Source organism: Aulostomus chinensis, chromosome 18 (assembly GCF_037954235.1).
Source record: "Aulostomus chinensis isolate RoL2024-O1b breed Wild chromosome 18, RoL_Achi_v1.0, whole genome shotgun sequence".
Lineage (NCBI taxonomy): Eukaryota > Metazoa > Chordata > Actinopteri > Syngnathiformes > Aulostomidae > Aulostomus > Aulostomus chinensis.
The window spans coordinates 25,751,284-25,823,372 of NC_141337.1; positions in this window are offsets into that span (position 1 = coordinate 25,751,284).

Sequence of the window (72,089 nt, forward strand, 5' to 3'; positions counted from 1 at the left end):
GAAAACTCACTGAAATCAAGCTGTAACTTCAAGTTTATGCATCTTTCTATGCTTTCAGGTTGAAACTTGACTGAAAACTCACTTCGAAGAAAAGTTATGGCATTTTTGTATCACAGGTCACAAATAGTGTTTTCTCAGCGAGAGAAGGCCAAATTGAACACTTCATGCAGAACTCCTGTATTTTGATGAAAACTCACTGAAATCAAGCTGTAACTTCAAGTTTATGCATCTTTCTATGCTTTCAGGTTGAAACTTGACTGAAAACTCACTTTGAAGAAAAGTTATGGCATTTTTGTATCACAGGTCAAAAATAGTGTTTTCTCAGCGAGAGAAGGCCAAAATGAACACTTCATGCAGAACTCCTGTATTTTGATGAAAACTCACTGAAATCAAGCTGTAACTTCAAGTTTATGCATCTTTCTATGCTTTCAGGTTGAAACTTGACTGAAAACTCACTTTGAACAAAAGTTATGGCATTTTTGTATCACAGGTCACAAATAGTGTTTCTCAGCGAGAGAAGGCCAAAATGAACACTTCATGCAGAACTCCTGTATTTTGATGAAAACTCACTGAAATCAAGCTGTAACTTCAAGTTTATGCATCTTTCTATGCTTTCAGGTTGAAACTTGACTGAAAACTCACTTTGAACAAAAGTTATGGCATTTTTGTATCACAAGTCACAAACAGTGTTTTCTCAGCGAGAGAAGGCCAAAATGAATACTTCATGCAGAACTCCTGTATTTTGATGAAAACTCACTGAAATCAAGCTGTAACTTCAAGTTTATGCATCTTTCTATGCTTTCAGGTTGAAACTTGACTGAAAACGCACTTTGAACAAAAGTTATGGCATTTTTGTATCACAGGTCACAAATAGTGTTTTCTCAGCGAGAGAAGGCCAAAATGAACACTTCATGCAGAACTCCTGTATTTTGATGAAAACTCACTGAAATCAAGCTGTAACTTCAAGTTTATGCATCTTTCTATGCTTTCAGGTTGATACTTAACTGAAAACTCACTTTGAACAAAAGTTATGGCATTTTTGTATCACAGGTCACAAATAGTTTTTTCTCCGCGAGAGAAGGCCAAAATGAACACTTCATGCAGAACTCCTGTATTTTGATGAAAACTCACTGAAATCAAGCTGTAACTTCAAGTTTATGCATCTTTCTATGCTTTCAGGTTGAAACTTGACTGAAAACTCACTTCGAAGAAAAGTTATGGCATTTTTGTATCACAGGTCACAAATAGTGTTTTCTCAGCGAGAGAAGGCCAAATTGAACACTTCATGCAGAACTCCTGTATTTTGATGAAAACTCACTGAAATCAAGCTGTAACTTCAAGTTTATGCATCTTTCTATGCTTTCAGGTTGAAACTTGACTGAAAACTCACTTTGAAGAAAAGTTATGGCATTTTTGTATCACAGGTCAAAAATAGTGTTTTCTCAGCGAGAGAAGGCCAAAATGAACACTTCATGCAGAACTCCTGTATTTTGATGAAAACTCACTGAAATCAAGCTGTAACTTCAAGTTTATGCATCTTTCTATGCTTTCAGGTTGAAACTTGACTGAAAACTCACTTTGAACAAAAGTTATGGCATTTTTGTATCACAGGTCACAAATAGTGTTTTCTCAGCGAGAGAAGGCCAAAATGAACACTTCATGCAGAACTCCTGTATTTTGATGAAAACTCACTGAAATCAAGCTGTAACTTCAAGTTTATGCAACTTTCTTTGCTTTCAGGTTGAAACTTAACTGAAAACTCACTTTGAACAAAAGTTATGGCTGTTCTGTGTCACAGGTCACAAATAGCGTTTTCTCAGCGAGAGAATGCCAAAATGAACACTTCATGCAGAACTCCTGTATTTTGATGAAAACTCACTGAAATCAAGCTGTAACTTCAAGTTTATGCATCTTTCTATGCTTTCAGGTTGAAACTTGACTGAAAACTCACTTTGAAGAAAAGTTATGGCATTTTTGTATCACAGGTCACAAATCGTGTTTTCTCAGCGAGAGAAGGCCAAAATGAACACTTCAGGCAGAACTCCTGTATTTTGATGAAAACTCACTGAAATCAAGCTGTAACTTCAAGTTTATGCATCTTTCTATGCTTTCAGGTTGAAACTTGACTGAAAACTCACTTTGAAGAAAAGTTATGGCATTTTTGTATCACAGGTCACAAATAGTGTTTTCTCAGCGAGAGAAGGCCAAAATGAACACTTCATGCAGAACTCCTGTATTTTGATGAAAACTCACTGAAATCAAGCTGTAACTTCAAGTTTATGCATCTTTCTATGCTTTCAGGTTGAAACTTGACTGAAAACTCACTTTGAAGAAAAGTTATGGCATTTTTGTATCACAGGTCACAAATAGTGTTTTCTCAGCGAGAGAAGGCCAAAATGAACACTTCATGCAGAACTCCTGTATTTTGATGAATACTCACTGAAATCAAGCTGTAACTTCAAGTTTATGCATCTTTCTATGCTTTCAGGTTGAAACTTGACTGAAAACTCACTTTGAACAAAAGTTATGGCATTTTTGTATCACAGGTCACAAATAGTTTTTTCTCCGCGAGAGAAGGCCAAAATGAACACTTCATGCAGAACTCCTGTATTTTGATGAAAACTCACTGAAATCAAGCTGTAACTTCAAGTTTATGCATCTTTCTATGCTTTCAGGTTGAAACTTGACTGAAAACTCACTTTGAACAAAAGTTATGGCATTTTTGTATCACAGGTCACAAATAGTTTTTTCTCCGCGAGAGAAGGCCAAAATGAACACTTCATGCAGAACTCCTGTATTTTGATGAAAACTCACTGAAATCAAGCTGTAACTTCAAGTTTATGCATCTTTCTATGCTTTCAGGTTGAAACTTGACTGAAAACTCACTTTGAACAAAAGTTATGGCATTTTTGTATCACAGGTTCCAAATAGTGTTTTCTCAGCGAGAGAAGGCCAAAATGAACACTTCATGCAGAACTCCTGTATTTTGATGAAAACTCACTGAAATCAAGCTGTAACTTCAAGTTTATGCATCTTTCTATGCTTTCAGGTTGAAACTTGACTGAAAACTCACTTTGAAGAAAAGTTATGGCATTTTTGTATCACAGGTCACAAATCGTGTTTTCTCAGCGAGAGAAGGCCAAAATGAACACTTCATGCAGAACTCCTGTATTTTGATGAAAACTCACTGAAATCAAGCTGTAACTTCAAGTTTATGCATCTTTCTATGCTTTCAGGTTGAAACTTGACTGAAAACTCACTTTGAAGAAAAGTTATGGCATTTTTGTATCACAGGTCACAAATCGTGTTTTCTCAGCGAGAGAAGGCCAAAATGAACACTTCATGCAGAACTCCTGTATTTTGATGAAAACTCACTGAAATCAAGCTGTAACTTCAAGTTTATGCATCTTTCTATGCTTTCAGGTTGAAACTTGACTGAAAACTCACTTTGAACAAAAGTTATGGCTGTTCTGTGTCGCAGGTCACAAATAGTGTTTTCTCAGCGAGAGAAGGCCAAAATGAATACTTCATGCAGAACTCCTGTATTTTGATGAAAACTCACTGAAATCAAGCTGTAACTTCAAGTTTATGCATCTTTCTATGCTTTCAGGTTGAAACTTGACTGAAAACTCACTTTGAACAAAAGTTATGGCATTTTTGTATCACAGGTCACAAATAGTGTTTTCTCAGCGAGAGAAGGCCAAAATGAACACTTCATGCAGAACTCCTGTATTTTGATGAAAATTCACTGAAATCAAGCTGTAACTTCAAGTTTATGCATCATTCTATGCTTTCAGGTTGAAACTTGACTGAAAACTCACTTTGAACAAAAGTTATGGCATTTTTGTATCACAGGTCACAAATAGTGTTTTCTCAGCGAGAGAAGGCCAAAATGAACACTTCATGCAGAACTCCTGTATTTTGATAAAAACTCACTGAAATCAAGCTGTAACTTCAAGTTTATGCATCTTTCTATGCTTTCAGGTTGAAACTTGACTGAAAACTCACTTTGAAGAAAAGTTATGGCATTTTTGTATCACAGGTCACAAATAGTGTTTTCTCAGCGAGAGAAGGCCAAAATGAACACTTCATGCAGAACTCCTGTATTTTGATGAAAACTCACTGAAATCAAGCTGTAACTTCAAGTTTATGCATCTTTCTATGCTTTCAGGTTGAAACTTGACTGAAAACTCACTTTGAACAAAAGTTATGGCATTTTTGTATCACAGGTCACAAATAGTGTTTTCTCAGCGAGAGAAGGCCAAAATGAACACTTCATGCAGAACTCCTGTATTTTTATGAAAACTCACTGAAATCAAGCTGTAACTTCAAGTTTATGCATCTTTCTATGCTTTCAGGTTGAAACTTGACTGAAAACTCACTTTGAACAAAAGTTATGGCTGTTCTTTGTCGCAGGTCACAAATAGCGTTTTCTCAGCGAGAGAAGGCCAAAATGAACACTTCATGCAGAACTCCTGTATTTTGATGAAAACTCACTGAAATCAAGCTGTAACTTCAAGTTTATGCATCTTTCTATGCTTTCAGGTTGAAACTTGACTGAAAACTCACTTTGAAAAAAAGTTATGGCATTTCTGTATCACAGGTCACAAATAGTGTTTTCTCAGCGAGAGAAGGCCAAAATGAACACTTCATGCAGAACTCCTGTATTTTGATGAAAACTCACTGAAATCAAGCTGTAACTTCAAGTTTATGCATCTTTCTATGCTTTCAGGTTGAAACTTGACTGAAAACTCACTTTGAACAAAAGTTATGGCATTTTTGTATCACAGGTCACAAATAGTGTTTTCTCAGCGAGAGAAGGCCAAAATGAACACTTCATGCAGAACTCCTGTATTTTGATGAAAACTCACTGAAATCAAGCTGTAACTTCAAGTTTATGCATCTTTCTATGCTTTCAGGTTGAAACTTGACTGAAAACACACTTTGAACAAAAGTTATGGCTGTTTTGTGTCACAGGTCACAAATAGCGTTTTCAGAGCGAGAGAAGGCCAAAATGAACACTTCATGCAGAACTCCTGTATTTTGATGAAAACTCACTGAAATCAAGCTTTAACTTCAAGTTTATGCATCTTTCTATGTTTTCAGGTTGAAACTTGACTGAAAACTCACTTTGAACAAAAGTTATGGCATTTTTGTATCACAGGTCACAAATAGTGTTTTCTCAGCGAGAGAAGGCCAAAATGAACACTTCATGCAGAACTCCTGTATTTTGATGAAAACTCACTGAAATCAAGCTGTAACTTCAAGTTTATGCATCTTTCTATGCTTTCAGGTTGAAACTTGACTGAAAACTCACTTTGAACAAAAGTTATGGCATTTTTGTATCACAGGTCACAAATAGTGTTTTCTCAGCGAGAGAAGGCCAAAATGAACACTTCATGCAGAACTCCTGTATTTTGATGAATACTCACTGAAATCAAGCTGTAACTTCAAGTTTATGCATCTTTCTATGCTTTCAGGTTGAAACTTGACTGAAAACTCACTTTGAACAAAAGTTATGGAATTTTTGTATCACAGGTCACAAATAGTGTTTCCTCAGCGAGAGAAGGCCAAAATGAACACTTCATGCAGAACTCCTATATTTTGATGAAAACTCACTGAAATCAAGCTGTAACTTCAAGTTTATGCATCTTTCTATGCTTTCAGGTTGAAACTTGACTGAAAACTCACTTTGAACAAAAGTTATGGCATTTTTGTATCACAGGTCACAAATAGTGTTTTCTCAGCGAGAGAAGGCCAAAATGAACACTTCATGCAGAACTCCTGTATTTTGATGAAAACTCACTGAAATCAAGCTGTAACTTCAAGTTTATGCATCTTTCTATGCTTTCAGGTTGAAACTTGACTGAAAACTCACTTTGAAGAAAAGTTATGGCATTTTGTATCACAGGTCACAAATAGTGTTTTCTCAGCGAGAGAAGGCCAAAATGAACACTTCATGCAGAACTCCTGTATTTTGATGAAAACTCACTGAAATCAAGCTGTAACTTCAAGTTTATGCATCTTTCTATGCTTTCAGGTTGAAACTTGACTGAAAACTCACTTTGAACAAAAGTTATGGCATTTTTGTATCACAGGTCACAAATAGTGTTTTCTCAGCGAGAGAAGGCCAAAATGAACACTTCATGCAGAACTCCTGTATTTTGATGAATACTCACTGAAATCAAGCTGTAACTTCAAGTTTATGCATCTTTCTATGCTTTCAGGTTGAAACTTGACTGAAAACTCACTTTGAACAAAAGTTATGGAATTTTTGTATCACAGGTCACAAATAGTGTTTCCTCAGCGAGAGAAGGCCAAAATGAACACTTCATGCAGAACTCCTATATTTTGATGAAAACTCACTGAAATCAAGCTGTAACTTCAAGTTTATGCATCTTTCTATGCTTTCAGGTTGAAACTTGACTGAAAACTCACTTTGAACAAAAGTTATGGCATTTTTGTATCACAGGTCACAAATAGTGTTTTCTCAGCGAGAGAAGGCCAAAATGAACACTTCATGCAGAACTCCTGTATTTTGATGAAAACTCACTGAAATCAAGCTGTAACTTCAAGTTTATGCATCTTTCTATGTTTTCAGGTTGAAACTTGACTGAAAACTCACTTTGAACAAAAGTTATGGCATTTTTGTATCACAGGTCACAAATAGTGTTTTCTCAGCGAGAGAAGGCCAAAATGAACACTTCATGCAGAACTCCTGTATTTTGATGAAAACTCACTGAAATCAAGCTGTAACTTCAAGTTTATGCATCTTTCTATGCTTTCAGGTTGAAACTTGACTGAAAACTCACTTTGTAGAAAAGTTATGGCATTTTTGTATCACAGGTCACAAATAGTGTTTTCTCAGCGAGAGAAGGCCAAAATGAACACTTCATGCAGAACTCCTGCATTTTGATGAAAACTCACTTAAATCAAGCTGTAACTTCAAGTTCATGCATCTTTCTATGCTTTCAGGTTGAAACTTGACTGAAACTCACTTTGAAGAAAAGTTATGGCATTTTTGTATCACCGGTCACAAATAGTGCTTTTTCTCAGTGAGAGAAGGCGAAAATGAACACTTCATGCAGAACTCCTGTATTTTGATGAAAACTCACTGAAATCAAGCTGTAACTTCAACTTTATGCATCTTTCTATGCTTTCAGGTTGAAACTTGACTGAAAACTCACTTTGAAGAAAAGTTATGGCATTTTTGTATCACAGGTCACAAATAGTGTTTTCTCAGCGAGAGAAGGCCAAAATGAACACTTCATGCAGAACTCCTGTATTTTGATGAAAACTCACTGAAATCAAGCTGTAACTTCAAGTTTATGCAACTTTCTATGCTTTCAGGTTGAAACTTGACTGAAAACTCACTTCGAAGAAAAGTTATGGCATTTTTGTATCACAGGTCACGAATAGTGTTTTCTCAGCGAGAGAAGGCCAAATTGAACACTTCATGCAGAACTCCTGTATTTTGATGAAAATTCACTGAAATCAAGCTGTAACTTCAAGTTTATGCATCTTTCTATGCTTTCAGGTTGAAACCTGACTGAAAACTCACTTTGAAGAAAAGTTATGGCATTTTTGTATCACAGGTCACAAATAGTGTTTTCTCAGCGAGAAAAGGCCAAAATGAACACTTCATGCAGAACTCCTGTATTTTGATGAAAACTCACTGAAATCAAGCTGTAACTTCAAGTTTATGCATCTTTCTATGCTTTCAGGTTGAAACTTGACTGAAAACTCACTTTGAACAAAAGTTATGGCATTTTTGTATCACAGGTCACAAATAGTGTTTTCTCAGCGAGAGAAGGCCAAAATGAACACTTCATGCAGAACTCCTGTATTTTGATGAATACTCACTGAAATCAAGCTGTAACTTCAAGTTTATGCATCTTTCTATGCTTTCAGGTTGAAACTTGACTGAAAACTCACTTTGAACAAAAGTTATGGAATTTTTGTATCACAGGTCACAAATAGTGTTTCCTCAGCGAGAGAAGGCCAAAATGAACACTTCATGCAGAACTCCTATATTTTGATGAAAACTCACTGAAATCAAGCTGTAACTTCAAGTTTATGCATCTTTCTATGCTTTCAGGTTGAAACTTGACTGAAAACTCACTTTGAACAAAAGTTATGGCATTTTTGTATCACAGGTCACAAATAGTGTTTTCTCAGCGAGAGAAGGCCAAAATGAACACTTCATGCAGAACTCCTGTATTTTGATGAAAACTCACTGAAATCAAGCTGTAACTTCAAGTTTATGCATCTTTCTATGCTTTCAGGTTGAAACTTGACTGAAAACTCACTTTGAAGAAAAGTTATGGCATTTTGTATCACAGGTCACAAATAGTGTTTTCTCAGCGAGAGAAGGCCAAAATGAACACTTCATGCAGAACTCCTGTATTTTGATGAAAACTCACTGAAATCAAGCTGTAACTTCAAGTTTATGCATCTTTCTATGCTTTCAGGTTGAAACTTGACTGAAAACTCACTTTGAACAAAAGTTATGGCATTTTTGTATCACAGGTCACAAATAGTGTTTTCTCAGCGAGAGAAGGCCAAAATGAACACTTCATGCAGAACTCCTGTATTTTGATGAATACTCACTGAAATCAAGCTGTAACTTCAAGTTTATGCATCTTTCTATGCTTTCAGGTTGAAACTTGACTGAAAACTCACTTTGAACAAAAGTTATGGAATTTTTGTATCACAGGTCACAAATAGTGTTTCCTCAGCGAGAGAAGGCCAAAATGAACACTTCATGCAGAACTCCTATATTTTGATGAAAACTCACTGAAATCAAGCTGTAACTTCAAGTTTATGCATCTTTCTATGCTTTCAGGTTGAAACTTGACTGAAAACTCACTTTGAACAAAAGTTATGGCATTTTTGTATCACAGGTCACAAATAGTGTTTTCTCAGCGAGAGAAGGCCAAAATGAACACTTCATGCAGAACTCCTGTATTTTGATGAAAACTCACTGAAATCAAGCTGTAACTTCAAGTTTATGCATCTTTCTATGCTTTCAGGTTGAAACTTGACTGAAAACTCACTTTGAAGAAAAGTTATGGCATTTTTGTATCACAGGTCACAAATAGTGTTTTCTCAGCGAGAGAAGGCCAAAATGAACACTTCATGCAGAACTCCTGTATTTTGATGAAAACTCACTGAAATCAAGCTGTAACTTCAAGTTTATGCATCTTTCTATGCTTTCAGGTTGAAACTTGACTGAAAACTCACTTTGAACAAAAGTTATGGCATTTTTGTATCACAGGTCACAAATAGTGTTTTCTGAGCGAGAGAAGGCCAAAATGAACACTTCATGCAGAACTCCTGTATTTTGATGAATACTCACTGAAATCAAGCTGTAACTTCAAGTTTATGCATCTTTCTATGCTTTCAGGTTGAAACTTGACTGAAAACTCACTTTGAACAAAAGTTATGGAATTTTTGTATCACAGGTCACAAATAGTGTTTCCTCAGTGAGAGAAGGCCAAAATGAACACTTCATGCAGAACTCCTATATTTTGATGAAAACTCACTGAAATCAAGCTGTAACTTCAAGTTTATGCATCTTTCTATGCTTTCAGGTTGAAACTTGACTGAAAACTCACTTTGAACAAAAGTTATGGCATTTTTGTATCACAGGTCACAAAGAGTGTTTTCTCAGTGAGAGAAGGCCAAAATGAACACTTCATGCAGAACTCCTGTATTTTGATGAAAACTCACTGAAATCAAGCTGTAACTTCAAGTTTATGCATCTTTCTATGCTTTCAGGTTGAAACTTGACTGAAAACTCACTTTGAACAAAAGTTATGGCATTTTTGTATCACAGGTCACAAATAGTGTTTTCTCAGCGAGAGAAGGCCAAAATGAACACTTCATGCAGAACTCCTGTATTTTGATGAAAACTCACTGAAATCAAGCTGTAACTTCAAGTTTATGCATCTTTCTATGCTTTCAGGTTGAAACTTGACTGAAAACTCACTTTGAACAAAAGTTATGGCATTTTTGTATCACAGGTCACAAATAGTGTTTTCTCAGCGAGAGAAGGCCAAAATGAACACTTCATGCAGAACTCCTGTATTTTGATGAAAACTCACTGAAATCAAGCTGTAACTTCAAGTTTATGCATCTTTCTATGCTTTCAGGTTGAAACTTGACTGAAAACTCACTTTGAAGAAAAGTTATGGCATTTTTGTATCACAGGTCACAAATAGTGTTTTCTCAGCGAGAGAAGGCCAAAATGAACACTTCATGCAGAACTCCTGTATTTTGATGAAAACTCACTGAAATCAAGCTGTAACTTCAAGTTTATGCATCTTTCTATGCTTTCAGGTTGAAACTTGACTGAAAACTCACTTTGAACAAAAGTTATGGCATTTTTGTATCACAGGTCACAAATAGTGTTTTCCTAGCGAGAGAAGGCCAAAATGAACACTTCATGCAGAACTCCTGTATTTTGATGAATACTCACTGAAATCAAGCTGTAACTTCAAGTTTATGCATCTTTCTATGCTTTCAGGTTGAAACTTGACTGAAAACTCACTTTGAACAAAAGTTATGGCATTTTTGTATCACAGGTCACAAATAGTGTTTTCTCAGCGAGAGAAGGCCAAAATGAACACTTCATGCAGAACTCCTGTATTTTGATGAAAACTCACTGAAATCAAGCTGTAACTTCAAGTTTATGCATCTTTCTATGCTTTCAGGTTGAAACTTGACTGAAAACTCACTTTGAACAAAAGTTATGGCATTTTTGTATCACAGGTCACAAATAGTTTTTTCTCCGCGAGAGAAGGCCAAAATTAACACTTCATGCAGAACTCCTGTATTTTGATGAAAACTCACTAAAATCAAGCTGTAACTTCAAGTTTATGCATCTTTCTATGCTTTCAGGTTGAAACTTGACTGAAAACTCACTTTGAACAAAAGTTATGGCATTTTTGTATCACAGGTCACAAATAGTGTTTTCTCAGTGAGAGAAGGCCAAAATGAACACTTCATGCAGAACTCCTGTATTTTGATGAAAACTCACTGAAATCAAGCTGTAACTTCAAGTTTATGCATCTTTCTATGCTTTCAGGTTGAAACTTGACTGAAAACTCACTTTGAACAAAAGTTATGGCATTTTTGTATCACAGGTCACAAATAGTGTTTTCTCAGCGAGAGAAGGCCAAAATGAACACTTCATGCAGAACTCCTGTATTTTGATGAAAACTCACTGAAATCAAGCTGTAACTTCAAGTTTATGCATCTTTCTATGCTTTCAGGTTGAAACTTAACTGAAAACTCACTTTGAACAAAAGTTATGGCATTTTTGTATCACAGGTCACAAATAGTGTTTTCTCAGCGAGAGAAGGCCAAAATGAACACTTCATGCAGAACTCCTGTATTTTGATGAAAACTCACTGAAATCAAGCTGTAACTTCAAGTTTATGCATCTTTCTTTGCTTTCAGGTTGAAACTTAACTGAAAACTCACTTTGAACAAAAGTTATGGCTGTTCTGTGTCGCAGGTCACAAATAGCGTTTTCTCAGCGAGAGAATGCCAAAATGATCACTTCATGCAGAACTCCTGTATTTGATGAAAACTCACTGAAATCAAGCTGTAACTTCAAGTTTATGCATCTTTCTATGCATTCAGGTTGAAACTTGACTGAAAACTCACTTTGAACAAAAGTTATGGCATTTTTGTATCACAGGTCACAAATAGCGTTTTCTCAGCGAGAGAAGGCCAAAATGAACACTTCATGCAGAACTCCTGTATTTTGATGAAAACTCACTGAAATCAAGCTGTAACTTCAAGTTTATGCATCTTTCTATGCTTTCAGGTTGAAACTTGACTGAAAACTCACTTTGAAGAAAAGTTATGGCATTTTTGTATCACAGGTCACAAATCGTGTTTTCTCAGCGAGAGAAGGCCAAAATGAACACTTCATGCAGAACTCCTGTATTTTGATGAAAACTCACTGAAATCAAGCTGTAACTTCAAGTTTATGCATCTTTCCATGCTTTCAGGTTGAAACTTGACTGAAAACTCACTTTGAACAAAAGTTATGGCATTTTTGTATCACAGGTCACAAATAGTGTTTTCTCAGCGAGAGAAGGCCAAAATGAACACTTCATGCAGAACTCCTGTATTTTGATGAAAATTCACTGAAATCAAGCTGTAACTTCAAGTTTATGCATCATTCAATGCTTTCAGGTTGAAACTTGACTGAAAACTCACTTTGAACAAAAGTTATGGCATTTTTGTATCACAGGTCACAAAGAGTGTTTTCTCAGTGAGAGAAGGCCAAAATGAACACTTCATGCAGAACTCCTGTATTTTGATGAAAACTCACTGAAATCAAGCTGTAACTTCAAGTTTATGCATCTTTCTATGCTTTCAGGTTGAAACTTGACTGAAAACTCACTTTGAACAAAAGTTATGGCATTTTTGTATCACAGGTCACAAATAGTGTTTTCTCAGCGAGAGAAGGCCAAAATGAACACTTCATGCAGAACTCCTGTATTTTGATGAAAACTCACTGAAATCAAGCTGTAACTTCAAGTTTATGCATCTTTCTATGCTTTCAGGTTGAAACTTGACTGAAAACTCACTTTGAACAAAAGTTATGGCATTTTTGTATCACAGGTCACAAATAGTGTTTTCTCAGCGAGAGAAGGCCAAAATGAACACTTCATGCAGAACTCCTGTATTTTGATGAAAACTCACTGAAATCAAGCTGTAACTTCAAGTTTATGCATCTTTCTATGCTTTCAGGTTGAAACTTGACTGAAAACTCACTTTGAACAAAAGTTATGGCTGTTCTGTGTCGCAGGTCACAAATAGCGTTTTCTCAGCGAGAGAAGGCCAAAATGAACACTTCATGCAGAACTCCTGTATTTTGATGAAAACTCACTGAAATCAAGCTGTAACTTCAAGTTTATGCATCTTTCTATGCTTTCAGGTTGAAACTTGACTGAAAACTCACTTTGAACAAAAGTTATGGCATTTCTGTATCACAGGTCACAAATAGTGTTTTCTCAGCGAGAGAAGGCCAAAATGAACACTTCATGCAGAACTCCTGTATTTTGATGAAAACTCACTGAAATCAAGCTGTAACTTCAAGTTTATGCATCTTTCTATGCTTTCAGGTTGAAACTTGACTGAAAACTCACTTTGAACAAAAGTTATGGCATTTTTGTATCACAGGTCACAAATAGTGTTTTCTCAGCGAGAGAAGGCCAAAATGAACACTTCATGCAGAACTCCTGTATTTTGATGAAAACTCACTGAAATCAAGCTGTAACTTCAAGTTTATGCATCTTTCTATGCTTTCAGGTTGAAACTTGACTGAAAACACACTTTGAACAAAAGTTATGGCTGTTTTGTGTCACAGGTCACAAATAGCGTTTTCACAGCGAGAGAAGGCCAAAATGAACACTTCATGCAGAACTCCTGTATTTTGATGAAAACTCACTGAAATCAAGCTTTAACTTCAAGTTTATGCATCTTTCTATGTTTTCAGGTTGAAACTTGACTGAAAACTCACTTTGAACAAAAGTTATGGCATTTTTGTATCACAGGTCACAAATAGTGTTTTCTCAGCGAGAGAAGGCCAAAATGAACACTTCATGCAGAACTCCTGTATTTTGATGAAAACTCACTGAAATCAAGCTGTAACTTCAAGTTTATGCATCTTTCTATGCTTTCAGGTTGAAACTTGACTGAAAACTCACTTTGAACAAAAGTTATGGCTGTTCTGTGTCGCAGGTCACAAATAGCGTTTTCTCAGCGAGAGAAGGCCAAAATGAACACTTCATGCAGAACTCCTGTATTTTGATGAAAACTCACTGAAATCAAGCTGTAACTTCAAGTTTATGCATCTTTCTATGCTTTCAGGTTGAAACTTGACTGAAAACTCACTTTGAACAAAAGTTATGGCATTTTTGTATCACAGGTCACAAATAGTGTTTTCTCAGCGAGAGAAGGCCAAAATGAACACTTCATGAAGAACTCCTGTATTTTGATGAAAACTCACTGAAATCAAGCTGTAACTTCAAGTTTATGCATCTTTCTATGCTTTCAGGTTGAAACTTGACTGAAAACTCACTTTGAACAAAAGTTATGGCATTTTTGTATCACAGGTCACAAATAGTGTTTTCTCAGCGAGAGAAGGCCAAAATGAACACTTCATGCAGAACTCCTGTATTTTGATGAAAACTCACTGAAATCAAGCTGTAACTTCAAGTTTATGCATCTTTCTATGCTTTCAGGTTGAAACTTGACTGAAAACTCACTTTGAACAAAAGTTATGGCTGTTCTTTGTCGCAGGTCACAAATAGCGTTTTCTCAGCGAGAGAAGGCCAAAATGAACACTTCATGCAGAACTCCTGTATTTTGATGAAAACTCACTGAAATCAAGCTGTAACTTCAAGTTTATGCATCTTTCTATGCTTTCAGGTTGAAACTTGACTGAAAACTCACTTTGAACAAAAGTTATGGAATTTTTGTATCACAGGTCACAAATAGTGTTTTCTCAGCGAGAGAAGGCCAAAATGAACACTTCATGCAGAACTCCTGTATTTTGATGAAAACTCACTGAAATCAAGCTGTAACTTCAAGTTTATGCATCTTTCTATGCTTTCAGGTTGAAACTTGACTGAAAACTCACTTTGAACAAAAGTTATGGCATTTTTGTATCACAGGTCACAAATAGCGTTTTCTCAGCGAGAGAAGGCCAAAATGAACACTTCATGCAGAACTCCTGTATTTTGATGAAAACTCACTGAAATCAAGCTGTAACTTCTAGTTTATGCATCTTTCTATGCTTTCAGGTTGAAACTTGACTGAAAACTCACTTTGAAAAAAAGTTATGGCATTTTTGTATCACAGGTCACAAATAGTGTTTTCTCAGCGAGAGAAGGCCAAAATGAACACTTCATGCAGAACTCCTGTATTTTGATGAAAACTCACTGAAATCAAGCTGTAACTTCAAGTTTATGCATCTTTCTATGCTTTCAGGTTGAAACTTGACTGAAAACTCACTTTGAACAAAAGTTATGGCATTTTTGTATCACAGGTCACAAATAGTGTTTTCTCAGCGAGAGAAGGCCAAAATGAACACTTCATGCAGAACTCCTGTATTTTGATGAAAACTCACTGAAATCAAGCTGTAACTTCAAGTTTATGCATCTTTCTATGCTTTCAGGTTGAAACTTGACTGAAAACTCACTTTGAACAAAAGTTATGGCTGTTTTGTGTCACAGGTCACAAATAGCGTTTTCACAGCGAGAGAAGGCCAAAATGAACACTTCATGCAGAACTCCTGTATTTTGATGAAAACTCACTGAAATCAAGCTTTAACTTCAAGTTTATGCATCTTTCTATGTTTTCAGGTTGAAACTTGACTGAAAACTCACTTTGAACAAAAGTTATGGCATTTTTGTATCACAGGTCACAAATAGTGTTTTCTCAGCGAGAGAAGGCCAAAATGAACACTTCATGCAGAACTCCTGTATTTTGATGAAAACTCACTGAAATCAAGCTGTAACTTCAAGTTTATGCATCTTTCTATGCTTTCAGGTTGAAACTTGACTGAAAACTCACTTTGAACAAAAGTTATGGCTGTTCTGTGTCGCAGGTCACAAATAGCGTTTTCTCAGCGAGAGAAGGCCAAAATGAACACTTCATGCAGAACTCCTGTATTTTGATGAAAACTCACTGAAATCAAGCTGTAACTTCAAGTTTATGCATCTTTCTATGCTTTCAGGTTGAAACTTGACTGAAAACTCACTTTGAACAAAAGTTATGGCATTTTTGTATCACAGGTCACAAATAGTGTTTTCTCAGCGAGAGAAGGCCAAAATGAACACTTCATGCAGAACTCCTGTATTTTGATGAAAACTCACTGAAATCAAGCTGTAACTTCAAGTTTATGCATCTTTCTATGCTTTCAGGTTGAAACTTGACTGAAAACACACTTTGAACAAAAGTTATGGCTGTTTTGTGTCACAGGTCACAAATAGCGTTTTCACAGCGAGAGAAGGCCAAAATGAACACTTCATGCAGAACTCCTGTATTTTGATGAAAACTCACTGAAATCAAGCTTTAACTTCAAGTTTATGCATCTTTCTATGTTTTCAGGTTGAAACTTGACTGAAAACTCACTTTGAACAAAAGTTATGGCATTTTTGTATCACAGGTCACAAATAGTGTTTTCTCAGCGAGAGAAGGCCAAAATGAACACTTCATGCAGAACTCCTGTATTTTGATGAAAACTCACTGAAATCAAGCTGTAACTTCAAGTTTATGCATCTTTCTATGCTTTCAGGTTGAAACTTGACTGAAAACTCACTTTGAACAAAAGTTATGGCTGTTCTGTGTCGCAGGTCACAAATAGCGTTTTCTCAGCGAGAGAAGGCCAAAATGAACACTTCATGCAGAACTCCTGTATTTTGATGAAAACTCACTGAAATCAAGCTGTAACTTCAAGTTTATGCATCTTTCTATGCTTTCAGGTTGAAACTTGACTGAAAACTCACTTTGAACAAAAGTTATGGCATTTTTGTATCACAGGTCACAAATAGTGTTTTCTCAGCGAGAGAAGGCCAAAATGAACACTTCATGAAGAACTCCTGTATTTTGATGAAAACTCACTGAAATCAAGCTGTAACTTCAAGTTTATGCATCTTTCTATGCTTTCAGGTTGAAACTTGACTGAAAACTCACTTTGAACAAAAGTTATGGCATTTTTGTATCACAGGTCACAAATAGTGTTTTCTCAGCGAGAGAAGGCCAAAATGAACACTTCATGCAGAACTCCTGTATTTTGATGAAAACTCACTGAAATCAAGCTGTAACTTCAAGTTTATGCATCTTTCTATGCTTTCAGGTTGAAACTTGACTGAAAACTCACTTTGAACAAAAGTTATGGCTGTTCTTTGTCGCAGGTCACAAATAGCGTTTTCTCAGCGAGAGAAGGCCAAAATGAACACTTCATGCAGAACTCCTGTATTTTGATGAAAACTCACTGAAATCAAGCTGTAACTTCAAGTTTATGCATCTTTCTATGCTTTCAGGTTGAAACTTGACTGAAAACTCACTTTGAACAAAAGTTATGGAATTTTTGTATCACAGGTCACAAATAGTGTTTTCTCAGCGAGAGAAGGCCAAAATGAACACTTCATGCAGAACTCCTGTATTTTGATGAAAACTCACTGAAATCAAGCTGTAACTTCAAGTTTATGCATCTTTCTATGCTTTCAGGTTGAAACTTGACTGAAAACTCACTTTGAACAAAAGTTATGGCATTTTTGTATCACAGGTCACAAATAGCGTTTTCTCAGCGAGAGAAGGCCAAAATGAACACTTCATGCAGAACTCCTGTATTTTGATGAAAACTCACTGAAATCAAGCTGTAACTTCTAGTTTATGCATCTTTCTATGCTTTCAGGTTGAAACTTGACTGAAAACTCACTTTGAAAAAAAGTTATGGCATTTTTGTATCACAGGTCACAAATAGTGTTTTCTCAGCGAGAGAAGGCCAAAATGAACACTTCATGCAGAACTCCTGTATTTTGATGAAAACTCACTGAAATCAAGCTGTAACTTCAAGTTTATGCATCTTTCTATGCTTTCAGGTTGAAACTTGACTGAAAACTCACTTTGAACAAAAGTTATGGCATTTTTGTATCACAGGTCACAAATAGTGTTTTCTCAGCGAGAGAAGGCCAAAATGAACACTTCATGCAGAACTCCTGTATTTTGATGAAAACTCACTGAAATCAAGCTGTAACTTCAAGTTTATGCATCTTTCTATGCTTTCAGGTTGAAACTTGACTGAAAACTCACTTTGAACAAAAGTTATGGCTGTTTTGTGTCACAGGTCACAAATAGCGTTTTCACAGCGAGAGAAGGCCAAAATGAACACTTCATGCAGAACTCCTGTATTTTGATGAAAACTCACTGAAATCAAGCTTTAACTTCAAGTTTATGCATCTTTCTATGTTTTCAGGTTGAAACTTGACTGAAAACTCACTTTGAACAAAAGTTATGGCATTTTTGTATCACAGGTCACAAATAGTGTTTTCTCAGCGAGAGAAGGCCAAAATGAACACTTCATGCAGAACTCCTGTATTTTGATGAAAACTCACTGAAATCAAGCTGTAACTTCAAGTTTATGCATCTTTCTATGCTTTCAGGTTGAAACTTGACTGAAAACTCACTTTGAACAAAAGTTATGGCTGTTCTGTGTCGCAGGTCACAAATAGCGTTTTCTCAGCGAGAGAAGGCCAAAATGAACACTTCATGCAGAACTCCTGTATTTTGATGAAAACTCACTGAAATCAAGCTGTAACTTCAAGTTTATGCATCTTTCTATGCTTTCAGGTTGAAACTTGACTGAAAACTCACTTTGAACAAAAGTTATGGCATTTTTGTATCACAGGTCACAAATAGTGTTTTCTCAGCGAGAGAAGGCCAAAATGAACACTTCATGAAGAACTCCTGTATTTTGATGAAAACTCACTGAAATCAAGCTGTAACTTCAAGTTTATGCATCTTTCTATGCTTTCAGGTTGAAACTTGACAGAAAACTCACTTTGAACAAAAGTTATGGCATTTTTGTATCACAGGTCACAAATAGTGTTTTCTCAGCGAGAGAAGGCCAAAATGAACACTTCATGCAGAACTCCTGTATTTTGATGAAAACTCACTGAAATCAAGCTGTAACTTCAAGTTTATGCATCTTTCTATGCTTTCAGGTTGAAACTTGACTGAAAACTCACTTTGAACAAAAGTTATGGCTGTTCTTTGTCGCAGGTCACAAATAGCGTTTTCTCAGCGAGAGAAGGCCAAAATGAACACTTCATGCAGAACTCCTGTATTTTGATGAAAACTCACTGAAATCAAGCTGTAACTTCAAGTTTATGCATCTTTCTATGCTTTCAGGTTGAAACTTGACTGAAAACTCACTTTGAACAAAAGTTATGGAATTTTTGTATCACAGGTCACAAATAGTGTTTTCTCAGCGAGAGAAGGCCAAAATGAACACTTCATGCAGAACTCCTGTATTTTGATGAAAACTCACTGAAATCAAGCTGTAACTTCAAGTTTATGCATCTTTCTATGCTTTCAGGTTGAAACTTGACTGAAAACTCACTTTGAACAAAAGTTATGGCATTTTTGTATCACAGGTCACAAATAGCGTTTTCTCAGCGAGAGAAGGCCAAAATGAACACTTCATGCAGAACTCCTGTATTTTGATGAAAACTCACTGAAATCAAGCTGTAACTTCAAGTTTATGCATCTTTCTATGCTTTCAGGTTGAAACTTGACTGAAAACTCACTTTGTAAGAAAGTTATGGCATTTTTGTATCACAGGTCACAAATAGTGTTTTCTCAGCGAGAGAAGGCCAAAATGAACACTTCATGCAGAACTCCTGTATTTTGATGAAAACTCACTGAAATCAAGCTGTAACTTCAAGTTTATGCATCTTTCTATGCTTTCAGGTTGAAACTTGACTGAAAACTCACTTTGAACAAAAGTTATGGCATTTTTGTATCACAGGTTGAAAATAGTGTTTTCTCAGCGAGAGAAGGCCAAAATGAACACTTCATGCAGAACTCCTGTATTTTGATGAAAACTCACTGAAATCAAGCTGTAACTTCAAGTTTATGCATCTTTCTATGCTTTCAGGTTGAAACTTGACTGAAAACTCACTTTGAACAAAAGTTATGGCATTTTTGTATCACAGGTCACAAATAGTGTTTTCTCAGCGAGAGAAGGCCAAAATGAACACTTCATGCAGAACTCCTGTATTTTGATGAAAACTCACTGAAATCAAGCTGTAACTTCAAGTTTATGCATCTTTCTATGCTTTCAGGTTGAAACTTGACTGAAAACTCACTTTGAACAAAAGTTATGGCATTTTTGTATCACAGGTCACAAATAGCGTTTTCTCAGCGAGAGAAGGCCAAAATGAACACTTCATGCAGAACTCCTGTATTTTGATGAAAACTCACTGAAATCAAGCTGTAACTTCAAGTTTATGCATCTTTCTATGCTTTCAGGTTGAAACTTGACTGAAAACTCACTTTGAAAGAAAGTTATGGCATTTTTGTATCACAGGTCACAAATAGTGTTTTCTCAGCGAGAGAAGGCCAAAATGAACACTTCATGCAGAACTCCTGTATTTTGATGAAAACTCACTGAAATCAAGCTGTAACTTCAAGTTTATGCATCTTTCTATGCTTTCAGGTTGAAACTTGACTGAAAACTCACTTTGAACAAAAGTTATGGCATTTTTGTATCACAGGTCGAAAATAGTGTTTTCTCAGCGAGAGAAGGCCAAAATGAACACTTCATGCAGAACTCCTGTATTTTGATGAAAACTCACTGAAATCAAGCTGTAACTTCAAGTTTATGCATCTTTCTATGCTTTCAGGTTGAAACTTGACTGAAAACTCACTTTGAACAAAAGTTATGGCATTTTTGTATCACAGGTCACAAATAGTGTTTTCTCAGCGAGAGAAGGCCAAAATTAACACTTCATGCAGAACTCCTGTATTTTGATGAAAACTCACTGAAATCAAGCTGTAACTTCAAGTTTATGCATCTTTCTATGCTTTCAGGTTGAAACTTGACTGAAAACTCACTTCGAAGAAAAGTTATGGCATTTTTGTATCACAGGTCACGAATAGTGTTTTCTCAGCGAGAGAAGGCCAAATTGAACACTTCATGCAGAACTCCTGTATTTTGATGAAAATTCACTGAAATCAAGCTGTAACTTCAAGTTTATGCATCTTTCTATGCTTTCAGGTTGAAACTTGACTGAAAACTCACTTTGAAGAAAAGTTATGGCATTTTTGTATCACAGGTCACAAATAGTGTTTTCTCAGCGAGAGAAGGCCAAAATGAACACTTCATGCAGAACTCCTGTATTTTGATGAAAACTCACTGAAATCAAGCTGTAACTTCAAGTTTATGCATCTTTCTATGCTTTCAGGTTGAAACTTGACTGAAAACTCACTTTGAACAAAAGTTATGGCATTTTTGTATCACAGGTCACAAATAGTGTTTTCTCAGCGAGAGAAGGCCAAAATGAACACTTCATGCAGAACTCCTGTATTTTGATGAATACTCACTGAAATCAAGCTGTAACTTCAAGTTTATGCATCTTTCTATGCTTTCAGGTTGAAACTTGACTGAAAACTCACTTTGAACAAAAGTTATGGAATTTTTGTATCACAGGTCACAAATAGTGTTTCCTCAGCGAGAGAAGGCCAAAATGAACACTTCATGCAGAACTCCTGTATTTTGATGAAAACTCACTGAAATCAAGCTGTAACTTCAAGTTTATGCATCTTTCTATGCTTTCAGGTTGAAACTTGACTGAAAACTCACTTTGAACAAAAGTTATGGCATTTTTGTATCACAGGTCACAAATAGTGTTTTCTCAGCGAGAGAAGGCCAAAATTAACACTTCATGCAGAACTCCTGTATTTTGATGAAAACTCACTGAAATCAAGCTGTAACTTCAAGTTTATGCATCTTTCTATGCTTTCAGGTTGAAACTTGACTGAAAACTCACTTCGAAGAAAAGTTATGGCATTTTTGTATCACAGGTCACGAATAGTGTTTTCTCAGCGAGAGAAGGCCAAATTGAACACTTCATGCAGAACTCCTGTATTTTGATGAAAATTCACTGAAATCAAGCTGTAACTTCAAGTTTATGCATCTTTCTATGCTTTCAGGTTGAAACTTGACTGAAAACTCACTTTGAAGAAAAGTTATGGCATTTTTGTATCACAGGTCACAAATAGTGTTTTCTCAGCGAGAGAAGGCCAAAATGAACACTTCATGCAGAACTCCTGTATTTTGATGAAAACTCACTGAAATCAAGCTGTAACTTCAAGTTTATGCATCTTTCTATGCTTTCAGGTTGAAACTTGACTGAAAACTCACTTTGAACAAAAGTTATGGCATTTTTGTATCACAGGTCACAAATAGTGTTTTCTCAGCGAGAGAAGGCCAAAATGAACACTTCATGCAGAACTCCTGTATTTTGATGAATACTCACTGAAATCAAGCTGTAACTTCAAGTTTATGCATCTTTCTATGCTTTCAGGTTGAAACTTGACTGAAAACTCACTTTGAACAAAAGTTATGGAATTTTTGTATCACAGGTCACAAATAGTGTTTCCTCAGCGAGAGAAGGCCAAAATGAACACTTCATGCAGAACTCCTGTATTTTGATGAAAACTCACTGAAATCAAGCTGTAACTTCAAGTTTATGCATCTTTCTATGCTTTCAGGTTGAAACTTGACTGAAAACTCACTTTGAACAAAAGTTATGGCATTTTTGTATCACAGGTCACAAATAGTGTTTTCTCAGCGAGAGAAGGCCAAAATGAACACTTCATGCAGAACTCCTTTATTTTGATGAAAACTCACTGAAATCAAGCTGTAACTTCAAGTTTATGCATCTTTCTATGCTTTCAGGTTGAAACTTGACTGAAAACTCACTTTGAAGAAAAGTTATGGCATTTTGTATCACAGGTCACAAATAGTGTTTTCTCAGCGAGAGAAGGCCAAAATGAACACTTCATGCAGAACTCCTGTATTTTGATGAAAACTCACTGAAATCAAGCTGTAACTTCAAGTTTATGCATCTTTCTATGCTTTCAGGTTGAAACTTGACTGAAAACTCACTTTGAACAAAAGTTATGGCATTTTTGTATCACAGGTCACAAATAGTGTTTTCTCAGCGAGAGAAGGCCAAAATGAACACTTCATGCAGAACTCCTGTATTTTGATGAAAACTCACTGAAATCAAGCTGTAACTTCAAGTTTATGCATCTTTCTATGCTTTCAGGTTGAAACTTGACTGAAAACTCACTTTGAACAAAAGTTATGGCATTTTTGTATCACAGGTCACAAATAGTGTTTTCTCAGCGAGAGAAGGCCAAAATGAACACTTCATGCAGAACTCCTGTATTTTGATGAATACTCACTGAAATCAAGCTGTAACTTCAAGTTTATGCATCTTTCTATGCTTTCAGGTTGAAACTTGACTGAAAACTCACTTTGAACAAAAGTTATGGCATTTTTGTATCACAGGTCACAAATAGTGTTTTCTCAGCGAGAGAAGGCCAAAATGAACACTTCATGCAGAACTCCTGTATTTTGATGAAAACTCACTGAAATCAAGCTGTAACTTCAAGTTTATGCATCTTTCTATGCTTTCAGGTTGAAACTTGACTGAAAACTCACTTTGAACAAAAGTTATGGCATTTTTGTATCACAGGTCACAAATAGTTTTTTCTCCGCGAGAGAAGGCCAAAATGAACACTTCATGCAGAACTCCTGTATTTTGATGAAAACTCACTGAAATCAAGCTGTAACTTCAAGTTTATGCATCTTTCTATGCTTTCAGGTTGAAACTTGACTGAAAACTCACTTTGAACAAAAGTTATGGCATTTTTGTATCACAGGTCACGAATAGTGTTTTCTCAGTGAGAGAAGGCCAAAATGAACACTTCATGCAGAACTCCTGTATTTTGATGAAAACTCACTGAAATCAAGCTGTAACTTCAAGTTCATGCATCTTTCTATACTTTCAGGTTGAAACTTGACTGAAAACTCACTTTGAACAAAAGTTATGGCATTTTTGTATCACAGGTCACAAATAGTGTTTTCTCAGCGAGAGAAGGCCAAAATGAACACTTCATGCAGAACTCCTGTATTTTGATGAAAACTCACTGAAATCAAGCTGTAACTTCAAGTTTATGCATCTTTCTATGCTTTCAGGTTGAAACTTGACTGAAAACTCACTTTGAACAAAAGTTATGGCATTTTTGTATCACAGGTCACAAATAGTGTTTTCTCAGTGAGAGAAGGCCAAAATGAACACTTCATGCAGAACTCCTGTATTTTGATGAAAACTCACTGAAATCAAGCTGTAACTTCAAGTTTATGCATCTTTCTATGCTTTCAGGTTGAAACTTGACTGAAAACTCACTTTGAACAAAAGTTATGGCATTTTTGTATCACAGGTCACAAATAGTGTTTTCTCAGCGAGAGAAGGCCAAAATGAACACTTCATGCAGAACTCCTGTATTTTGATGAAAACTCACTGAAATCAAGCTGTAACTTCAAGTTTATGCAACTTTCTTTGCTTTCAGGTTGAAACTTAACTGAAAACTCACTTTGAACAAAAGTTATGGCTGTTCTGTGTCACAGGTCACAAATAGCGTTTTCTCAGCGAGAGAATGCCAAAATGAACACTTCATGCAGAACTCCTGTATTTTGATGAAAACTCACTGAAATCAAGCTGTAACTTCAAGTTTATGCATCTTTCTACGCATTCAGGTTGAAACTTGACTGAAAACTCACTTTGAACAAAAGTTATGGCATTTTTGTATCACAGGTCACAATTAGCGTTTTCTCAGCGAGAGAAGGCCAAAATAAACACTTCATGCAGAACTCCTGTATTTTGATGAAAACTCACTGAAATCAAGCTGTAACTTCAAGTTTATGCATCTTTCTATGCTTTCAGGTTGAAACTTTACTGAAAACTCACTTTGAACAAACATTATGGCTGTTCTGTTTCGCAGGTCACAAATAGCGTTTTCTCAGCGAGAGAAGGCCAAAATGAACACTTCATGCAGAACTCCTGTATTTTGATGAAAACTCACTGAAATCAAGCTGTAACTTCAAGTTTATGCATCTTTCTATGCTTTCAGGTTGAAACTTGACTGAAAACTCACTTTGAAGAAAAGTTATGGCATTTTTGTATCACAGGTCACAAATCGTGTTTTCTCAGCGAGAGAAGGCCAAAATGAACACTTCATGCAGAACTCCTGTATTTTGATGAAAACTCACTGAAATCAAGCTGTAACTTCAAGTTTATGCATCTTTCTATGCTTTCAGGTTGAAACTTGACTGAAAACTCACTTTGAAGAAAAGTTATGGCATTTTTGTATCACAGGTCACAAATAGTGTTTTCTCAGCGAGAGAAGGCCAAAATGAACACTTCATGCAGAACTCCTGTATTTTGATGAAAACTCACTGAAATCAAGCTGTAACTTCAAGTTTATGCATCTTTCTATGCTTTCAGGTTGAAACTTGACTGAAAACTCACTTTGAACAAAAGTTATGGCATTTTTGTATCACAGGTCACAAATAGTTTTTTCTCCGCGAGAGAAGGCCAAAATTAACACTTCATGCAGAACTCCTGTATTTTGATGAAAACTCACTAAAATCAAGCTGTAACTTCAAGTTTATGCATCTTTCTATGCTTTCAGGTTGAAACTTGACTGAAAACTCACTTTGAACAAAAGTTATGGCATTTTTGTATCACAGGTCACAAATAGTGTTTTCTCAGTGAGAGAAGGCCAAAATGAACACTTCATGCAGAACTCCTGTATTTTGATGAAAACTCACTGAAATCAAGCTGTAACTTCAAGTTTATGCATCTTTCTATGCTTTCAGGTTGAAACTTGACTGAAAACTCACTTTGAACAAAAGTTATGGCATTTTTGTATCACAGGTCACAAATAGTGTTTTCTCAGCGAGAGAAGGCCAAAATGAACACTTCATGCAGAACTCCTGTATTTTGATGAAAACTCACTGAAATCAAGCTGTAACTTCAAGTTTATGCATCTTTCTATGCTTTCAGGTTGAAACTTAACTGAAAACTCACTTTGAACAAAAGTTATGGCATTTTTGTATCACAGGTCACAAATAGTGTTTTCTCAGCGAGAGAAGGCCAAAATGAACACTTCATGCAGAACTCCTGTATTTTGATGAAAACTCACTGAAATCAAGCTGTAACTTCAAGTTTATGCATCTTTCTTTGCTTTCAGGTTGAAACTTAACTGAAAACTCACTTTGAACAAAAGTTATGGCTGTTCTGTGTCGCAGGTCACAAATAGCGTTTTCTCAGCGAGAGAATGCCAAAATGATCACTTCATGCAGAACTCCTGTATTTGATGAAAACTCACTGAAATCAAGCTGTAACTTCAAGTTTATGCATCTTTCTATGCATTCAGGTTGAAACTTGACTGAAAACTCACTTTGAACAAAAGTTATGGCATTTTTGTATCACAGGTCACAAATAGCGTTTTCTCAGCGAGAGAAGGCCAAAATGAACACTTCATGCAGAACTCCTGTATTTTGATGAAAACTCACTGAAATCAAGCTGTAACTTCAAGTTTATGCATCTTTCTATGCTTTCAGGTTGAAACTTGACTGAAAACTCACTTTGAAGAAAAGTTATGGCATTTTTGTATCACAGGTCACAAATCGTGTTTTCTCAGCGAGAGAAGGCCAAAATGAACACTTCATGCAGAACTCCTGTATTTTGATGAAAACTCACTGAAATCAAGCTGTAACTTCAAGTTTATGCATCTTTCCATGCTTTCAGGTTGAAACTTGACTGAAAACTCACTTTGAACAAAAGTTATGGCATTTTTGTATCACAGGTCACAAATAGTGTTTTCTCAGCGAGAGAAGGCCAAAATGAACACTTCATGCAGAACTCCTGTATTTTGATGAAAATTCACTGAAATCAAGCTGTAACTTCAAGTTTATGCATCATTCAATGCTTTCAGGTTGAAACTTGACTGAAAACTCACTTTGAACAAAAGTTATGGCATTTTTGTATCACAGGTCACAAAGAGTGTTTTCTCAGTGAGAGAAGGCCAAAATGAACACTTCATGCAGAACTCCTGTATTTTGATGAAAACTCACTGAAATCAAGCTGTAACTTCAAGTTTATGCATCTTTCTATGCTTTCAGGTTGAAACTTGACTGAAAACTCACTTTGAACAAAAGTTATGGCATTTTTGTATCACAGGTCACAAATAGTGTTTTCTCAGCGAGAGAAGGCCAAAATGAACACTTCATGCAGAACTCCTGTATTTTGATGAAAACTCACTGAAATCAAGCTGTAACTTCAAGTTTATGCATCTTTCTATGCTTTCAGGTTGAAACTTGACTGAAAACTCACTTTGAACAAAAGTTATGGCATTTTTGTATCACAGGTCACAAATAGTGTTTTCTCAGCGAGAGAAGGCCAAAATGAACACTTCATGCAGAACTCCTGTATTTTGATGAAAACTCACTGAAATCAAGCTGTAACTTCAAGTTTATGCATCTTTCTATGCTTTCAGGTTGAAACTTGACTGAAAACTCACTTTGAACAAAAGTTATGGCTGTTCTGTGTCGCAGGTCACAAATAGCGTTTTCTCAGCGAGAGAAGGCCAAAATGAACACTTCATGCAGAACTCCTGTATTTTGATGAAAACTCACTGAAATCAAGCTGTAACTTCAAGTTTATGCATCTTTCTATGCTTTCAGGTTGAAATTTGACTGAAAACTCACTTTGAACAAAAGTTATGGCATTTCTGTATCACAGGTCACAAATAGTGTTTTCTCAGCGAGAGAAGGCCAAAATGAACACTTCATGCAGAACTCCTGTATTTTGATGAAAACTCACTGAAATCAAGCTGTAACTTCAAGTTTATGCATCTTTCTATGCTTTCAGGTTGAAACTTGACTGAAAACTCACTTTGAACAAAAGTTATGGCATTTTTGTATCACAGGTCACAAATAGTGTTTTCTCAGCGAGAGAAGGCCAAAATGAACACTTCATGCAGAACTCCTGTATTTTGATGAAAACTCACTGAAATCAAGCTGTAACTTCAAGTTTATGCATCTTTCTATGCTTTCAGGTTGAAACTTGACTGAAAACACACTTTGAACAAAAGTTATGGCTGTTTTGTGTCACAGGTCACAAATAGCGTTTTCACAGCGAGAGAAGGCCAAAATGAACACTTCATGCAGAACTCCTGTATTTTGATGAAAACTCACTGAAATCAAGCTTTAACTTCAAGTTTATGCATCTTTCTATGTTTTCAGGTTGAAACTTGACTGAAAACTCACTTTGAACAAAAGTTATGGCATTTTTGTATCACAGGTCACAAATAGTGTTTTCTCAGCGAGAGAAGGCCAAAATGAACACTTCATGCAGAACTCCTGTATTTTGATGAAAACTCACTGAAATCAAGCTGTAACTTCAAGTTTATGCATCTTTCTATGCTTTCAGGTTGAAACTTGACTGAAAACTCACTTTGAACAAAAGTTATGGCTGTTCTGTGTCGCAGGTCACAAATAGCGTTTTCTCAGCGAGAGAAGGCCAAAATGAACACTTCATGCAGAACTCCTGTATTTTGATGAAAACTCACTGAAATCAAGCTGTAACTTCAAGTTTATGCATCTTTCTATGCTTTCAGGTTGAAACTTGACTGAAAACTCACTTTGAACAAAAGTTATGGCATTTTTGTATCACAGGTCACAAATAGTGTTTTCTCAGCGAGAGAAGGCCAAAATGAACACTTCATGAAGAACTCCTGTATTTTGATGAAAACTCACTGAAATCAAGCTGTAACTTCAAGTTTATGCATCTTTCTATGCTTTCAGGTTGAAACTTGACTGAAAACTCACTTTGAACAAAAGTTATGGCATTTTTGTATCACAGGTCACAAATAGTGTTTTCTCAGCGAGAGAAGGCCAAAATGAACACTTCATGCAGAACTCCTGTATTTTGATGAAAACTCACTGAAATCAAGCTGTAACTTCAAGTTTATGCATCTTTCTATGCTTTCAGGTTGAAACTTGACTGAAAACTCACTTTGAACAAAAGTTATGGCTGTTCTTTGTCGCAGGTCACAAATAGCGTTTTCTCAGCGAGAGAAGGCCAAAATGAACACTTCATGCAGAACTCCTGTATTTTGATGAAAACTCACTGAAATCAAGCTGTAACTTCAAGTTTATGCATCTTTCTATGCTTTCAGGTTGAAACTTGACTGAAAACTCACTTTGAACAAAAGTTATGGAATTTTTGTATCACAGGTCACAAATAGTGTTTTCTCAGCGAGAGAAGGCCAAAATGAACACTTCATGCAGAACTCCTGTATTTTGATGAAAACTCACTGAAATCAAGCTGTAACTTCAAGTTTATGCATCTTTCTATGCTTTCAGGTTGAAACTTGACTGAAAACTCACTTTGAACAAAAGTTATGGCATTTTTGTATCACAGGTCACAAATAGCGTTTTCTCAGCGAGAGAAGGCCAAAATGAACACTTCATGCAGAACTCCTGTATTTTGATGAAAACTCACTGAAATCAAGCTGTAACTTCTAGTTTATGCATCTTTCTATGCTTTCAGGTTGAAACTTGACTGAAAACTCACTTTGAAAAAAAGTTATGGCATTTTTGTATCACAGGTCACAAATAGTGTTTTCTCAGCGAGAGAAGGCCAAAATGAACACTTCATGCAGAACTCCTGTATTTTGATGAAAACTCACTGAAATCAAGCTGTAACTTCAAGTTTATGCATCTTTCTATGCTTTCAGGTTGAAACTTGACTGAAAACTCACTTTGAACAAAAGTTATGGCATTTTTGTATCACAGGTCACAAATAGTGTTTTCTCAGCGAGAGAAGGCCAAAATGAACACTTCATGCAGAACTCCTGTATTTTGATGAAAACTCACTGAAATCAAGCTGTAACTTCAAGTTTATGCATCTTTCTATGCTTTCAGGTTGAAACTTGACTGAAAACTCACTTTGAACAAAAGTTATGGCTGTTTTGTGTCACAGGTCACAAATAGCGTTTTCACAGCGAGAGAAGGCCAAAATGAACACTTCATGCAGAACTCCTGTATTTTGATGAAAACTCACTGAAATCAAGCTTTAACTTCAAGTTTATGCATCTTTCTATGTTTTCAGGTTGAAACTTGACTGAAAACTCACTTTGAACAAAAGTTATGGCATTTTTGTATCACAGGTCACAAATAGTGTTTTCTCAGCGAGAGAAGGCCAAAATGAACACTTCATGCAGAACTCCTGTATTTTGATGAAAACTCACTGAAATCAAGCTGTAACTTCAAGTTTATGCATCTTTCTATGCTTTCAGGTTGAAACTTGACTGAAAACTCACTTTGAACAAAAGTTATGGCTGTTCTGTGTCGCAGGTCACAAATAGCGTTTTCTCAGCGAGAGAAGGCCAAAATGAACACTTCATGCAGAACTCCTGTATTTTGATGAAAACTCACTGAAATCAAGCTGTAACTTCAAGTTTATGCATCTTTCTATGCTTTCAGGTTGAAACTTGACTGAAAACTCACTTTGAACAAAAGTTATGGCATTTTTGTATCACAGGTCACAAATAGTGTTTTCTCAGCGAGAGAAGGCCAAAATGAACACTTCATGCAGAACTCCTGTATTTTGATGAAAACTCACTGAAATCAAGCTGTAACTTCAAGTTTATGCATCTTTCTATGCTTTCAGGTTGAAACTTGACTGAAAACACACTTTGAACAAAAGTTATGGCTGTTTTGTGTCACAGGTCACAAATAGCGTTTTCACAGCGAGAGAAGGCCAAAATGAACACTTCATGCAGAACTCCTGTATTTTGATGAAAACTCACTGAAATCAAGCTTTAACTTCAAGTTTATGCATCTTTCTATGTTTTCAGGTTGAAACTTGACTGAAAACTCACTTTGAACAAAAGTTATGGCATTTTTGTATCACAGGTCACAAATAGTGTTTTCTCAGCGAGAGAAGGCCAAAATGAACACTTCATGCAGAACTCCTGTATTTTGATGAAAACTCACTGAAATCAAGCTGTAACTTCAAGTTTATGCATCTTTCTATGCTTTCAGGTTGAAACTTGACTGAAAACTCACTTTGAACAAAAGTTATGGCTGTTCTGTGTCGCAGGTCACAAATAGCGTTTTCTCAGCGAGAGAAGGCCAAAATGAACACTTCATGCAGAACTCCTGTATTTTGATGAAAACTCACTGAAATCAAGCTGTAACTTCAAGTTTATGCATCTTTCTATGCTTTCAGGTTGAAACTTGACTGAAAACTCGCTTTGAACAAAAGTTATGGCATTTTTGTATCACAGGTCACAAATAGTGTTTTCTCAGCGAGAGAAGGCCAAAATGAACACTTCATGAAGAACTCCTGTATTTTGATGAAAACTCACTGAAATCAAGCTGTAACTTCAAGTTTATGCATCTTTCTATGCTTTCAGGTTGAAACTTGACTGAAAACTCACTTTGAACAAAAGTTATGGCATTTTTGTATCACAGGTCACAAATAGTGTTTTCTCAGCGAGAGAAGGCCAAAATGAACACTTCATGCAGAACTCCTGTATTTTGATGAAAACTCACTGAAATCAAGCTGTAACTTCAAGTTTATGCATCTTTCTATGCTTTCAGGTTGAAACTTGACTGAAAACTCACTTTGAACAAAAGTTATGGCTGTTCTTTGTCGCAGGTCACAAATAGCGTTTTCTCAGCGAGAGAAGGCCAAAATGAACACTTCATGCAGAACTCCTGTATTTTGATGAAAACTCACTGAAATCAAGCTGTAACTTCAAGTTTATGCATCTTTCTATGCTTTCAGGTTGAAACTTGACTGAAAACTCACTTTGAACAAAAGTTATGGAATTTTTGTATCACAGGTCACAAATAGTGTTTTCTCAGCGAGAGAAGGCCAAAATGAACACTTCATGCAGAACTCCTGTATTTTGATGAAAACTCACTGAAATCAAGCTGTAACTTCAAGTTTATGCATCTTTCTATGCTTTCAGGTTGAAACTTGACTGAAAACTCACTTTGAACAAAAGTTATGGCATTTTTGTATCACAGGTCACAAATAGCGTTTTCTCAGCGAGAGAAGGCCAAAATGAACACTTCATGCAGAACTCCTGTATTTTGATGAAAACTCACTGAAATCAAGCTGTAACTTCTAGTTTATGCATCTTTCTATGCTTTCAGGTTGAAACTTGACTGAAAACTCACTTTGAAAAAAAGTTATGGCATTTTTGTATCACAGGTCACAAATAGTGTTTTCTCAGCGAGAGAAGGCCAAAATGAACACTTCATGCAGAACTCCTGTATTTTGATGAAAACTCACTGAAATCAAGCTGTAACTTCAAGTTTATGCATCTTTCTATGCTTTCAGGTTGAAACTTGACTTAAAACTCACTTTGAACAAAAGTTATGGCTGTTCTGTGTCGCAGGTCACAAATAGCGTTTTCTCAGCGAGAGAAGGCCAAAATGAACACTTCATGCAGAACTCCTGTATTTTGATGAAAACTCACTGAAATCAAGCTGTAACTTCAAGTTTATGCATCTTTCTATGCTTTCAGGTTGAAACTTGACTGAAAACTCACTTTGAACAAAAGTTATGGCATTTTTGTATCACAGGTCACAAATAGTGTTTTCTCAGCGAGAGAAGGCCAAAATGAACACTTCATGAAGAACTCCTGTATTTTGATGAAAACTCACTGAAATCAAGCTGTAACTTCAAGTTTATGCATCTTTCTATGCTTTCAGGTTGAAACTTGACAGAAAACTCACTTTGAACAAAAGTTATGGCATTTTTGTATCACAGGTCACAAATAGTGTTTTCTCAGCGAGAGAAGGCCAAAATGAACACTTCATGCAGAACTCCTGTATTTTGATGAAAACTCACTGAAATCAAGCTGTAACTTCAAGTTTATGCATCTTTCTATGCTTTCAGGTTGAAACTTGACTGAAAACTCACTTTGAACAAAAGTTATGGCTGTTCTTTGTCGCAGGTCACAAATAGCGTTTTCTCAGCGAGAGAAGGCCAAAATGAACACTTCATGCAGAACTCCTGTATTTTGATGAAAACTCACTGAAATCAAGCTGTAACTTCAAGTTTATGCATCTTTCTATGCTTTCAGGTTGAAACTTGACTGAAAACTCACTTTGAACAAAAGTTATGGAATTTTTGTATCACAGGTCACAAATAGTGTTTTCTCAGCGAGAGAAGGCCAAAATGAACACTTCATGCAGAACTCCTGTATTTTGATGAAAACTCACTGAAATCAAGCTGTAACTTCAAGTTTATGCATCTTTCTATGCTTTCAGGTTGAAACTTGACTGAAAACTCACTTTGAACAAAAGTTATGGCATTTTTGTATCACAGGTCACAAATAGCGTTTTCTCAGCGAGAGAAGGCCAAAATGAACACTTCATGCAGAACTCCTGTATTTTGATGAAAACTCACTGAAATCAAGCTGTAACTTCAAGTTTATGCATCTTTCTATGCTTTCAGGTTGAAACTTGACTGAAAACTCACTTTGAAAGAAAGTTATGGCATTTTTGTATCACAGGTCACAAATAGTGTTTTCTCAGCGAGAGAAGGCCAAAATGAACACTTCATGCAGAACTCCTGTATTTTGATGAAAACTCACTGAAATCAAGCTGTAACTTCAAGTTTATGCATCTTTCTATGCTTTCAGGTTGAAACTTGACTGAAAACTCACTTTGAACAAAAGTTATGGCATTTTTGTATCACAGGTTGAAAATAGTGTTTTCTCAGCGAGAGAAGGCCAAAATGAACACTTCATGCAGAACTCCTGTATTTTGATGAAAACTCACTGAAATCAAGCTGTAACTTCTAGTTTATGCATCTTTCTATGCTTTCAGGTTGAAACTTGACTGAAAACTCACTTTGAAAAAAAGTTATGGCATTTTTGTATCACAGGTCACAAATAGTGTTTTCTCAGCGAGAGAAGGCCAAAATGAACACTTCATGCAGAACTCCTGTATTTTGATGAAAACTCACTGAAATCAAGCTGTAACTTCAAGTTTATGCATCTTTCTATGCTTTCAGGTTGAAACTTGACTGAAAACTCACTTTGAACAAAAGTTATGGCATTTTTGTATCACAGGTCACAAATAGCGTTTTCTCAGCGAGAGAAGGCCAAAATGAACACTTCATGCAGAACTCCTGTATTTTGATGAAAACTCACTGAAATCAAGCTGTAACTTCAAGTTTATGCATCTTTCTATGCTTTCAGGTTGAAACTTGACTGAAAACTCACTTTGAACAAAAGTTATGGCTGTTTTGTGTCACAGGTCACAAATAGCGTTTTCACAGCGAGAGAAGGCCAAAATGAACACTTCATGCAGAACTCCTGTATTTTGATGAAAACTCACTGAAATCAAGCTTTAACTTCAAGTTTATGCATCTTTCTATGTTTTCAGGTTGAAACTTGACTGAAAACTCACTTTGAACAAAAGTTATGGCATTTTTGTATCACAGGTCACAAATAGTGTTTTCTCAGCGAGAGAAGGCCAAAATGAACACTTCATGCAGAACTCCTGTATTTTGATGAAAACTCACTGAAATCAAGCTGTAACTTCAAGTTTATGCATCTTTCTATGCTTTCAGGTTGAAACTTGACTTAAAACTCACTTTGAACAAAAGTTATGGCTGTTCTGTGTCGCAGGTCACAAATAGCGTTTTCTCAGGGAGAGAAGGCCAAAATGAACACTTCATGCAGAACTCCTGTATTTTGATGAAAACTCACTGAAATCAAGCTGTAACTTCAAGTTTATGCATCTTTCTATGCTTTCAGGTTGAAACTTGACTGAAAACTCACTTTGAACAAAAGTTATGGCATTTTTGTATCACAGGTCACAAATAGTGTTTTCTCAGCGAGAGAAGGCCAAAATGAACACTTCATGAAGAACTCCTGTATTTTGATGAAAACTCACTGAAATCAAGCTGTAACTTCAAGTTTATGCATCTTTCTATGCTTTCAGGTTGAAACTTGACAGAAAACTCACTTTGAACAAAAGTTATGGCATTTTTGTATCACAGGTCACAAATAGTGTTTTCTCAGCGAGAGAAGGCCAAAATGAACACTTCATGCAGAACTCCTGTATTTTGATGAAAACTCACTGAAATCAAGCTGTAACTTCAAGTTTATGCATCTTTCTATGCTTTCAGGTTGAAACTTGACTGAAAACTCACTTTGAACAAAAGTTATGGCTGTTCTTTGTCGCAGGTCACAAATAGCGTTTTCTCAGCGAGAGAAGGCCAAAATGAACACTTCATGCAGAACTCCTGTATTTTGATGAAAACTCACTGAAATCAAGCTGTAACTTCAAGTTTATGCATCTTTCTATGCTTTCAGGTTGAAACTTGACTGAAAACTCACTTTGAACAAAAGTTATGGAATTTTTGTATCACAGGTCACAAATAGTGTTTTCTCAGCGAGAGAAGGCCAAAATGAACACTTCATGCAGAACTCCTGTATTTTGATGAAAACTCACTGAAATCAAGCTGTAACTTCAAGTTTATGCATCTTTCTATGCTTTCAGGTTGAAACTTGACTGAAAACTCACTTTGAACAAAAGTTATGGCATTTTTGTATCACAGGTCACAAATAGCGTTTTCTCAGCGAGAGAAGGCCAAAATGAACACTTCATGCAGAACTCCTGTATTTTGATGAAAACTCACTGAAATCAAGCTGTAACTTCAAGTTTATGCATCTTTCTATGCTTTCAGGTTGAAACTTGACTGAAAACTCACTTTGAAAGAAAGTTATGGCATTTTTGTATCACAGGTCACAAATAGTGTTTTCTCAGCGAGAGAAGGCCAAAATGAACACTTCATGCAGAACTCCTGTATTTTGATGAAAACTCACTGAAATCAAGCTGTAACTTCAAGTTTATGCATCTTTCTATGCTTTCAGGTTGAAACTTGACTGAAAACTCACTTTGAACAAAAGTTATGGCATTTTTGTATCACAGGTTGAAAATAGTGTTTTCTCAGCGAGAGAAGGCCAAAATGAACACTTCATGCAGAACTCCTGTATTTTGATGAAAACTCACTGAAATCAAGCTGTAACTTCTAGTTTATGCATCTTTCTATGCTTTCAGGTTGAAACTTGACTGAAAACTCACTTTGAAAAAAAGTTATGGCATTTTTGTATCACAGGTCACAAATAGTGTTTTCTCAGCGAGAGAAGGCCAAAATGAACACTTCATGCAGAACTCCTGTATTTTGATGAAAACTCACTGAAATCAAGCTGTAACTTCAAGTTTATGCATCTTTCTATGCTTTCAGGTTGAAACTTGACTGAAAACTCACTTTGAACAAAAGTTATGGCATTTTTGTATCACAGGTCACAAATAGCGTTTTCTCAGCGAGAGAAGGCCAAAATGAACACTTCATGCAGAACTCCTGTATTTTGATGAAAACTCACTGAAATCAAGCTGTAACTTCAAGTTTATGCATCTTTCTATGCTTTCAGGTTGAAACTTGACTGAAAACTCACTTTGAAAGAAAGTTATGGCATTTTTGTATCACAGGTCACAAATAGTGTTTTCTCAGCGAGAGAAGGCCAAAATGAACACTTCATGCAGAACTCCTGTATTTTGATGAAAACTCACTGAAATCAAGCTGTAACTTCAAGTTTATGCATCTTTCTATGCTTTCAGGTTGAAACTTGACTGAAAACTCACTTTGAACAAAAGTTATGGCATTTTTGTATCACAGGTCGAAAATAGTGTTTTCTCAGCGAGAGAAGGCCAAAATGAACACTTCATGCAGAACTCCTGTATTTTGATGAAAACTCACTGAAATCAAGCTGTAACTTCAAGTTTATGCATCTTTCTATGCTTTCAGGTTGAAACTTGACTGAAAACTCACTTTGAACAAAAGTTATGGCATTTTTGTATCACAGGTCACAAATAGTGTTTTCTCAGCGAGAGAAGGCCAAAATGAACACTTCATGCAGAACTCCTGTATTTTGATGAAAACTCACTGAAATCAAGCTGTAACTTCAAGTTTATGCATCTTTCTATGCTTTCAGGTTGAAACTTGACTGAAAACTCACTTTGAACAAAAGTTATGGCATTTTTGTATCACAGGTCACAAATAGTGTTTTCTCAGCGAGAGAAGGCCAAAAAGAACACTTCATGCAGAACTCCTGTATTTTGATGAAAACTCACTGAAATCAAGCTGTAACTTCAAGTTTATGCATCTTTCTATGCTTTCAGGTTGAAACTTGACTGAAAACTCACTTTGAACAAAAGTTATGGCATTTTTGTATCACAGGTCACAAATAGTGTTTTCTCAGCGAGAGAAGGCCAAAATGAACACTTCATGCAGAACTCCTGTATTTTGATGAAAACTCACTGAAATCAAGCTGTAACTTCAAGTTTATGCATCTTTCTATGCTTTCAGGTTGAAACTTGACTGAAAACTCACTTTGAACAAAAGTTATGGCATTTTTGTATCACAGGTCACAAATAGTGTTTTCTCAGCGAGAGAAAGCCAAAATGAACACTTCATGCAGAACTCCTGTATTTTGATGAAAACTCACTGAAATCAAGCTGTAACTTCAAGTTTATGCATCTTTCTGTGCTTTCAGGTTGAAACTTGACTGAAAACTCACTTTCAACAAAAGTTATGGCATTTTTGTATCACAGGTCACAAATAGTGTTTTCTCAGCGAGAGAAGGCCAAAATGAACACTTCATGCAGAACTCCTGTATTTTGATGAAAACTCACTGAAATCAAGCTGTAACTTCAAGTTTATGCATCTTTCTATGCTTTCAGGTTGAAACTTGACTGAAAGCTCACTTTGAACAAAAGTTATGGCTGTTTTGTGTCACAGGTTACAAATAGCGTTTTCACAGCGAGAGAAGGCCAAAATGAACACTTCATGCAGAACTCCTGTATTTTGATGAAAACTCACTGAAATCAAGCTGTAACTTCAAGTTTATGCATCTTTCTATGTTTTCAGGTTGAAACTTGACTGAAAACTCGCTTTGAACAAAAGTTATGGCATTTTTGTATCACAGGTCACAAATAGTGTTTTCTCAGCGAGAGAAGGCCAAAATGAACACTTCATGCAGAACTCCTGTATTTTGATGAAAACTCACTGAAATCAAGCTGTAACTTCAAGTTTATGCATCTTTCTATGCTTTCAGGTTGAAACTTGACTGAAAACTCACTTTGAACAAAAGTTATGGCATTTTTGTATCACAGGTCACAAATAGTGTTTTCTCAGCGAGAGAAGGCCAAAATGAACACTTCATGCCGAACTCCTGTATTTTGATGAAAACTCACTGAAATCAAGCTGTAACTTCAAGTTTATGCATCTTTCTATGCTTTCAGGTTGAAACTTGACTGAAAACTCACTTTGAACAAAAGTTATGGCATTTTTGTATCACAGGTCACAAATAGTGTTTTCTCAGCGAGAGAAGGCCAAAATGAACACTTCATGCAGAACTCCTGTATTTTGATGAAAACTCACTGAAATCAAGCTATAACTTCAAGTTTATGCATCTTTCTATGCTTTCAGGTTGAAACTTGACTGAAAACTCACTTTGAACAAAAGTTATGGCATTTTTGTATCACAGGTCACAAATAGTGTTTTCTGAGCGAGAGAAGGCCAAAATGAACACTTCATGCAGAACTCCTGTATTTTGATGAAAACTCACTGAAATCAAGCTGTAACTTCAAGTTTATGCATCTTTCTATGCTTTCAGGTTGAAACTTGACTGAAAACTCACTTTGAACAAAAGTTATGGCATTTTTGTATCACAGGTCACAAATAGCGTTTTCTCAGCGAGAGAAGGCCAAAATGAACACTTCATGCAGAACTCCTGTATTTTGATGAAAACTCACTGAAATCAAGCTGTAACTTCAAGTTTATGCATCTTTCTATGCTTTCAGGTTGAAACTTGACTGAAAACTCACTTTGAAAGAAAGTTATGGCATTTTTGTATCACAGGTCACAAATAGTGTTTTCTCAGCGAGAGAAGGCCAAAATGAACACTTCATGCAGAACTCCTGTATTTTGATGAAAACTCACTGAAATCAAGCTGTAACTTCAAGTTTATGCATCTTTCTATGCTTTCAGGTTGAAACTTGACTGAAAACTCACTTTGAACAAAAGTTATGGCATTTTTGTATCACAGGTCGAAAATAGTGTTTTCTCAGCGAGAGAAGGCCAAAATGAACACTTCATGCAGAACTCCTGTATTTTGATGAAAACTCACTGAAATCAAGCTGTAACTTCAAGTTTATGCATCTTTCTATGCTTTCAGGTTGAAACTTGACTGAAAACTCACTTTGAACAAAAGTTATGGCATTTTTGTATCACAGGTCACAAATAGTGTTTTCTCAGCGAGAGAAGGCCAAAATGAACACTTCATGCAGAACTCCTGTATTTTGATGAAAACTCACTGAAATCAAGCTGTAACTTCAAGTTTATGCATCTTTCTATGCTTTCAGGTTGAAACTTGACTGAAAACTCACTTTGAACAAAAGTTATGGCATTTTTGTATCACAGGTCACAAATAGTGTTTTCTCAGCGAGAGAAGGCCAAAAAGAACACTTCATGCAGAACTCCTGTATTTTGATGAAAACTCACTGAAATCAAGCTGTAACTTCAAGTTTATGCATCTTTCTATGCTTTCAGGTTGAAACTTGACTGAAAACTCACTTTGAACAAAAGTTATGGCATTTTTGTATCACAGGTCACAAATAGTGTTTTCTCAGCGAGAGAAGGCCAAAATGAACACTTCATGCAGAACTCCTGTATTTTGATGAAAACTCACTGAAATCAAGCTGTAACTTCAAGTTTATGCATCTTTCTATGCTTTCAGGTTGAAACTTGACTGAAAACTCACTTTGAACAAAAGTTATGGCATTTTTGTATCACAGGTCACAAATAGTGTTTTCTCAGCGAGAGAAAGCCAAAATGAACACTTCATGCAGAACTCCTGTATTTTGATGAAAACTCACTGAAATCAAGCTGTAACTTCAAGTTTATGCATCTTTCTGTGCTTTCAGGTTGAAACTTGACTGAAAACTCACTTTCAACAAAAGTTATGGCATTTTTGTATCACAGGTCACAAATAGTGTTTTCTCAGCGAGAGAAGGCCAAAATGAACACTTCATGCAGAACTCCTGTATTTTGATGAAAACTCACTGAAATCAAGCTGTAACTTCAAGTTTATGCATCTTTCTATGCTTTCAGGTTGAAACTTGACTGAAAGCTCACTTTGAACAAAAGTTATGGCTGTTTTGTGTCACAGGTTACAAATAGCGTTTTCACAGCGAGAGAAGGCCAAAATGAACACTTCATGCAGAACTCCTGTATTTTGATGAAAACTCACTGAAATCAAGCTGTAACTTCAAGTTTATGCATCTTTCTATGTTTTCAGGTTGAAACTTGACTGAAAACTCGCTTTGAACAAAAGTTATGGCATTTTTGTATCACAGGTCACAAATAGTGTTTTCTCAGCGAGAGAAGGCCAAAATGAACACTTCATGCAGAACTCCTGTATTTTGATGAAAACTCACTGAAATCAAGCTGTAACTTCAAGTTTATGCATCTTTCTATGCTTTCAGGTTGAAACTTGACTGAAAACTCACTTTGAACAAAAGTTATGGCATTTTTGTATCACAGGTCACAAATAGTGTTTTCTCAGCGAGAGAAGGCCAAAATGAACACTTCATGCCGAACTCCTGTATTTTGATGAAAACTCACTGAAATCAAGCTGTAACTTCAAGTTTATGCATCTTTCTATGCTTTCAGGTTGAAACTTGACTGAAAACTCACTTTGAACAAAAGTTATGGCATTTTTGTATCACAGGTCACAAATAGTGTTTTCTCAGCGAGAGAAGGCCAAAATGAACACTTCATGCAGAACTCCTGTATTTTGATGAAAACTCACTGAAATCAAGCTATAACTTCAAGTTTATGCATCTTTCTATGCTTTCAGGTTGAAACTTGACTGAAAACTCACTTTGAACAAAAGTTATGGAATTTTTGTATCACAGGTCACAAATAGTGTTTTCTCAGCGAGAGAAGGCCAAAATGAACACTTCATGCAGAACTCCTGTATTTTGATGAAAACTCACTGAAATCAAGCTGTAACTTCAAGTTTATGCATCTTTCTATGCTTTCAGGTTGAAACTTGACTGAAAACTCACTTTGAACAAAAGTTATGGCATTTTTGTATCACAGGTCACAAATAGCGTTTTCTCAGCGAGAGAAGGCCAAAATGAACACTTCATGCAGAACTCCTGTATTTTGATGAAAACTCACTGAAATCAAGCTGTAACTTCAAGTTTATGCATCTTTCTATGCTTTCAGGTTGAAACTTGACTGAAAACTCACTTTGAACAAAAGTTATGGCATTTTTGTATCACAGGTCACAAATAGTGTTTTCTCAGCGAGAGAAGGCCAAAATGAACACTTCATGCAGAACTCCTGTATTTTGATGAAAACTCACTGAAATCAAGCTGTAACTTCAAGTTTATGCATCTTTCTATGCTTTCAGGTTGAAACTTGACTGAAAACTCACTTTGAACAAAAGTTATGGCATTTTTGTATCACAGGTCACAAATAGCGTTTTCTCAGCGAGAGAAGGCCAAAATGAACACTTCATGCAGAACTCCTGTATTTTGATGAAAACTCACTGAAATCAAGCTGTAACTTCAAGTTTATGCATCTTTCTATGCTTTCAGGTTGAAACTTGACTGAAAACTCACTTTGAAAGAAAGTTATGGCATTTTTGTATCACAGGTCACAAATAGTGTTTTCTCAGCGAGAGAAGGCCAAAATGAACACTTCATGCAGACCTCTTGTATTTTGATGAAAACTCACTGAAATCAAGCTGTAACTTCAAGTTTATGCATCTTTCTATGCTTTCAGGTTGAAACTTGACTGAAAACTCACTTTGAACAAAAGTTATGGCATTTCTGTATCACAGGTCACAAATAGTGTTTTCTCAGCGAGAGAAGGCCAAAATGAACACTTCATGCAGAACTACCTGTATCTCCTTCTGATTAAAACTCACTGAAATCAAGCTGTAACTTCAAGTTTATGCATCTTTCTATGCTTTCAGGTTGAAACTTGACTGAAAACTCACTTTGAACAAAAGTTATGGCATTTTTGTATCACAGGTCACAAATAGTGTTTTCTCAGCGAGAGAAGGCCAAAATGAACACTTCATGCAGAACTCCTGTATTTTGATGAAAACTCACTGAAATCAAGCTGTAACTTCAAGTTTATGCATCTTTCTATGCTTTCAGGTTGAAACTTGACTGAAAACTCACTTTGAACAAAAGTTATGGCATTTTTGTATCACAGGTCACAAATAGTGTTTTCTCAGCGAGAGAAGGCCAAAATGAACACTTCATGCAGAACTCCTGTATTTTGATGAAAACTCACTGAAATCAAGCTGTAACTTCAAGTTTATGCATCTTTCTATGCTTTCAGGTTGAAACTTGACTGAAAACTCACTTTCAACAAAAGTTATGGCATTTTTGTATCACAGGTCACAAATAGTGTTTTCTCAGCGAGAGAAGGCCAAAATGAACACTTCATGCAGAACTCCTGTATTTTGATGAAAACTCACTGAAATCAAGCTGTAACTTCAAGTTTATGCATCTTTCTATGCTTTCAGGTTGAAACTTGACTGAAAACTCACTTTGAACAAAAGTTATGGCTGTTTTGTGTCACAGGTCACAAATAGCGTTTTCACAGCGAGAGAAGGCCAAAATGAACACTTCATGCAGAACTCCTGTATTTTGATGAAAACTCACTGAAATCAAGCTGTAACTTCAAGTTTATGCATCTTTCTATGTTTTCAGGTTGAAACTTGACTGAAAACTCGCTTTGAACAAAAGTTATGGCATTTTTGTATCACAGGTCACAAATAGTGTTTTCTCAGCGAGAGAAGGCCAAAATGAACACTTCATGCAGAACTCCTGTATTTTGATGAAAACTCACTGAAATCAAGCTGTAACTTCAAGTTTATGCATCTTTCTATGCTTTCAGGTTGAAACTTGACTGAAAACTCACTTTGAACAAAAGTTATGGCTGTTCTGTGTCGCAGGTCACAAATAGCGTTTTCTCAGCGAGAGAAGGCCAAAATGAAAACTTCATGCAGAACTCCTGTATTTTGATGAAAACTCACTGAAATCAAGCTGTAACTTCAAGTTTATGCATCTTTCTATGCTTTCAGGTTGAAACTTGACTGAAAACTCACTTTGAACAAAAGTTATGGCATTTTTGTATCACAGGTCACAAATAGTTTTTTCTCAGCGAGAGAAGGCCAAAATGAACACTTCATGAAGAACTCCTGTATTTTGATGAAAACTCACTGAAATCAAGCTGTAACTTCAAGTTTATGCATATTTCTATGCTTTCAGGTTGAAACTTGACTGAAAACTCACTTTGAACAAAAGTTATGGCATTTTTGTATCACAGGTCACAAATAGTGTTTTCTCAGCGAGAGAAGGCCAAAATGAACACTTCATGCAGAACTCCTGTATTTTGATGAAAACTCACTGAAATCAAGCTGTAACTTCAAGTTTATGCATCTTTCTATGTTTTCAGGTTGAAACTTGACTGAAAACTCACTTTGAACAAAAGTTATGGCATTTTTGTATCACAGGTCACAAATAGTGTTTTCTCAGCGAGAGAAGGCCAAAATGAATACTTCATGCAGAACTCCTGTATTTTGATGAAAACTCACTGAAATCAAGCTGTAACTTCAAGTTTATGCATCTTTCTATGCTTTCAGGTTGAAACTTGACTGAAAACTCGCTTTGAACAAAAGTTATGGCATTTTTGTATCACAGGTCACAAATAGTGTTTTCTCAGCGAGAGAAGGCCAAAATGAACACTTCATGAAGAACTCCTGTATTTTGATGAAAACTCACTGAAATCAAGCTGTAACTTCAAGTTTATGCATCTTTCTATGCTTTCAGGTTGAAACTTGACTGAAAACTCACTTTGAACAAAAGTTATGGCATTTTTGTATCACAGGTCACAAATAGTGTTTTCTCAGCGAGAGAAGGCCAAAATGAACACTTCATGCAGAACTCCTGTATTTTGATGAAAACTCACTGAAATCAAGCTGTAACTTCAAGTTTATGCATCTTTCTATGCTTTCAGGTTGAAACTTGACTGAAAACTCACTTTGAACAAAAGTTATGGCTGTTCTGTGTCGCAGGTCACTAATAGCGTTTTCTCAGCGAGAGAAGGCCAAAATGAACACTTCATGCAGAACTCCTCTATTTTGATGAAAACTCACTGAAATCAAGCTGTAACTTCAAGTTTATGCATCTTTCTATGCTTTCAGGTTGAAACTTGACTGAAAACTCACTTTGAACAAAAGTTATGGCATTTTTGTATCACAGGTCACAAATAGTGTTTTCTCAGCGAGAGAAGGCCAAAATGAACACTTCATGCAGAACTCCTGTATTTTGATTAAAACTCACTGAAATCAAGCTGTAACTTCAAGTTTATGCATCTTTCTATGCTTTCAGGTTGAAACTTGACTGAAAACTCACTTTGAACAAAAGTTATGTTTGTTCTGTGTCGCAGTTCACAAATAGCGTTTTCTCAGAGAGAGAAGGCCAAAATGAACACTTCATGCAGAACTCCTGTATTTTGATGAAAACTCACTGAAATCAAGCTGTAACTTCAAGTTTATGCATCTTTCTATGCTTTCAGGTTGAAACTTGACTGAAAACTCACTTTGAACAAAAGTTATGGCATTTTTGTATCACAGGTCACAAATAGTGTTTTCTCAGCGAGAGAAGGCCAAAATGAACACTTCATGCAGAACTCCTGTATTTTGATGAAAACTCACTGAAATCAAGCTGTAACTTCAAGTTTATGCATATTTCTATGCTTTCAGGTTGAAACTTGACTGAAAACTCACTTTGAACAAAAGTTATGGCATTTTTGTATCACAGGTCACAAATAGTGTTTTCTCAGCGAGAGAAGGCCAAAATGAACACTTCATGCAGAACTCCTGTATTTTGATGAAAACTCACTGAAATCAAGCTGTAACTTCAAGTTTATGCATCTTTCTATGTTTTCAGGTTGAAACTTGACTGAAAACTCACTTTGAACAAAAGTTATGGCATTTTTGTATCACAGGTCACAAATAGTGTTTTCTCAGCGAGAGAAGGCCAAAATGAATACTTCATGCAGAACTCCTGTATTTTGATGAAAACTCACTGAAATCAAGCTGTAACTTCAAGTTTATGCATCTTTCTATGCTTTCAGGTTGAAACTTGACTGAAAACTCGCTTTGAACAAAAGTTATGGCATTTTTGTATCACAGGTCACAAATAGTGTTTTCTCAGCGAGAGAAGGCCAAAATGAACACTTCATGAAGAACTCCTGTATTTTGATGAAAACTCACTGAAATCAAGCTGTAACTTCAAGTTTATGCATCTTTCTATGCTTTCAGGTTGAAACTTGACTGAAAACTCACTTTGAACAAAAGTTATGGCATTTTTGTATCACAGGTCACAAATAGTGTTTTCTCAGCGAGAGAAGGCCAAAATGAACACTTCATGCAGAACTCCTGTATTTTGATGAAAACTCACTGAAATCAAGCTGTAACTTCAAGTTTATGCATCTTTCTATGCTTTCAGGTTGAAACTTGACTGAAAACTCACTTTGAACAAAAGTTATGGCTGTTCTGTGTCGCAGGTCACTAATAGCGTTTTCTCAGCGAGAGAAGGCCAAAATGAACACTTCATGCAGAACTCCTCTATTTTGATGAAAACTCACTGAAATCAAGCTGTAACTTCAAGTTTATGCATCTTTCTATGCTTTCAGGTTGAAACTTGACTGAAAACTCACTTTGAACAAAAGTTATGGCATTTTTGTATCACAGGTCACAAATAGTGTTTTCTCAGCGAGAGAAGGCCAAAATGAACACTTCATGCAGAACTCCTGTATTTTGATTAAAACTCACTGAAATCAAGCTGTAACTTCAAGTTTATGCATCTTTCTATGCTTTCAGGTTGAAACTTGACTGAAAACTCACTTTGAACAAAAGTTATGGCTGTTCTGTGTCGCAGTTCACAAATAGCGTTTTCTCAGAGAGAGAAGGCCAAAATGAACACTTCATGCAGAACTCCTGTATTTTGATGAAAACTCACTGAAATCAAGCTGTAACTTCAAGTTTATGCATCTTTCTATGCTTTCAGGTTGAAACTTGACTGAAAACTCACTTTGAACAAAAGTTATGGCATTTTTGTATCACAGGTCACAAATAGTGTTTTCTCAGCGAGAGAAGGCCAAAATGAACACTTCATGCAGAACTCCTGTATTTTGATGAAAACTCACTGAAATCAAGCTGTAACTTCAAGTTTATGCATCTTTCTATGCTTTCAGGTTGAAACTTGACTTAAAACTCACTTTGAACAAAAGTTATGGCATTTTTGTATCACAGGTCACAAATAGTGTTTTCTCAGCGAGAGAAGGCCAAAAAGAACACTTCATGCAGAACTCCTGTATTTTGATGAAAACTCACTGAAATCAAGCTGTAACTTCAAGTTTATGCATCTTTCTATTCTTTCAGGTTGAAACTTGACTGAAAACTCACTTTGAACAAAAGTTATGGCATTTTTGTATCACAGGTCACAAATAGTGTTTTCTCAGCGAGAGAAGGCCAAAATGAACACTTCATGCAGAACTCCTGTATTTTGATGAAAACTCACTGAAATCAAGCTGTAACTTCAAGTTTATGCATCTTTCTATGCTTTCAGGTTGAAACTTGACTGAAAACTCACTTTGAACAAAAGTTATGGCTGTTCTGTGTCGCAGGTCACTAATAGCGTTTTCTCAGCGAGAGAAGGCCAAAATGAACACTTCATGCAGAACTCCTGTATTTTGATGAAAACTCACTGAAATCAAGCTGTAACTTCAAGTTTATGCATCTTTCTATGCTTTCAGGTTGAAACTTGACTGAAAACTCACTTTGAACAAAAGTTATGGCATTTTTGTATCACAGGTCACAAATAGTGTTTTCTCAGCGAGAGAAGGCCAAAATGAACACTTCATGCAGAACTCCTGTATTTTGATTAAAACTCACTGAAATCAAGCTGTAACTTCAAGTTTATGCATCTTTCTATGCTTTCAGGTTGAAACTTGACTGAAAACTCACTTTGAACAAAAGTTATGGCTGTTCTGTGTCGCAGGTCACTAATAGCGTTTTCTCAGCGAGAGAAGGCCAAAATGAACACTTCATGCAGAACTCCTGTATTTTGATGAAAACTCACTGAAATCAAGCTGTAACTTCAAGTTTATGCATCTTTCTATGCTTTCAGGTTGAAACTTGACTGAAAACTCACTTTGAACAAAAGTTATGGCATTTTTGTATCACAGGTCACAAATAGTGTTTTCTCAGCGAGAGAAGGCCAAAATGAACACTTCATGCAGAACTCCTGTATTTTGATTAAAACTCACTGAAATCAAGCTGTAACTTCAAGTTTATGCATCGTTCTATGCTTTCAGGTTGAAACTTGACTGAAAACTCACTTTGAACAAAAGTTATGGCTGTTCTGTGTCGCAGTTCACAAATAGCGTTTTCTCAGAGAGAGAAGGCCAAAATGAACACTTCATGCAGAACTCCTGTATTTTGATGAAAACTCACTGAAATCAAGCTGTAACTTCAAGTTTATGCATCGTTCTATGCTTTCAGGTTGAAACTTGACTGAAAACTCACTTTGAACAAAAGTTATGGCTGTTCTGTGTCGCAGTTCACAAATAGCGTTTTCTCAGAGAGAGAAGGCCAAAATGAACACTTCATGCAGAACTCCTGTATTTTGATGAAAACTCACTGAAATCAAGCTGTAACTTCAAGTTTATGCATCTTTCTATGCTTTCAGGTTGAAACTTGACTGAAAACTCACTTTGAACAAAAGTTATGGCATTTTTGTATCACAGGTCACAAATAGTGTTTTCTCAGCGAGAGAAGGCCAAAATGAACACTTCATGCAGAACTCCTGTATTTTGATGAAAACTCACTGAAATCAAGCTGTAACTTCAAGTTTATGCATCTTTCTATGCTTTCAGGTTGAAACTTGACTTAAAACTCACTTTGAACAAAAGTTATGGCATTTTTGTATCACAGGTCACAAATAGTGTTTTCTCAGCGAGAGAAGGCCAAAAAGAACACTTCATGCAGAACTCCTGTATTTTGATGAAAACTCACTGAAATCAAGCTGTAACTTCAAGTTTATGCATCTTTCTATTCTTTCAGGTTGAAACTTGACTGAAAACTCACTTTGAACAAAAGTTATGGCATTTTTGTATCACAGGTCACAAATAGTGTTTTCTCAGCGAGAGAAGGCCAAAATGAACACTTCATGCAGAACTCCTGTATTTTGATGAAAACTCACTGAAATCAAGCTGTAACTTCAAGTTTATGCATCTTTCTATGCTTTCAGGTTGAAACTTGACTGAAAACTCACTTTGAACAAAAGTTATGGCTGTTCTGTGTCGCAGGTCACTAATAGCGTTTTCTCAGCGAGAGAAGGCCAAAATGAACACTTCATGCAGAACTCCTGTATTTTGATGAAAACTCACTGAAATCAAGCTGTAACTTCAAGTTTATGCATCTTTCTATGCTTTCAGGTTGAAACTTGACTGAAAACTCACTTTGAAAGAAAGTTATGGCATTTTTGTATCACAGGTCACAAATAGTGTTTTCTCAGCGAGAGAAGGCCAAAATGAACACTTCATGCAGAACTCCTGTATTTTGATTAAAACTCACTGAAATCAAGCTGTAACTTCAAGTTTATGCATCGTTCTATGCTTTCAGGTTGAAACTTGACTGAAAACTCACTTTGAACAAAAGTTATGGCTGTTCTGTGTCGCAGTTCACAAATAGCGTTTTCTCAGAGAGAGAAGGCCAAAATGAACACTTCATGCAGAACTCCTGTATTTTGATGAAAACTCACTGAAATCAAGCTGTAACTTCAAGTTTATGCATCTTTCTATGCTTTCAGGTTGAAACTTGACTGAAAACTCACTTTGAACAAAAGTTATGGCATTTTTGTATCACAGGTCACAAATAGCGTTTTCTCAGCGAGAGAAGGCCAAAATGAACACTTCATGCAGAACTCCTGTATTTTGATGAAAACTCACTGAAATCAAGCTGTAACTTCAAGTTTATGCATCTTTCTATGCTTTCAGGTTGAAACTTGACTTAAAACTCACTTTGAACAAAAGTTATGGCATTTTTGTATCACAGGTCACAAATAGTGTTTTCTCAGCGAGAGAAGGCCAAAAAGAACACTTCATGCAGAACTCCTGTATTTTGATGAAAACTCACTGAAATCAAGCTGTAACTTCAAGTTTATGCATCTTTCTATTCTTTCAGGTTGAAACTTGACTGAAAACTCACTTTGAACAAAAGTTATGGCATTTTTGTATCACAGGTCACAAATAGTGTTTTCTCAGCGAGAGAAGGCCAAAATGAACACTTCATGCAGAACTCCTGTATTTTGATGAAAACTCACTGAAATCCACCTGTAACTTCAAGTTTATGCATCTTTCTATGCTTTCAGGTTGAAACTTGACTGAAAACTCACTTTGAACAAAAGTTATGGCATTTCTGTTTCACAGGTCAGAAATAGTGTTTTCTCAGCGAGAGAAGGCCAAAATGAACACTTCATGCAGATCCCCTGTATTTTGTTGAAAACTCACTGAAATCAAGCTGTAACTTCAAGTTTATGCATCTTTCTATGCTTTCAGGTTGAAACTTGACTGAAAACTCACTTTGAACAAAAGTTATGGCTGTTTTGTGTCACAGGTCACAAATAGCGTTTTCTCAGCGAGAGAAGGCCAAAATGAACACTTCATGCGTAACTCCTGTATTTTGATGAAAACTCACTGAAATCCACCTGTAACTTCAAGTTTATGCATCTTTCTATGCTTTCAGGTTGAAACTTGACTGAAAACTCACTTTTAAAAAAAGTTATTGCATTTTTGTATCACAGGTCACAAATAGTGTTTTCTCAGCGAGAGAAGGCCAAAATGAACACTTCATGCAGAACTCCTGTATTTTGATGAGAACGCACTGAAATCCACCTGTAACTTCAAGTTTATGCATCTTTCTATGCTTTCAGGTTGAAACTTGACTGAACACTCACTTTGAACAAAAGTTATGGCTGTTCTGTGTCGCAGGTCACTAATAGCGTTTTCTCAGCGAGAGAAGGCCAAAATGAACACTTCATGCAGAACTCCTGTATTTTGATGAAAACTCACTGAAATCAAGCTGTAACTTCAAGTTTATGCATCTTTCTATGCTTTCAGGTTGAAACTTGACTGAAAACTCACTTTGAAAGAAAGTTATGGCATTTTTGTATCACAGGTCACAAATAGTGTTTTCTCAGCGAGAGAAGGCCAAAATGAACACTTCATGCAGAACTCCTGTATTTTGATTAAAACTCACTGAAATCAAGCTGTAACTTCAAGTTTATGCATCGTTCTATGCTTTCAGGTTGAAACTTGACTGAAAACTCACTTTGAACAAAAGTTATGGCTGTTCTGTGTCGCAGTTCACAAATAGCGTTTTCTCAGAGAGAGAAGGCCAAAATGAACACTTCATGCAGAACTCCTGTATTTTGATGAAAACTCACTGAAATCAAGCTGTAACTTCAAGTTTATGCATCTTTCTATGCTTTCAGGTTGAAACTTGACTGAAAACTCACTTTGAACAAAAGTTATGGCATTTTTGTATCACAGGTCACAAATAGCGTTTTCTCAGCGAGAGAAGGCCAAAATGAACACTTCATGCAGAACTCCTGTATTTTGATGAAAACTCACTGAAATCAAGCTGTAACTTCAAGTTTATGCATCTTTCTATGCTTTCAGGTTGAAACTTGACTTAAAACTCACTTTGAACAAAAGTTATGGCATTTTTGTATCACAGGTCACAAATAGTGTTTTCTCAGCGAGAGAAGGCCAAAAAGAACACTTCATGCAGAACTCCTGTATTTTGATGAAAACTCACTGAAATCAAGCTGTAACTTCAAGTTTATGCATCTTTCTATTCTTTCAGGTTGAAACTTGACTGAAAACTCACTTTGAACAAAAGTTATGGCATTTTTGTATCACAGGTCACAAATAGTGTTTTCTCAGCGAGAGAAGGCCAAAATGAACACTTCATGCAGAACTCCTGTATTTTGATGAAAACTCACTGAAATCCACCTGTAACTTCAAGTTTATGCATCTTTCTATGCTTTCAGGTTGAAACTTGACTGAAAACTCACTTTGAACAAAAGTTATGGCATTTCTGTTTCACAGGTCAGAAATAGTGTTTTCTCAGCGAGAGAAGGCCAAAATGAACACTTCATGCAGATCCCCTGTATTTTGTTGAAAACTCACTGAAATCAAGCTGTAACTTCAAGTTTATGCATCTTTCTATGCTTTCAGGTTGAAACTTGACTGAAAACTCACTTTGAACAAAAGTTATGGCTGTTTTGTGTCACAGGTCACAAATAGCGTTTTCTCAGCGAGAGAAGGCCAAAATGAACACTTCATGCGTAACTCCTGTATTTTGATGAAAACTCACTGAAATCCACCTGTAACTTCAAGTTTATGCATCTTTCTATGCTTTCAGGTTGAAACTTGACTGAAAACTCACTTTTAAAAAAAGTTATTGCATTTTTGTATCACAGGTCACAAATAGTGTTTTCTCAGCGAGAGAAGGCCAAAATGAACACTTCATGCAGAACTCCTGTATTTTGATGAGAACGCACTGAAATCCACCTGTAACTTCAAGTTTATGCATCTTTCTATGCTTTCAGGTTGAAACTTGACTGAACACTCACTTTGAACAAAAGTTATGGCTGTTCTGTGTCGCAGGTCACTAATAGCGTTTTCTCAGCGAGAGAAGGCCAAAATGAACACTTCATGCAGAACTCCTGTATTTTGATGAAAACTCACTGAAATCAAGCTGTAACTTCAAGTTTATGCATCTTTCTATGCTTTCAGGTTGAAACTTGACTGAAAACTCACTTTGAAAGAAAGTTATGGCATTTTTGTATCACAGGTCACAAATAGTGTTTTCTCAGCGAGAGAAGGCCAAAATGAACACTTCATGCAGAACTCCTGTATTTTGATTAAAACTCACTGAAATCAAGCTGTAACTTCAAGTTTATGCATCTTTCTATGCTTTCAGGTTGAAACTTGACTGAAAACTCACTTTGAACAAAAGTTATGGCATTTTTGTATCACAGGTCACAAATAGCGTTTTCTCAGCGAGAGAAGGCCAAAATGAACACTTCATGCAGAACTCCTGTATTTTGATGAAAACTCACTGAAATCAAGCTGTAACTTCAAGTTTATGCATCTTTCTATGCTTTCAGGTTGAAACTTGACTTAAAACTCACTTTGAACAAAAGTTATGGCATTTTTGTATCACAGGTCACAAATAGTGTTTTCTCAGCGAGAGAAGGCCAAAAAGAACACTTCATGCAGAACTCCTGTATTTTGATGAAAACTCACTGAAATCAAGCTGTAACTTCAAGTTTATGCATCTTTCTATTCTTTCAGGTTGAAACTTGACTGAAAACTCACTTTGAACAAAAGTTATGGCATTTTTGTATCACAGGTCACAAATAGTGTTTTCTCAGCGAGAGAAGGCCAAAATGAACACTTCATGCAGAACTCCTGTATTTTGATGAAAACTCACTGAAATCCACCTGTAACTTCAAGTTTATGCATCTTTCTATGCTTTCAGGTTGAAACTTGACTGAAAACTCACTTTGAACAAAAGTTATGGCATTTCTGTTTCACAGGTCAGAAATAGTGTTTTCTCAGCGAGAGAAGGCCAAAATGAACACTTCATGCAGATCCCCTGTATTTTGTTGAAAACTCACTGAAATCAAGCTGTAACTTCAAGTTTATGCATCTTTCTATGCTTTCAGGTTGAAACTTGACTGAAAACTCACTTTGAACAAAAGTTATGGCTGTTTTGTGTCACAGGTCACAAATAGCGTTTTCTCAGCGAGAGAAGGCCAAAATGAACACTTCATGCGTAACTCCTGTATTTTGATGAAAACTCACTGAAATCCACCTGTAACTTCAAGTTTATGCATCTTTCTATGCTTTCAGGTTGAAACTTGACTGAAAACTCACTTTTAAAAAAAGTTATTGCATTTTTGTATCACAGGTCACAAATAGTGTTTTCTCAGCGAGAGAAGGCCAAAATGAACACTTCATGCAGAACTCCTGTATTTTGATGAGAACGCACTGAAATCCACCTGTAACTTCAAGTTTATGCATCTTTCTATGCTTTCAGGTTGAAACTTGACTGAACACTCACTTTGAACAAAAGTTATTGCATTTTTGTATCACAGGTCACAAATAGCGTTTTCTCAGCGAGAGAAGGCCAAAATGAACACTTCATGCAGAACTCCTGTATTTTGATGAAAACTCACTGAAATCAAGCTGTAACTTCAAGTTTATGCATCTTTCTATGCTTTCAGGTTGAAACTTGACTGAAAACTCACTTTTAAAAAAAGTTATTGCATTTTTGTATCACAGGTCACAAATAGTGTTTTTTCAGCGAGAGAAGGCCAAAATGAACACTTCATGCAAAACTCCTGTATTTTGATGAAAACTCACTGAAATCAAGCTGTAACTTCAAGTTTATGCATCTTTCCATGCTTTCAGGTTGAAACTTGACTGAAAACTCACTTTGAACAAAAGTTATGGCTGTTTTGTGTCACAGGTCACAAATAGCGTTTTCTCAGCGAGAGAAGGCCAAAATGAACACTTCATAGATAACTCCTGTATTTTGATGAAAACTCACTGAAATCCACCTGTAACTTCAAGTTTATGCATCTTTCTATGCTTTCAGGTTAAAACTTGACTGAAAACTCACTTCGAACAAAAGTTATGGCTGTTTTGTGTCACAGGTCACAAATAGTGTTTTCTCAGCGAGAGAAGGCCAAAAAGAACACTTCATGCAGAACTCCTGTATTTTGATGAAAACTCACTGAAATCAAGCTGTAACTTCAAGTTTATGCATCTTTCTATTCTTTCAGGTTGAAACTTGACTGAAAACTCACTTTGAACAAAAGTTATGGCATTTTTGTATCACAGGTCACAAATAGTGTTTTCTCAGCGAGAGAAGGCCAAAATGAACACTTCATGCAGAACTCCTGTATTTTGATGAAAACTCACTGAAATCAAGCTGTAACTTCAAGTTTATGCATCTTTCTATGCTTTCAGGTTGAAACTTGACTGAAAACTCACTTTGAACAAAAGTTATGGCTGTTCTGTGTCGCAGGTCACTAATAGCGTTTTCTCAGCGAGAGAAGGCCAAAATGAACACTTCATGCAGAACTCCTGTATTTTGATGAAAACTCACTGAAATCAAGCTGTAACTTCAAGTTTATGCATCTTTCTATGCTTTCAGGTTGAAACTTGACTGAAAACTCACTTTGAACAAAAGTTATGGCATTTTTGTATCACAGGTCACAAATAGTGTTTTCTCAGCGAGAGAAGGCCAAAATGAACACTTCATGCAGAACTCCTGTATTTTGATTAAAACTCACTGAAATCAAGCTGTAACTTCAAGTTTATGCATCGTTCTATGCTTTCAGGTTGAAACTTGACTGAAAACTCACTTTGAACAAAAGTTATGGCTGTTCTGTGTCGCAGTTCACAAATAGCGTTTTCTCAGCGAGAGAAGACCAAAATTAACACTTCATGCAGAACTCCTGTATTTTGATGAAAACTCACTGAAATCAAGCTGTAACTTGAAGTTTATGCATCTTTCTATGCTTTCAGGTTGAAACTTGACTGAAAACTCACTTTGAACAAAAGTTATGGCATTTTTGTATCACAGGTCACAAATAGCGTTTTCTCAGCGAGAGAAGGCCAAAATGAACACTTCATGCAGAACTCCTGTATTTTGATGAAAACTCACTGAAATCAAGCTGTAACTTCAAGTTTATGCATCTTTCTATGCTTTCAGGTTGAAACTTGACTTAAAACTCACTTTGAACAAAAGTTATGGCATTTTTGTATCACAGGTCACAAATAGTGTTTTCTCAGCGAGAGAAGGCCAAAAAGAACACTTCATGCAGAACTCCTGTATTTTGATGAAAACTCACTGAAATCAAGCTGTAACTTCAAGTTTATGCATCTTTTTATTCTTTCAGGTTGAAACTTGACTGAAAACTCACTTTGAACAAAAGTTATGGCATTTTTGTATCACAGGTCACAAATAGTGTTTTCTCAGCGAGAGAAGGCCAAAATGAACACTTCATGCAGAACTCCTGTATTTTGATGAAAACTCACTGAAATCAAGCTGTAACTTCAAGTTTATGCATCTTTCTATGCTTTCAGGTTGAAACTTGACTGAACACTCACTTTGAACAAAAGTTATTGCATTTTTGTATCACAGGTCACAAATAGCGTTTTCTCAGCGAGAGAAGGCCAAAATGAACACTTCATGCGTAACTCCTGTATTTTGATGAAAACTCACTGAAATCCACCTGTAACTTCAAGTTTATGCATCTTTCTATGCTTTCAGGTTGAAACTTGACTGAAAACTCACTTTTAAAAAAAGTTATTGCATTTTTGTATCACAGGTCACAAATAGTGTTTTCTCAGCGAGAGAAGGCCAAAATGAACACTTCATGCAGAACTCCTGTATTTTGATGAGAACGCACTGAAATCCACCTGTAACTTCAAGTTTATGCATCTTTCTATGCTTTCAGGTTGAAACTTGACTGAACACTCACTTTGAACAAAAGTTATTGCATTTTTGTATCACAGGTCACAAATAGCGTTTTCTCAGCGAGAGAAGGCCAAAATGAACACTTCATGCAGAACTCCTGTATTTTGATGAAAACTCACTGAAATCAAGCTGTAACTTCAAGTTTATGCATCTTTCTATGCTTTCAGGTTGAAACTTGACTGAAAACTCACTTTTAAAAAAAGTTATTGCATTTTTGCATCACAGGTCACAAATAGTGTTTTCTCAGCGAGAGAAGGCCAAAATGAACACTTCATGCAAAACTCCTGTATTTTGATGAAAACTCACTGAAATCAAGCTGTAACTTCAAGTTTATGCATCTTTCCATGCTTTCAGGTTGAAACTTGACTGAAAACTCACTTTGAACAAAAGTTATGGCTGTTTTGTGTCACAGGTCACAAATAGCGTTTTCTCAGCGAGAGAAGGCCAAAATGAACACTTCATAGATAACTCCTGTATTTTGATGAAAACTCACTGAAATCCACCTGTAACTTCAAGTTTATGCATCTTTCTATGCTTTCAGGTTGAAACTTGACTGAAAACTCACTTCGAACAAAAGTTATGGCTGTTTTGTGTCACAGGTCACAAATAGTGTTTTCTCAACCAGAGAAGGCCAAAATGAAAACTTCATGCAGAACTCCTGTATTTTGATGAAAACTCACTGAAATCAAGCTGTAACTTCAAGTTTATGCATCTTTCTATGCTTTCAGGTTGAAACTTGACTGAAAACTCGCTTTTAACAAAAGTTATGGCTGTTTTGTGTCACAGGTCACAAATAGCGTTTTCTCAGCGAGAGAAGGCCTAAATGAACACTTCATGCATAACTCCTGTATTTTGATGAATACTCACTGAAATCAAGGTTTAACTTCAAGTTTATGCATCTTTCTATTCTTTCAGGTTGAAACTTGACTGAAAACTAACTTTGAACAAAAGTTATGGCATTTTTGTATCACAGGTCACAAATAGTGTTTTCTCAGCGAGAGAAGGCCAAAATGAACACTTCATGCAGAACTCCTGTATTTTGATGAGAACGCACTGAAATCCACTTGTAACTGCAAGTTTATGCATCTTTCTATGCTTTCAGGTTGAAACTTGACTGAAAACTCACTTTGAACAAAAGTTATTGCATTTTTGTATCACAGGTCACAAATAGCGTTTTCTCAGCGAGAGAAGGCCAAAATTAACACTTCATGCAGAACTCCTGTATTTTGATGAAAACTCACTGAAATCCACCTGTAACTTAAAGTTTATGCATCTTTCTATGCTTTCAGGTTGAAACTTGACTGAAAACTCACTTTTAAAAAAAGTTATTGCATTTTTGTTTCACAGGTCAAAAATAGTGTTTTCTCAGCGAGAGAAGGCCAAAATGAACACTTCATGCAGAACTCCTGTATTTTGATGAGAACGCACTGAAATCCACCTGTAACTTCAAGTTTATGCATCTTTCTATGCTTTCAGGTGGAAACTTGACTGAAAACTCACTTTGAACAAAAGTTATTGCATTTTTGTATCACAGGTCACAAATAGCGTTTTCTCAGCGAGAGAAGGCCAAAATGAACACTTCATGCATAACTCCTGTATTTTGATGAAAACTCACTGAAATCCACCTGTAACTTCAAGTTTATGCATCTTTCTATGCTTTCAGGTTGAAACTTGACTGAAAACTCACTTTGAACAAAAGTTATGGCTGTTTTGTGTCACAGGTCACAAATAGCGTTTTCTCAGCGAGAGAAGGCCAAAATGAACACTTCATGCAGAACTCCTTTATTTTGATGAAAACTCACTGAAATCCACCTGTAACTTCAAGTTTATGCATCTTTCGATGCTTTCAGGTTGAAACTTGACTGAAAACTCACTTTGAACAAAAGTTATGGCATTTTTGTTTCACAGGTCACATATAGTGTTTCCTCAGTGAGAGAAGGCCAAAATGAACACTTCATGCAGAACTCCTGTATTTTGATGAGAACGCACTGAAATCCACCTGTAACTTCAAGTTTATGCATCTTTCTATGCTTTCAGGTTGAAACTTGACTGAAAACTCACTTTGAACAAAACTTATTGCATTTTTGTATCACAGGTCACAAATAGTGTTTTCTCAGCGAGAGAAGGCCAAAATGAACACTTCATGCAGAACTCCTGTATTTTGATGAAAACTCACTGAAATCAAGCTTTAACTTCAAGTTTATGCATCTTTCTATGCGTTCAGGTTGAAACTTGACTGAAAACTCACTTTTAAAAAAAGTTATGGCATTTTTGTATCACAGGTCACAAATCGTGTTTTCTCAGCGAGAGAAGGAAAAATGAACACTTCATGCAGAACTCCTGTATTTTGATGAAAACTCACTGAAATCAAGCTGTAACTTCAAGTTTATGCATCTTTCTATGCTTTCAGGTTGAAACTTGACTGAAAACTCACTTTGAACAAAAGTTATGGCATTTTTGTATCACAGGTCACAAATAGTGTTTTCTCAGCGAGAGAAGGCCAAAATGAACACTTCATGCAGAACTCCTGTATTTTGATGAAAACTCACTGAAATCCACCTGTAACTTCAAGTTTATGCATCTTTCTATGCTTTCAGGTTGAAACTTGACTGAAAACTCACTTTGAACAAAAGTTATGGCTGTTTTGTGTCACAGGTCACAAATAGTGTTTTCTCAACCAGAGAAGGCCAAAATGAACACTTCATGCAGAACTCCTGTATTTTGATGAAAACTCACTGAAATCAAGCTGTAACTTCAAGTTTATGCATCTTTCTATGCTTTCAGGTTGAAACTTGACTGAAAACTCACTTTAACAAAAGTTATGGCTGTTTTGTGTCACAGGTCACAAATAGCGTTTTCTCAGCGAGAGAAGGCCTAAATGAACACTTCATGCATAACTCCTGTATTTTGATGAATACTCACTGAAATCAAGGTTTAACTTCAAGTTTATGCATCTTTCTATGCTTTCAGTTTGAAACTTGACTGAAAACTCACTTTGAACAAAATTTATGGCATTTTTGTATCACAGGTCACAAATAGTGTTTTCTCAGCGAGAGAAGGCCAAAATGAACACTTCATGCAGAACTCCTGTATTTTGATGAGAACGCACTGAAATCCACCTGTAACTTCAAGTTTATGCATCTTTCTATGCTTTCAGGTTGAAACTTGACTGAAAACTCACTTTGAACAAAAGTTATTGCATTTTTGTATCAGAGGTCACAAATAACGTTTTCTCTGCGAGAGAAGGCCAAAATGAACACTTCATGCAGAACTCCTGTATTTTGATGAAAACTCACTGAAATCCACCTGTAACTTCAAGTTTATGCATCTTTCTATGCTTTCAGGTTGAAACTTGACTGAAAACTCACTTTTAAAAAAAGTTATTGCATTTTTGTATCACAGGTCAAAAATAGTGTTTTCTCAGCGAGAGAAGGCCAAAATGAACACTTCATGCAGAACTCCTGTATTTTGATGAGAACGCACTGAAATCCACCTGTAACTTCAAGTTTATGCATCTTTCTATGCTTTCAGGTTGAAACTTGACTGAAAACTCACTTTGAACAAAAGTTATTGCATTTTTGTATCACAGGTCACAGATAGTGTTTTCTCAGCGAGAGAAGGCCAAAATGAACACTTCATGCAGAACTCCTGTATTTTGATGAAAACTCACTGAAATCCACCTGTAACTTCAAGTTTATGCATCTTTCTATGCTTTCAGGTTGAAACTTGACTGAAAACTCACTTTGAACAAAAGTTATGGCATTTTTGTTTCACAGGTCAGAAATAGTGTTTTCTCAGTGAGAGAAGGCCAAAATGAACACTTCATGCAGAAATCCTGTATTTTGATGAAAACTCACTGAAATCAAGCTGTAACTTCAAGTTTATGCATCTTTCTATGCTTTCAGGTTGAAACTTGACTGAAAACTCACTTTGAACAAAAGTTATTGCATTTTTGTATCACAGGTCACAAATAGTGTTTTCTCAGCGAGAGAAGGCCAAAATGAACACTTCATGCAGAACTCCTGTATTTTGATGAAAACTCACTGAAATCCACCTGTAACTTCAATTTTATGCATCTTTCTATGCTTTCAGGTTGAAACTTGACTGAAAACTCACTTTTAAAAAAAGTTATTGCATTTTTGTATCACAGGTCAAAAATAGTGTTTTCTCAGCGAGAGAAGGCCAAAATGAACACTTCATGCAGAACTCCTGTATTTTGATGAGAACGCACTGAAATCTACCTGTAACTTCAAGTTTATGCATCTTTCTATGCTTTCAGGTTGAAACTTGACTGAAAACTCACTTTGAACAAAAGTTATTGCATTTTTGTATCACAGGTCACAAATAGCGTTTTCTCAGCGAGAGAAGGCCAAAATGAACTCTTCATGCATAACTCCTGTATTTTGATGAAAACTCACTGAAATCCACCTGTAACTTCAAGTTTATGCATCTTTCTATGCTTTCAGGTTGAAACTTGACTGAAAACTCACTTTGAACAAAAGTTATGGCTGTTTTGTGTCACAGGTCACAAATAGCGTTTTCTCAGCGAGAGAAGGCCAAAATGAACACTTCATGCAGAACTCCTGCATTTTGATGAAAACTCACTGAAATCCACCTGTAACTTCAAGTTTATGCATCTTTCTATGCTTTCAGGTTGAAACTTGACTGAAAACTCACTTTGAACAAAAGTTATTGCATTTTTGTATCACAGGTCACAAATAGTGTTTTCTCAGCGAGAGAAGGCCAAAATGAACACTTCATGCAGAACTCCTGTATTTTGATGAAAACTCACTGAAATCAAGCTTTAAATTCAAGTTTATGCATCTTTCTATGCTTTCAGGTTGAAACTTGACTGAAAACTCACTTTGAACAAAAGTTATGGCATTTTTGTGTCACAGGTCACAAATCGTGTTTTCTCAGCGAGAGAAGGCCAAAATGAAAACTTCATGCAGATCTCCTGTATTTTGATGAAAACTCACTGAAATCCACCCGTAACTTCAATTTTATGCATCTTTCTATGCTTTCAGGTTGAAACTTGACTGAAAACTCACTTTGAAGAAAAGTTATGGCATTTTTGTATCACAGGTCACAAATAGTGTTTTCTCAGCAAGAGAAGGCCAAAATGAACACTTCATGCATAAATCCTGTATTTTGATGAAAACTCACTGAAATCAAGCTGTAACTTCAAGTTTATGCATCTTTCTATGCTTTCAGGTTGAAACTTGACAGAAAACTCACTTTCAACAAAAGTAATGGCTGTTTTTTGTCACAGGTCACAAATAGCGTTTTCTCAGCGAGAGAAGGCCAAAATGAAGACTTCATGCAGAACTCCTGTATTTTGATGAAAACTCACTGAAATCAAGCTGTAACTTCAAGTTTATGCATCTTTCTATGCTTTTAGGTTGAAACTTGACTGAAAACTCACTTTCAACAAAAGTTATGGCTGTTTTTTGTCACAGGTCAAAAATAGCGTTTTCTCAGCGAGAGAATGCCAAAATGAACACTTCATGCATAACTCCTGTATTTTGATGAGAACGCACTGAAATCCACCTGTAACTTCAAGTTTATGCATATTTCTATGCTTTCAGGTTGAAACTTGACTGAAAACTCACTTTGAACAAAAGTTATTGCATTTTTGTATCACAGGTCACAAATAGCGTTTTCTCAGCGAGAGAAGGCCAAAATGAACACTTCATGCAGAACTCCTGTATTTTGATGAAAACTCACTGAAATCCACCTGTAACTTCAAGTTTATGCATCTTTCTATGCTTTCAATTTGAAACTTGACTGAAAACTCACTTTGAACAAAAGTTATGGCATTTTTGTTTCACAGGTCACAAATAGTGTTTTCTCAGCGAGAGAAGGCCAAAATGAACACTTCATGCAGAACTCCTGTATTTTGATGAGATTGCACTGAAATCCACCTGTAACTTCAAGTTTATGCATCTTTCTATGCTTTCAGGTTGAAACTTGACTGAAAACTCACTTTGAACAAAAGTTATGGCATTTTTGTATCACAGGTCACAAATAGCGTTTTCTCAGCGAGAGACGGCCAAAATGAACACTTCATGCAGAACTCCTGTAATTTGATGAAAACTCACTGAAATCAAGCTGTAACTTCAAGTTTATGCATCTTTCTATGCTTTCAGGTTGAAACTTGACTGAAAACTCACTTTGAACAAAAGTTATGGCATTTTTGTATCACAGGTCACAAATATTGTTTTCTCAGCGAGAGAAGGCCAAAATGAACACTTCATGCAGAACTCCTGTATTTTGATGAAAACTCACTGAAATCCACCTGTAACTTCAAGTTTATTCATCTTTCTATGCTTTCAGGTTGAAACTTGACTGAAAACTCACTTTCAACAAAAGTTATGGCTGTTTTGTGTCACAGGTCACAAATAGCGTTTTCTCAGCGAGAGAAGGCCTAAATGAACACTTCATGCATAACTCCTGTATTTTGATGAAAACTCACTGAAATCAAGCTGTAACTTCAAGTTTATGCATCTTTCTATGCTTTCAGGTTGAAACTTGACTGAAAACTCACTTTGAACAAAAGTTATGGCTGTTTTTTGTCACAGGTCACAAATAGCGTTTTCTCAGTGAGAGAAGGCCAAAATGAAGACTTCATGCAGAACTCCTGTATTTTGATGAAAACTCACTGAAATCAAGCTGTAACTTCAAGTTTATGCATCTTTCTATGCTTTTAGGTTGAAACTTGACTGAAAACTCACTTTCAACAAAAGTTATGGCTGTTTTTTGTCACAGGTCACAAATAGCGTTTTCTCAGCGAGAGAAGGCCAAAATGAACACTTCATGCATAACTCCTGTATTTTGATGAAAACTCACTGAAATCCACCTGTAACTTCAAGTTTATGCATCTTTCTATGCTTTCAGGTTGAAACTTGACTGAAAACTCACTTAAAAAAAAGTTATTGCATTTTTGTATCACAGGTCACAAATAGTGTTTTCTCAGCGAGAGAAGGACAAAATGAACACTTCATGCAGAACTCCTGTATTTTGATGAGAACGCACTGAAATCCACCTGTTCCTTCAAGTTTATGCATCTTTCTATGCTTTCAGGTTGAAACTTGACTGAAATCTCACTTTGAACAAAAGTTATTGCATTTTTGTATCACAGGTCACAAATAGCGTTTTCTTAGCGAGAGAAGGCCAAAATGAACACTTCATGCAGAACTCCTGTATTTTGATGAAAACTCACTGAAATCAAGCTGTAACTTCAAGTTTATGCATTTTTCTATGCTTTCAGGTTGAAACTTGACTGAAAACTCACTTTGAACAAAAGTTATGGCATTTTTGTATCACAGGTCACAAATATTGTTTTCTCAGCGAGAGAAGGCCAAAATGAACACTTCATGCAGAACTCCTGTATTTTGATGAAAACTCACTGAAATCCACCTGTAACTTCAAGTTTATTCATCTTTCTATGCTTTCAGGTTGAAACTTGACTGAAAACTCACTTTTAACAAAAGTTATGGCTGTTTTGTGTCACAGGTCACAAATAGCGTTTTCTCAGCGAGAGAAGGCCTAAATGAACACTTCATGCATAACTCCTGTATTTTGATGAAAACTCACTGAAATCAAGCTGTAACTTCAAGTTTATGCATCTTTCTATGCTTTCAGGTTGAAACTTGACTGAAAACTCACTTTGAACAAAAGTTATGGCTGTTTTTTGTCACAGGTCACAAATAGCGTTTTCTCAGTGAGAGAAGGCCAAAATGAAGACTTCATGCAGAACTCCTGTATTTTGATGAAAACTCACTGAAATCCACCTGTAACTTCAAGTTTATGCATCTTTCTATGCTTTCAGGTTGAAACTTGACTGAAAACTCACTTTGAACAAAAGTTATGGCTGTTTTGTGTCACAGGTCAGAAATAGTGTTTTCTCAGCGAGAGAAGGCCAAAATGAACACTTCATGCAGATCTCCTGTATTTTGATGAAAACTCACTGAAATCAAGCTGTAACTTCAAGTTTATGCATCTTTCTATGCTTTCAGGTTGAAACTTGACTGAAAACTCACTTTGAACAAAAGTTATGGCTGTTTTGTGTCACAGGTCACAAATAGCGTTTTCTCAGCGAGAGAAGGCCAAAATGAACACTTCATGCATAACTCCTGTATTTTGATGAAAACTCACTGAAATCCACCTGTTACTTCAAGTTTATGCATCTTTCTATGCTTTCAGGTTGAAACTTGACTGAAAACTCACTTTGAACAAAAGTTATTGCATTTTTGTATGACAGGTCACAAATAGCGTTTTCTCAGCGAGAGAAGGCCAAAATGAACACTTCATGCAGAACTCCTGTATTCTGATGAAAACTCACTGAAATCAAGCTGTAACTTCAAGTTTATGCATCTTTCTATGCTTTCAGGTTGAAACTTGACTGAAAACTCACTTTTAAAAAAAGTTATTGCATTTTTGTATCACAGGTCACAAATAGTGTTTTCTCAGCGAGAGAAGGCCAAAATGAACACTTCATGCAGTACTCCTGTATTTTGATGAAAACTCACTGAAATCCACCTGTAACTTCAAGTTTATGCATCTTTCTATGCTTTCAGGTTGAAACTTGACTGAAAACTCACTTTGAACAAAAGTTATGGCTGTTTTGTGTCACAGGTCACAAATAGCGTTTTCTCAGCGAGAGAAGGCCAAAATGAACACTTCATAGATAACTCCTGTATTTTGATGAAAACTCACTGAAATCCACCTGTAACTTCAAGTTTATGCATCTTTCTATGCTTTCAGGTTGAAACTTGACTGAAAACTCACTTTGAACAAAAGTTATGGCTGTTTTGTATCACAGGTCACAAATAGTGTTTTCTCAACCAGAGAAGGCCAAAATGAACACTTCATGCAGAACTCCTGTATTTTGATGAAAACTCACTGAAATCAAGCTGTAACTTCAAGTTTATGCATCTTTCTATGCTTTCAGGTTGAAACTTGACTGAAAACTCACTTTTAACAAAAGTTATGGCTGTTTTGTGTCACAGGTCACAAATAGCGTTTTCTCAGCGAGAGAAGGCCTAAATGAACACTTCATGCAGAACTCCTGTATTTTGATGAATACTCACTGAAATCAAGCTGTAACTTCAAGTTTATGCATCTTTCTATGCTTTCAGGTTGAAACTTGACTGAAAACTCACTTTGAACAAAAGTTATGGCTATTTTGTGTCACAGGTCACAAATACCGTTTTCTCAGCGAGAGAAGGCAAAAATGAACACTTAATGCAGAACTCCTGTATTTTGATGAAAACTCACTGAAGTCCACCTGTAACTTCAAGTTTATGCATCTTTCTATGCTTTCAGGTTGAAACTTGACTGAAAACTCACTTTGAACAAAAGTTATGGCATTTTTGTGTCACAGGTCAAAAATAGTGTTTTCTCAGCGAGAGAAGGCCAAAATGAATACTTCATAAAGAACTCCTTTATTTTGATGAATACTCACTGAAATCAAACTGTAACTTCAAGTTTATGCATCTTTCTATGCTTTCAGGTTTAAACTTGACTGAAAACTCACTTTCAACAAAAGTTATGGCATTTCTGTTTCACAGGTCAGAAATAGTGTTTTCTTAGCGAGAGAAGGCCAAACTGAACACTTCATGCAGATCTCCTGTATTTTGATGAAAACTCACTGAAATACACCTGTAACTTCAAATTTATGCATCTTTCTATGCTTTCAGGTTGAAACTTGACTGAAAACTCACTTTGAACAAAAGTTATGGAATTTTTATGTCACAGGTCACAAATAGTGTTTTCTCAGCGAGAGAAGGCCAAAATGAACACCTCATGCATAACTCCTGTATTTTGATGAAAACTCCCTGAAATCCAAATGTAACTTCAAGTTTATGCATCTTTCTATGCTTTCAGGTTGAAACTTGACTGAAAACTCACTTTCAACAAAAGTTATGGCATTTCTGTTTCACAGGTCAGAAAAAGTGTTTTCTCAGCGAGAGAAGGCCAAACTGAACACTTCATGCAGATCTCCTGTATTTTGATGAAAACTCACTGAAATCCACCTGTAACTTCAAATTTATGCATCTTTCTATGCTTTCAGGTTGAAACTTGACTGAAAACTCACTTTGAACAAAAGTTATGGCATTTTTGTGTCACAGGTCACAAATAGTGTTTTCTCAGCGAGAGAAGGCCAAAATGAACACTTCATGCATAACTCCTGTATTTTGATGAAAACTCCCTGAAATCCACCTGTAACTTCAAGTTTATGCATCTTTCTATGCTTTCAGGTTGAAACTCGAGTGAAAACTCACTTTAAAAAAAATTTATTGCATTTTTGTATCACAGGTCACAAATAGTGTTTTCTCAGCGAGAGAAGGCCAAAATGAACACTTCATGCAGAACTCCTGTATTTTGATGAATACTCACTGAAATCAAGGTTTAACTTCAAGTTTATGCATCTTTCTATGCTTTCAGGTTGAAACTTGACTGAAAACTCACTTTGAACAAAAGTTATTGCATTTTTGTCACAGGTCACAAATAGCGTTTTCTCAGCGAGAGAAGGCCAAAATTAACACTTCATGAAGAAATCCTGTATTTTGATGAAAACTCACTGAAATCAAGCTGGAACTTCAAGTTTATGCATCTTTCTATGCTTTCAGGTTGAAACTTGAGTGAAAACTCACTTTTAAAAAAAGTTATTGCATTTTTGTATCACAGGTCACAAATAGTGTTTTCTCAGGGAGAGAAGGCCAAAATGAACAATTCATGCAGAACTCCTGTATTTTGATGAATACTCACTGAAATCAAGCTGTAACTTCAAGTTTATGCATCTTTCTATGCTTTCAGGTTGAAACTTGACTGAAAACTCACTTTCAACAAAAGTTATGGCATTTCTGTTTCACAGGTCAGAAATAGTGTTTTCTCAGCGAGAGAAGGCCAAAATGAACACTTCATGCAGAACTCCTGTATTTTGATGAAAACTCACTGAAATCCACCTGTAACTTCAAGTTTATGCATCTTTCTATGCTTTCAGGTTGAAACTTGACTGAAAACTCACTTTTAAAAAAAGTTATGGCTGTTTTGTGTCACAGGTCACAAATAGCGTTTTCTCAGCGAGAGAAGGCCAAAATGAACACTTCATAGATAACTCCTGTATTTTGATGAAAACTCACTGAAATCCACCTGTAACTTCAAGTTTATGCATCTTTCTATGCTTTCAGGTTGAAACTTGACTGAAAACTCACTTTTAACAAAAGTTATGGCTGTTTTGTGTCACAGGTCACAAATAGCGTTTTCTCAGCGAGAGAAGGCCTAAATGAACACTTCATGCATAACTCCTGTATTTTGATGAATACTCACTGAAATCAAGGTTTAACTTCAAGTTTATGCATCTTTCTATGCTTTCAGGTTGAAACTTGACTGAAAACTCACTTTCAACAAAAGTTATGGCATTTCTGTTTCACAGGTCAGAAATCGTGTTTTCTCAGCGAGAGAAGGCCAAACTGAACACTTCATGCAGATCTCCTGTATTTTGATGAAAACTCACTGAAATCCACCTGTAACTTCAAATTTATGCATCTTTCTATGCTTTCAGGTTGAAACTTGACTGAAAACTCACTTTGAACAAAAGTTATGGCATTTTTGTGTCACAGGTCACAAATAGTGATTTCTCAGCGAGAGAAGGCCAAAATGAACACTTCATGCATAACTCCTGTATTTTGATGAAAACTCACTGAAATCCACCTGTAACTTCAAGTTTATGCATCTTTCAATGCATTCAGGTTGAAACTTGACTGAAAACTCACTTTCAACAAAAGTTATTGCATTTTTGTATCACAGGTCACAAATAGTGTTTTCTCAGCGAGAGAAGGCAAAAATGAACACTTCATGCAGAACTCCTGTATTTTGATGAAAACTCACTGAAATCAAGCTGTAACTTCAAGTTTATGCATCTTTCTATGCTTTCAGGTTGAAACTTGACTGAAAACTCACTTTGAACAAAAGTTATGGCTGTTTTGTGTCACAGGTCACAAATAGCGTTTTCTCAGCGAGAGAAGGCCAAAATGAACACTTCATGCAGAACTCCTGTATTTTGATGAAAACTCACTGAAATCCACCTGTAACTTCAAGTTTATGCATCTTTCTATGCTTTCAGGTTGAAACTTGACTGAAAACTCACTTTGAACAAAAGTTATGGCATTTTTGTTTCACAGGTCACAAATAGTGTTTTCTCAGCGAGAGAAGGCCAAAATGAACACTTCATGCAGAACTCCTGTATTTTGATGAGAATGCACTGAAATCCACCTGTAACTTCAAGTTTATGCATCTTTCTATGCTTTCAGGTTGAAAATTGACTGAAAACTCACTTTGAACAAAAGTTATTGCATTTTTGTATGACAGGTCACAAATAGCGTTTTCGCAGCGAGAGAAGTCCAAAATTAACACTTCATGCAGAACTCCTGTATTTTGATGAAAACTCCCTGAAATCCACCTGTAACTTCAAGTTTATGCATCTTTCAATGCTTTCAGGTTGAAACTTGAGTGAAAACTCACTTTTAAAAAAAGTTATTTCATTTTTGTATCACAGGTCACAAATAGTGTTTTCTCAGCGAGAGAAGGCCAAAATGAACACTTCATGCAGTACTCCTGTATTTTGATGAAAACTCACTGAAATCCACCTGTAACTTCAAGTTTATGCATCTTTCTATGCTTTCAGGTTGAAACTTGACTGAAAACTCACTTTTAACAAAAGTTATGGCTGTTTTGTGTCACAGGTCACAAATAGCGTTTTCTCAGCGAGAGAAGGCCAAAATGAACACTTCATAGATAACTCCTGTATTTTGATGAAAATTCACTGAAATCCACCTGTAACTTCAAGTTTATGCATCTTTCTATGCTTTCAGGTTGAAACTTGACTGAAAACTCACTTTGAACAAAAGTTATGGCTGTTTTGTGTCACAGGTCACAAATAGTGTTTTCTCAACCAGAGAAGGCCAAAATGAACACTTCATGCAGAACTCCTGTATTTTGATGAAAACTCACTGAAATCAAGCTGTAACTTCAAGTTTATGCATCTTTCTATGCTTTCAGGTTGAAACTTGATTGAAAACTCACTTTTAACAAAAGTTATGGCTGTTTTGTGTCACAGGTCACAAATAGCGTTTTCTCAGCGAGAGAAGGCCTAAATGAACACTTCATGCATAACTCCTGTATTATGATGAATACTCACTGAAATCAAGGTTTAACTTCAAGTTTATGCATCTTTCTATGCTTTCAGGTTGAAACTTGACTGAAAACTCACTTTCAACAAAAGTTATGGCATTTTTGTATCACAGGTCACAAATAGTGTTTTCTCAGCGAGAGAAGGCCAAAATGAACACTTCATGCATAAATCCTGTATTTTGATGAAAACTCACTGAAATCCACCTGTAACTTCAAGTTTATGCATCTTTCAATGCTTTCAGGTTGAAACTTGACTGAAAACTCACTTTCAACAAAAGTTATTGCATTTTTGTATCACAGGTCACAAATAGTGTTTTCTCAGCGAGAGAAGGCCAAAATGAACACTTCATGCAGAACTCCTGTATTTTGATGAAAACTCACGTAAATCAAGCTGTAACTTCAAGTTTATGCATCTTTCTATGCTTTCAGGTTGAAACTTGACTGAAAACTCACTTTGAACAAAAGTTATGGCTGTTTTGTGTCACAGGTCACAAATAGCGTTTTCTCAGCGAGAGAAGGCCAAAATGAACACTTCATGCAGAACTCCTGTATTTTGATGAAAACTCACTGAAATCAAGCTGTAACTTCAAGTTTATGCATCTTTCTATGCTTTCAGGTTGAAACTTGACTGAAAACTCACTTTGAACAAAAGTTATGGCATTTTTGTTTCACAGGTCACAAATAGTGTTTTCTCAGCGAGAGAAGGCCAAAATGAACACTTCATGCAGAACTCCTGTATTTTGATGAGAACGCACTGAAATCCACCTGTAACTTCAAGTTTATGCATCTTTCTATGCTTTCAGGTTGAAACTTGACTGAAAACTCACTTTGAACAAAAGTTATTGCATTTTTGTATGACAGGTCACAAATAGCGTTTTCGCAGCGAGAGAAGGCCAAAATTAACACTTCATGCAGAACTCCTGTATTTTGATGAAAACTCCCTGAAATCCACCTGTAACTTCAAGTTTATGCATCTTTCAATGCTTTCAGGTTGAAACTTGAGTGAAAACTCACTTTTAAAAAAAGTTATTGCATTTTTGTATCACAGGTCACAAATAGTGTTTTCTCAGCGAGAGAAGGCCAAAATGAACACTTCATGCAGAACTCCTGTATTTTGATGAGAACGCACTGAAATCCACCTGTAACTTCAAGTTTATGCATCTTTCTATGCTTTCAGGTTTAAACTTGACTGAAAACTCACTTTGAACAAAAGTTATGGCTGTTTTGTTTCACAGGTCACAAATAGTGTTTTCTCAGTGAGAGAAGGCCAAAATGAACACTTCATGCAGAACTCCTGTATTTTGATGAGAACGCACTGAAATCCACCTGTAACTTCAAGTTTATGCATCTTTCTATGCTTTCAGGTTGAAACTTGACTGAAAACTCACTTTGAAAAAAAGTTATGGCTGTTTTGTGTCACAGGTCACAAATAGCGTTTTCTCAGCGAGAGAAGGCCAAAATGAACACTTCATGCAGAACTCCTGTATTTTGATGAAAACTCACTGAAATCCACTTGTAACTTCAAGTTTATGCATCTTTCTATGCTTTCAGGTTGAAACTTGACTGAAAACTCACTTTTAAAAAAAGTTATTGCATTTTTGTATCACAGGTCACAAATAGTGTTTTCTCAGGGAGAGAAGGCCAAAATGAACAATTCATGCAGAACTCCTGTATTTTGATGAAAACTCACTGAAATCCAAATGTAACTTCAAGTTTATGCATCTTTCTATGCTTTCAGGTTGAAACTTGACTGAAAACTCACTTTGAACAAAAGTTATGGCTGTTTTGTTTCACAGGTCACAAATAGCGTTTTCTCAGCGAGAGAAGGCCAAAATGAACACTTCATGCAGAACTCCTGTATTTTGATGAAAACTCACTGAAATCCACCTGTAACTTCAAGTTTATGCATCTTTCTATGCTTTCAGGTTGAAACTTGACTGAAAACTCACTTTTAAAAAAAGTTATTGCATTTTTGTATCACAGGTCACAAATAGTGTTTTCTCAGCGAGAGAAGGCCAAAATGAACACTTCATGCAGTACTCCTGTATTTTGATGAAAACTCACTGAAATCCACCTGTAACTTCAAGTTTATGCATCTTTCTATGCTTTCAGGTTGAAACTTGACTGAAAACTCACTTTTAACAAAAGTTATGGCTGTTTTGTGTCACAGGTCACAAATAGCGTTTTCTCAGCGAGAGAAGGCCAAAATGAACACTTCATAGATAACTCCTGTATTTTGATGAAAATTCACTGAAATCCACCTGTAACTTCAAGTTTATGCATCTTTCTATGCTTTCAGGTTGAAACTTGACTGAAAACTCACTTTGAACAAAAGTTATGGCTGTTTTGTGTCACAGGTCACAAATAGTGTTTTCTCAACCAGAGAAGGCCAAAATGAACACTTCATGCAGAACTCCTGTATTTTGATGAAAACTCACTGAAATCAAGCTGTAACTTCAAGTTTATGCATCTTTCTATGCTTTCAGGTTGAAACTTGACTGAAAACTCACTTTTAACAAAAGTTATGGCTGTTTTGTGTCACAGGTCACAAATAGCGTTTTCTCAGCGAGAGAAGGCCTAAATGAACACTTCATGCATAACTCCTGTATTATGATGAATACTCACTGAAATCAAGGTTTAACTTCAAGTTTATGCATCTTTCTATGCTTTCAGGTTGAAACTTGACTGAAAACTCACTTTCAACAAAAGTTATGGCATTTTTGTATCACAGGTCACAAATAGTGTTTTCTCAGCGAGAGAAGGCCAAAATGAACACTTCATGCATAAATCCTGTATTTTGATGAAAACTCACTGAAATCCACCTGTAACTTCAAGTTTATGCATCTTTCTATGCTTTCAGGTTGAAACTTGACTGAAAACTCACTTTCAACAAAAGTTATGGCATTTCTGTTTCACAGGTCAGAAATAGTGTTTTCTCAGCGAGAGAAGGCCAAACTGAACACTTCATGCAGATCTCCTGTATTTTGATGAAAACTCACTGAAATCCACCTGTAACTTCAAATTTATGCATCTTTCTATGCTTTCAGGTTGAAACTTGACTGAAAACTCACTTTGAACAAAAGTTATGGCATTTTTGTGTCACAGGTCACAAATAGTGATTTCTCAGCGAGAGAAGGCCAAAATGAACACTTCATGCATAACTCCTGTATTTTGATGAAAACTCACTGAAATCCACCTGTAACTTCAAGTTTATGCATCTTTCAATGCTTTCAGGTTGAAACTTGACTGAAAACTCACTTTCAACAAAAGTTATTGCATTTTTGTATCACAGGTCACAAATAGTGTTTTCTCAGCGAGAGAAGGCCAAAATGAACACTTCATGCAGAACTCCTGTATTTTGATGAAAACTCACTGAAATCAAGCTGTAACTTCAAGTTTATGCATCTTTCTATGCTTTCAGGTTGAAACTTGACTGAAAACTCACTTTGAACAAAAGTTAT